Below are 71,785 nucleotides of genomic sequence, written 5' to 3'. Positions count from 1 at the left end.
CCCAGCCCGAAGTGGGCGATGTTTTAGAACTGTACCTTTCGGCAAGCGACAAAGTGGTCAGTTCGGTACTGATAAAGGAAGCAGATCGGGTCCAATGACCCATCTACTATGTTAGTAAAATATTGCAGGGAGCAGAAACAAGATATCCAGAAATAGAAAAGATAGCCTATGCGCTGGTCATTGCGGCCCGCAAACTCCGCCCGTATTTCCAAGCTCATACCATCATCGTCCTCACCGACAAACCCCTGAGGCAAGTATTACTCAGGCCCGAGGTCTCTGGACGATTAGCAAAGTGGGCCATCGAACTCAGTAAGTACGACCACTAGTACAAGCCCCGAACCGCCATCAAAGCCCAAGCCTTGGCGGATTTCGTTGCAAAATGCACCTTTAACTCCGAGGACCTTAGCTCGGTTGAGCACGAGGCTCTTAGTTCGGGTGAGCTCGGTGCTCCCAGGCCAGCTGAGTCCGAGCCCTGTGAGGTCGCACCCCATTCGATATCTCTCCTGGTTAGGTCGAGCGCGAAATGGGATGAAGAGCCCTGGATCCTTCACGTAGATGGCTCCTCAAACCAGCAAGGCAGCGGTGCCAGTGTAGTTCTCCGCGGTCCGAGTGGCACGAAACTGAAGTACGCACTACGCTTCGAGTTCGCGACATCCAACAATGAGGCAAAATACGAGGTGTTGATAGCCGGGCTAGCTCTGGTGCAAGAGGTAAAAGCAAAACACATAGTTATCTACAACGATTCTCAGCTCGTGGTCAACCAAGTTACAGGGGAATACGAAACCCACGAGCCAACTATGATCGCCTACTTGGCAAAGGTAAAAAAGGCTCTGCTTAACTTCCAGTCACACTTCATCAGGCAGATCCCAAGGTCAGAGAACACTGAGGCCGATGCCCTGTCTCAGCTAGTCAGCACCAGTGACAACACCATGAGAACTGTGTACATGGAGGACTTACCTCGGCCCAGCGTTCTTCAGGGGGCAGAGGAGGTCGCTCCTGTCGCCCAAGCAGAACCGAGCTGGATTGATCCACTCGCGAGCTTCCTACTACATGGAGCCCTCCCCGCAGACTGCAACGCCGCTAGGAGGGTAGAGCGCCAGGCAACCAAGTACGTCATGATAGACGAACGGCTGTACCAAAGATCCTACACGCTCCCCTACCTACGCTGCTTGCGACCTCCCGAAGTCGAGATCGTACTCCACGGCATTCATGAAGGCCTATGTGGCGGACACCTGGGGGGCAGGGCCCTCGCTCAGAAAGCACTACGACAGGGGTACTATTGGCCAACGATGAAGGCAAACGCCGTCGGGCTAGTCAGGAAGTGCGAGAAGTGCCAAAAGCACGCCAACATTCACCACCAGCCCGCTGCCGACCTCAAGTACCTCACCAGCCCGTGGCCCTTTGCACAATGGGGTATCGACCTACTTGGGTCATTCCCACTAGCAACAGGAGGAAGGAAGTTCCTAGTAGTAGCAGTAGACTACTTCACTAAGTGGGTTGAAGCTGAAACTCTCGTAACCATCACAGCTCGAAATGTCTAGAACTTCTTCTGGAAGAACATAGTGTGCCGCTTCGGGCTACCTCGGGTGCTGATCTCCGACAATGGCAAGCAATTCGAGGACATCAAATTCCAAGAGTGGTGCCATGACATGGGGATTCGGCAAAACTTCACGTAGGTTGCGCACCCACAAGCAAACGGTCAAGCAGAAGTCACGAACAGAGCTATCCTCCGCGGACTAAATGCCAGGCTAGACCGAGCTAAAGGATTATGGGCAGACGAGCTGCCCAGCGTCCTATGGGCATACCGAACTACAGAGAAGATCGCCACCGGAGAAACTCCCTTCAACCTCACCTATGGCACGAAGGCAGTCATCCCAGCCGAAATCGAAATCCCCTCACTTCGGTTGGAAGCATACAACGACAATACTAATAACGACGAGCCATGTACCAACCTCGACCTACTTGACGAAGTAAGGGACCTCGCATACATTAGAACCGCGACGTACCAGCAAGGGTTGCTCGGTACTACAACGCCAAAGTTAAGAAACGAAACTTCCGTGTCGGTGACCTGGTTCTCCGCAAGGTCATGGTACCCGAGCCCGGCGTTGGCAAACTCAGGCCAAACTGGGAAGGACCCTACCGAGTAAAGAGAGCACTTGGAGGAGCATACGGGCTTGAGACCCTGGAAGGTAAACAAGTACCCTGAACTTGCAACATCGTCAACTTAAGGCGATATTACCTATAAGCTACCGAACTGGGCAAACTGTGAGCCGCTCCCAAAGCCTAAGGGCTAAAACACTGAGGTAACAAAGACCTCGACACTACAAGACCCAGTCGCCTCCTTGGCATGGGCAAAATACTAGGAAAATATCCTAATAACTAAAATGCCGAGTTGAGAATGACCTTGGGGCCTCGACAACAAAAACCTACTCGGGGCCTTGACAACAAAAACCTAAGTGTTAATGCCAAGAGAGCAGGCAGCACGGGTATGAAACCCGGGGTGCAGATCGGGCATATAGTCAACTCGGCAATATAGTCACTTCGGCAAAAGTAGAATATTTGCACAACACTTGAACAGAAAAAGTACTTCGTTGCTAAATGTTTGCTTTACAGTGTTAAAAAAAAACAAACAAAAACACAAACGTTCCTAAGTGATGCGCGAAATGGTTATGGCACTAATATCGAGCTCGGGGTACGTGTTCCTTATCATCCATCGGCTAAACTTGAAACCCCGTCTGTACGAGCCCACCGTCATATCGTCGAAACGCGGCGAAGCGATGTAATCCTTGACGGCCTGAGAAAAGATCTGAGTCCTCTCCCTAATATCTTTCTGAAGGTACCCGATCTAATGCTCCAGGTCCAACTTCAGGTCGGCCATATGTCTCACCACCATTCCTAAGGCCTCTTTGTCACTCTGATACCTCGATAGCTGGCCCGTGCAGCACGGGAAGCCACTTCGGCAGCTTCTGCTCGCTTCAAGCCCTTCTCCGCCTGAATTGCCAAAGCATGAATAGAGGAGTTCACCTGCCAGAATGAGGACAAATCAGCTCGGTAAAAAAGAAAAAAAGAGAGAAGAAAGAAAACAAACACTACTCCGACTTACCACCATGGCGTGAGTTGTAGCACGAGCGCCTATGAGATTTGTAGGAAGATTGGCTCATTGTGCGACCTCCTCGGGGCAAATGGCCTTCTTGCTTTTTCGAAGAGCGTAGCTCAGCGTCAGCACGCTCCCAACCTCCTTGTGACTTCCCGAGCCCGAAGGCACAACCCGGGTATAGGCAGTGTCGGCATAGGGAGCCCCTGCCGCTTCCTGAACTGAAGGGGCCACCTCGGGCTCCCTAGGAGGCTTCATTCTTGGTGCCTCGGGCTTCGCAACCCGGGAAGGATCGGCGCGGACCCGCTTAGCAGCTCGCTTCCTCCTTTTCATGCCATTGAACAGACTCGCACCTCGAGTCTTCTCTGCCTCCATAACACCTGCAAAAAGGAGCTCGACGTCAAAATACGAGAATAAAAACAAAAGCAAAAGTACCTTTATCTGAGCAAGAGACCTACCCGAACTCAGACCGGCCTGAATGAGTTTATCCTCCGATAAGTAGACTTCGCATTTTAGCCCAAGCCGGGCCCAGTCCCGGAGGCCCTTCACCGTATCTTCATCTAAAGCGACACCGGGGTTAGGAACGACCAAATCCCACTCAGTAGGAAACGGCCACCCCGTAGCACTTCGAACCACGAAATAGTCCCGCTTCCATGCTGAGACCTTATTTGGAAGATCGTGTAAGAGCTTGAAGCTCAGGCGAGGTGACAAGTAGTACGCCCTCCTATGCCCGGGCAGGGGACCCGCTTGTTTCTTAAGCATAAGGATAGCAGAAAAAACTTCCAAGTCTAAAGGAAGGCAGTGTTCACAGCACAGGGAGATGGTCCTGACAAGGTTACGGATAGAGTTCGGGTGAAGCTGACCTACAGTGACGCCGAAGTGGTTCATGACTTCGACGATAAGAGGATGGAAGGGAAGGCGCAGCCCGACAACAAGCTGTTCCCGGAATATCACGATCTCGTTCGGACCTTGCTCCCAAGGAAAGTCGCCCTAGGGCAAGCTATAGGCATACTCCCCGGGCAGGTTGAACTGGGCAATGAGGGACCAAAGCCTCTCGGGCGTCATAATGGAAGGCCCAAACTTATTTGGCACCCAAACTCGACGGGAGGTGGATGCCAAGCTACCCGAGGTAACCCGACCTACGGGCTCGAACTCGAGCTCTTCCTCAAGCTCTACCTCGGGCCCCGCCTCGGACTCACTAAGGTTGTCGGGGGCAGCAGCTCGGTTCATATAACTAGCGTTTGACCCCCCTAGAGGACTATCCGAACTACTAAAACTAGACATCGAAACAAAGAGGGTTGAGGACTCACCAGGAAAAGCTACCGGACTACGAACTAGTGACGCGAGCTGACAGGCTTGGACGCGAGCTCAAGGAACAAATGCTGAAGGATGATGGAGGAAAGTGACCAGGGGCCCCCCACTATTTATAGCCATTGTACCTGCACATCAACGACCAAGATCAAAACCATCCAACGGCTCCCCGCAAAATTAGCTGCGCACTCCCCGAGGAAAAGACACTTTGGCGCGCGCTGTTTACGTTCAAAAATTTGAAATCGTTTACGTGCGTGAGCTACACGCAGCTCGGGACTAACCCATATTCGAACCAAGCCAACCCCGGTTGAGCCAAGAACACAAGCAGGTCAGACCATAGAAGTTCCAGACCGAGGCCAAAGTGTCATGAGGCAAATCCACCTGTCATCCCGTGAATTCCCCACACCGGGTCAAGACCCCGAGCATGGGGAGTAGGGGGCAATTGATGGAGGAAGGTTTGACCCGACCCCTTGGCCATACGACACGTGGAAGCAACCGAGAGTGACCTGGCAGAAGCGCCAGCTCAACACAGCAGCGGGCCCACAACCCGAGCTCTGAGGAAAAGAATCCTGAGCTCCCCCAATGGAACCTATAGCCCGGGCCCCGAGCTAAAGAAGTTCTGAGCTCCCCAAGTCGGAACCCGAGCTCTCCCTTCGAGGTCCTGAGCCTTACAAAGAGCACAAAAGGCAAAAACCCGAACTGCCCACCCAGTGGCAGTTCGGGCCACACTTCTATCCGAGTTCAAGACTTCGCCTCACACACCACTTTGGCTCCAAGTGTCCTAATTGAGCAACCGTACCTGACGCCCAGGAGACCCGTACACAGAGGCAGCGCACCTGACTGATTAGGGGTCCGACACATGATAGCCGCCATCCAACGGCCACCTGCCACCGCCATCTCAGACGGACAGAGGCGGCCCTGGCAGCTGGCAGTGGAGGGTATGACACCCGAACTGGCAATTGGCAGAAGAAATGACACCCGATCTGGCAGAGGTAATGATACCCGAACTGGCAGAGGTATGGAAGTAAGTGTACAGGGTGATTATAAAAGACCCCCATCTCACAAGGAAGAGGGTATGTGATTCTTACACTTTCTGTCTTGAACTTTCTTCATTTCCCTTGCCTTCTCAAGAGCACTAACTTGAGCTTCGGAGTGTTCCAACCGGGTTCCTCCCCAGAAGTCTCCGTTTCTTTCCTTGTTTCAGGCACCCCCGATTCCATCAGAGGCGATGTAACCGATAGATAGGACCGACCGGATTACGCACCATAAATTCTTAAAATACCCTTTTTCAGTATCTTATCATAAGAGCTGCTGCATGGAAACGTCGGAATATTCCTGTTTTATTGGAATACGCCTCCTCTATTTGCTAGAAACGCCATTTGGCTTCTCCGGCGACCGTTGGTTTTTCCATGCACTTGAATACCATTTCTTCATCACAAGAGAAACGATTAAAATACTGAGAACATGTAAACAATTAACTAAGGAGAAAGAAAATGGAAAACAAATATAGAAGACAAGAGAAACTAGAGCGAGTTTTCAGCACTGCAAATTTTTCAGAAAATGGAGGCGTCCGCATCCCTACGTGGGTGGTTTTATTATGGTGGTCTCGCAATTTCGGTATCCATGCAACCTTCATCTTCATCGATTCATCCATTACGTTTACTATACAGGATGAGTTGGTAAAGATGAAAGACATTAAATGCATAACACATAGCCAACTTAATGGTGATTCGATTGGCAGGTAAACTAGGTGGTCCAAGAGGAGAAGCAGTTTCAACTTCAAGCCCCGCTATCGGTTATAAATATAAAAAATTGAAGAATCGAACCGGTCAAAAACCAAAATTGATGGACTGGTTAACCAGTGATACCAGTTCAGTTTCGGTTTAAGAAAATAAAAAAACTGACTGTCCATGATTCAATTAACCGAACCTGGAAGACACTAAATGGACAATGGGTTGTTTTGATTATTCTAAGTAACCCATTTTCCAAGGGAGGGGAAACAATATTGCTCAACTAAGAGAACTCCTAAATATGGGTTTTACGGAGTGGGAATGACAGGAACCTACAAAAATCATTTGATGAGCAAATAGGTGTTACTGTCCATGCTCATCTGAACAACGAGGACCGTGAAATTGAAGAGGAGGAAGAAGAGAGAATCGCGAATTTGAAGATCGTTGGATCGATCAATTGAGGAGATCAAAATAACCACCACCCCCAATCCACTACAAGTCTACAATCCTTTTTTTTTTTATTTCTTTTTCTTTTGTATTTGAATTAGGGGAAAATTGGAAATCACGGATTTTTTTTAAATGATAATAATTTTTTGTTAAAATATCAAGTGGGTTGCCAGTTGCCACAGATGGAAAGTTTTCATCAAGTGGGTTCTATTTTAAAAATTTGAGGAATAGTGAATGATAAATTTGACATTTCATTTTTTTCATTAGTATTTAAAGATCATGTTAATTTTCAAAAAAAAAAAATTAGGAGTATTTTAAGACAATATATAAATAATAAGGGTAAAGTTAAAAAATTTCATAAATTCTAATAGCAAAAATTACATATTCCATCAACATTGGAAAAGCAATTCAATGAGACAGCTATATGAATATTTAGGAAGATTGGATTTTGATCAAGGGTATGCCTCGCAGTCCATAGGTGATCTATCACTTACCAGGTACTGGAATGTGCTGGAATGTGGATCACTCTGCCTCCCCATTTTCCTCCTTGTACACTCCTTGATAAGGCTGCAACTTAGGCCAGGTTGGCCCAAACCCAATCCAAAAAAAGTTGAGTTGGGTTGATGCTTAGGTTAGGATTAGGATTGAAATTTATGAATATGACTTTACTTCGGGTTGGGTTAGGGTTGATTCATCGGGCAGCCCAACTCAATCCGTACCTGACTCTATAATACATATCATATATAAATATATTTATTCTTTATTTCCTCTGTTGCTTGCCACCCATAACTTGTTGCCTATAAAAGATCTATTATAAGTCATAACTCATAATAAACTATAGTCATTTCAAACACATTATTATTATTATTTTTTATTTTTGTACCTAGAGAACCGATAAAAACATCGACAAACAAATACTAATAAAACATATGATTAAGTTAAGATCTTAGATTAAAAAATTCTAAAGATTTTAAGGGATGGGAAGGTTGGATTGGGCCCAATCTGAGCCCAGTCAAATCCAAAGTTGACTTTGGATTAAGTTGGATTGGGTTAGGATTGGAGATATTTAGTTAGGATTGGGTAGATCAGGTTGAAAAATTAGGGTTAAGATTAAGGTTGGAGGTTTAGAACTTAGGATTGATCTCAACTCGACCTAACCCGGCCCTACTCGATGATCGAGCCTAAGTTATCAAATGTGGCGGGAAAAGCCATTATTTCCCGCCAATTGTCAGTTTAAGTATTGAGCACTCTTGTATGATTGTATCGACTATCGACGGACTGGCTAAGCCGCCATAACATAAATACAAATCGCCCGCATTTTCTCCTTTACCTCTCATTCTCTCATCCTTTTACCCCTCCCTCCCTTCATTTTCCCTTTTCTCTCGACCCCTACAATTCCCTTCTTTCCGCAGCAGACTTAAGTACAGGAGGATTAGAAGATGTTGGAGCTCAGATTGGTGCAGGGGAGTCTGCTGAAGAAGGTCCTCGAAGCGATCAAAGACCTCGTAAACGATGCCAACTTCGACTGCTCGGCCACCGGATTCTCCCTCCAGGCCATGGATTCCAGCCATGTCGCTCTGGTGGCACTCCTCCTCAGATCGGAGGGCTTCGAACACTACCGCTGCGATCGGAATCTCTCCATGGGGATGAACCTCAACAACATGTCCAAGATGCTAAAGTGCGCCGGTAACGACGATATCATCACCATCAAGGCCGACGACGGTAGCGACACCGTCACTTTCATGTTCGAAAGCCCTAGTAAGTTTCACCTTTTTTGTCTGTCTTCTAATTTGCTTTTTAGTAGCCTAGCATGGGAAGATCCTGATGGGGAAAAATAAATAAATTATTTATATTATTTGAAGGGTGATTTTGCCCTTTTTTTCAATATCTTTCATCCCTCTTAACAGCCTTCAAGCATCTGAGGGGCAACAAATGTGCAGAGATTTTATGTGTAGTCTTTTCAAGTATACAATTCTACTAATTGATATGGATTTCTCGCTTTCCGTTATAACACTCGACTAAAAAGATCAAGATAAGATTGCCGATTTCGAGATGAAGCTGATGGACATCGACAGCGAGCATCTGGGAATCCCCGAAGCGGAATATCAGGCCATCGTTCGTATGCCGTCATCCGAGTTCGCAAGGATTTGCAAGGATCTCAGTAGCATTGGGGATACTGGTAATATTGGTTTTTCTTTCACCAGTATAATCATTTGGGTTGTATAAATTTGAATTTCCCTTTTAGCCTTTATGTTCAAAACTCAATTATGGGGTTGTGGGGTGGTGGCAGTTGTAATCTCCGTGACGAAGGAAGGCGTGAAATTCTCCACAAGAGGTGATATTGGGACTGCAAATGTAGTTTGTCGCCAGAATACAACTGTAGATAAGGTACGTTCTCGAATCTCTTTTTTCAACCTAAAGAGTTCTGCTCTGCAAAAGCAGGGTTCAAGAATTTTCCATTGATGACAGTGAATCTTAGTTAATAAGATTCCAAAGTCTGGTTTTTTAGATTCAGTTCAGTTGTTCTTGAAGAATGGGATTTTGTTTGCTGATTGAGTCCAAAAGACTGGTGCTTTAATTTATCTAGTTTTACAATTAACTAATGGATGATTTATGCATGCCGATTTTTTTTTTTCTGGGGTGAATTGTTACAGCCAGAGGAAGCTACCGTTATAGAGATGCAGGAGCCAGTATCTTTAACGTTTGCACTGAGGTACATGAACTCCTTTACCAAGGCAACTCCATTATCAGGCACGGTCACCATCAGCTTGTCTTCTGATCTTCCCATTGTGGTCGAATATAAGATTGCTGAGATGGGCTACATAAGGTTCTATTTGGCTCCCAAGATTGAAGACGAGGAGGAAGAGAGCAAACCTTGAGATTGATGGATCCGATTCATAATCCCACATAATCTGTTCTTTTAATCTTTTCTTGATCCTCCATTGAGTATGTTCTTTCATTTTAATTGAAGGTTGTTCTCTGTCAACAATCTTCTAACAGTTGCTAGGATTTTAACAATTTTTACTAGTGCATGTAGTTGTTTACCAATCTTGTAAGTTAGGTGGGTTAAATGTTTGTGGATTTCCAAATATTGATTTTAACAATCAATCGTTGATAATCTGTTACCAATAGATTAGAATAATACATGGAGTGAATTCATTTAGTTTGAAGCTTTTGTTACCAATTACCCAAAAAATAAGCTTATCTGCTTATGTTACCGTTTTTTCTTCAATAAACACTTCTCTTGTCATTTGAAATGAAAGTTCAAAGCATTTCCTACGATGAGTTCTTTATTATACAAAAAGGGTTAGGTCAATTCAAGAGCTTGCTTACCAATGGATTCTCCCAGCTGGGTCCGGATCTCCTGAAAGCAAAAAGCGTGCCAACACCCGGGAGAGCACTGCTTTCAACCTGTTGGTAAAATGGTAACATCACATCTGCCTCATATGTTAAATTCATGGGGATATGTTCCTGATGTGTTGGTAGATGCTATTTGCTGTATTCTCTTATCCATGGTGAAGCCCATACTCCACTTTTTATATTTTTCATAAATCTATTTTGTAGAAATTGATAACAATTGAAGTTGGCAAAATCTATTATACATTTTATGAAAATTGTTGTAAGATTATTAAAATGTGAATGTAACTAGTGATAAAACAATACCTCACTGATGACTATCAAAAATGACATTATTAACATTGCTAAAGTCTTTACTGTGATTGGTTCAAATTTTGATGTACTTAAAATGTTGAGAAAATTCCCTGCACTTTAGGTTTAGTACACTGGACTTTAAAATGTGACAATTCATTGTCCAAATTTTCAAAATGTGTCAATTTGTTGTTAATTAACCATTAAGTGGCATTTAAAAAGACAAAATACCCCTTAAGTGTCATCTAATTCTCTTTATCAATCATCTAAACATTGATAAAAAAATGAATACTGTCAAATCCTTGCTTCTTCTATTCAAGAAAGTTAGGGTTACGTCTCAATGGGCATTCTGGTGACCCGAGCTTTCTTGAATAGAAGAGGTAAGGATTTGAGACTATTCATTTTTATCAACCCTTGGATGGTTGATAAATAATTAGATGACACTCAAAGGGCATGTGTCTTTTTAAATGTCATTTAACATTTGGTTAGTGGGCTGGTTAACGGTAGATACTAGATTGGCATGTTTTGAAAGTTTGGGTATTGAATTATGGTGTTTTAAAGTTTGGGAGACCAAATTGACACTAAGCCCAAAGTATAGGGTATTAATTGAGAGTTTTCCCTAAAAATTTCAAAATGCATATTCATTGAAGTTCTATTTCATAACAAAAGAAATCAAGAGTTCCCTATAATGGCAAGTTTGCAACTCTTGCTCATTGATTGTGAGAGTGCAGTGAATGACCTGTTGCTAATTAATGGTGAGACAATCTAGTGTTCAAGATTTTGCACTTCACCTCTAAATTCCAAGCTTGCTAGGGTTTTAGATTCTTTTTTTTTATCCCAAAAGAAATGGTGAGTATATGATCCTTGTTCACAATTGGTTGAAGGTAGAACTAATGGTGACGAACCCAACTATCTCTCCATCTCCTTTGTGTTCTACCATCAAAATAACTCTATAACATCTAGGCTCCGCTTGCTTTTTGGGAAGTTCTTTACCTAGGTGAATGCATTTAACTTGTTACCCATGTTCTTTTATTTCCTAGGTAAATAATGACTGTTTTAGTCATAAAATCTATTATTAAAAGGAACAATTTTATCTCATCCAAGTGTTGATAAATTTTCCCCCGTATGGAAAAGTTATTTACCCGCTTGGGAGATGGGTATCTTCTTCCCATTGACCAACTTCCCCCCCTCTTAAAATCCAAAAAAAAAGAATACCCCTCTAACTTCTTTGTAGAAATTCTTGATAACACCTCCATCCAAGATCCAATGCAAAGTTTATGCTTAAAGCACTCATTTCATCATTCGGAACAATTTCCCTTGCTCCTTTTAGTATGTGTTTTGTATAGCTTCCATTTATTAAATAAACATTTGTGCTTGATTTGTCACCAAAACTAAGAAAAAGTGGTTGATAAATGTTTTGCTGGGATTTGTTGACAACTAAATGCCACTATGCGCCATTAAGCACTACATCAGCGGAACAATAAATAAACACTTTTGTATCGGGGGAAGTGTTAAAATGAAGCTTCCCCCAATGATTGTTTTGCATGTAAATCAAGATAAGAATTCATCAATAAATATACGTATAAAATAGCATGATGGGACAAATGCTAATTTGGCAATGACATGTTACCGTTTATCAAATAAATGGAAGCCATACCAAACACCGCCTTAGTTTTAGGTCCTCTTGCATCCTAGATCATGTACTTGCCAAACTCAGTACAATGGGTTATTTTGTTTGGTTTGGGGAAACCCCAAATTGTATCTCAAACCTCATTACAGAGGACATTGCCTCCCTTAGGAGGGTTGTAAATCAAGACATTAATGATGATTGATTTTGGCTCTTTGCTTTTTCAAAAAAAAAAAGTCTATTGTTAGCATGATTATAGATCTGTATAGAATTTAATGACTCAGAACCTAGTGGTAGAAACAGTTGTTGGTTTCAATTTATTCTACCGTATTGATATAAAGAAAAGGAAAATTGTCTAAAACTCATCATGAGTTTTCAACATTTTTCTTAAACTAACCACAACTTTTCAAAACGTCTAAAACTCACCATGTCAGTAAGTTTTTATTTTCCAAAACTCACCTTCCATTAGTGCACCGTTAATGTTTCTTAACAGAAGTGTCCATGTCAGCATAAATAACAATTTTTATGACCAAATCACCCTTAAATGGTGAGTCAGAGGAAAAGGGTCTTTTTCATTTTTTTTTACATTTTTAATGTTTTGTTATGATTTCTAATATTTTTATAATTCTTTTTTACATTTTTTCTATTTTCTACCATCTATAAAATTTCCTGTATTTTTTGTTATTTTTTTTTGCAACTTCTGTGTTTTTCTATGATTTTTGATGTTTTTTTCTACATTTTTTATTTTCTGATTTTGTTTTTCAATTTCTATAGTTTCTATAATTTGAAAATAATTTTTTATTTTGTGTGCAATTTCTATATTTTCTTTATATTTTTTTGTAATTTCTGTGTTTTTATGTATTTTATATTTGAAAATATTTTTTGAACTTTTTCCTTTTTTTCATGTCTAAATATTAAAATACATGTATATATTTTATATTTTTCTATGAAAGTTAAAATGGTAATATATTAACAGCCGTTAGTCTCTTTAACGTCAAGTTAGTCACATGGTGAGTTTTAGACATTTTGAAAAGTTGTGGTGAGTTTAAGAGAAATGCTGAAAATTCATGGTGAGTTTTTGACAATTTCCTTAAAGAAAAAAAAAGACTCAATTTGGAAAGAGTGCAAAAACAAATATGTTACAAATACAAAGTTTAAGAGTACAAATACATATATGCAGTTCAAAACCTTGTATATCTTACTTTTATACCTTGTGCCATACATATTTGATTTGCATGCCTAAAAATGTGTAATGGAACCCGTTGTCCAAATTAGGATTTGACAAACTTTTTATAAGGCTGCATTTGGAAATGATGCAAATAAGTGTGAATGCAAATATGTAGAGTGTAAAGCAATTCATATAAATTGTAAAATTAAGTTAGTTTTGCACCGACAAATTTACCTTCTTACCAAACAGACTTTTAATTGTAATGGATGCAAATATGAATTCCAATAAAGCATATGTTTTTTTTTTTTTTATCAAAAGCTCACTTGAATGCAAATTTACTTCTTTTTTATTGATGTACTTTTACATCTTATTATCAATGTAAACATGCAGTCTATCATTTATCAATGCATAAATATAATATTGCCAAAACAACCACAATGCAAATTTACCCTGAACCGAGATTTATACTCCATTTGCATCGTTTCTAAATGCAGCCTAGGTGTCAACCTTTTGAACTGGAATAACTCAGAATGCAGACGATCCAGATTGTTCTCAGAGTGTTTGAATGCCTAATGTTTTCAACAGATCCCTTCATCTTTGGCATGACACATTAGTCCATTTGAATTCATTGCAACAGAAACAGTGCTTAGGGCAGGTCTATATGGACAATGGACGCATGTCATATGGAGAGAGCCTGACAGCATGCCGTCAAAGTTTTCTCGATCGCATGCTAGGTCTCGGCTGGATCCGGAGAATTCAGCTTGACGCCCGAACGCCATAAATGCTAAGTGAAAGATTGAATAGTCGTTGGCATAGGCCATGGGGATTTGCGTATGTAATCGCACAACGAAACACAACCATAATACTTGGCATACAAAACCCATATACTGTTCAAGTGTTCAACCATTGGTCTCCTCCCAATGGTGATTTTGGCAGCCAAAGGTAAATATGACAACAATGTATCAGTGCATATCGTACTCGGCATCCACCAAAACACTATTTACCATGAGTTTATGAGTTAGGGTATTTCCATATTATAGATAAATAAACGTTAAAACCCGTCTTCCGTGAGCTGAACAAATAAAAAATAAAAGAGAATCACCGTTTGGCACCATATTTGAGAAGTCTGAAATAATATATACTTAAATGAAAAGTAGAATTCAACACATAACACAACCCTGAAACAGAAAAAAAAAGTATTCCCTCGTATGTATAGATTAATAAACATTTTACAGCACCTGTAAGACATCACTATAACCGAATGTTCAATACCTGAGAAAAGGGAAAAAAATAATGGTAAAAATTATCAGAGCATCTTTCATTAATTAATCAGAGATGACAGACCTATTAGGTTGCAATTCAATTCCGATCCAAAGAATAGCATTCCTCAATTACCCCAAGATGGGAACTTTGGAAGAAGGAAAGACCAATCAGTCCTTTTATTGAGAGTCCCCTATTTTCGGCTAAACTGGTGAACGCTGTTGATACAGGGTAGAAACCTTTTCCTTGGCTTCCGGAAAAGAATATGGAGGGCACAATATATGGCTGCAAACACTGTATTTAAATCTTGGCTAGCATGTTGTTGCCCCCACAAATGAGATGTGCTTGCACAGTTTTTTTCTGGACAAATGTGTCATTTGCTCCTTTTTTTGGCTTCACTGTAGAGGACTACGCCAATGACTGTGAGCGTGTAACCAAGCATTCCAGTCACTGAGACAGGATTTTTGAATATCAAAATTGAGACAACCACAGCTACGGCCCCTTTCGCATTCCCTAGCACCTGCAGAGGATAAACAACTCCTTACTCTCATGGTAAACACCAAATCCAGCACAATTTCTAAAGAAATGTAGAGCAGCAGAACATAAATATTTTCTTTTTGACTGGGGCGGGGCTAGGTGGCGGCCATATATATATGTTGAAGGAGTGTAGCACGGATACTGATGCAGAACATAAAATATGACCTTTGCCTATTACCGAAAAAGGAAAAGGAAAAAAAATAATGAAATCATGGAGTCGTTACCATTTCTTAGAGTAGGTGACACAGAGCTACATGATGATACAGTTTTCACGCTCTTGATTCAGCCATTTGGGGTTTTATATAGTAAATTACACATGAAGTTTCTCCTTTTAGGTTCGCCCTCCATTGACGAATCCTATGCGGGCATCCTAGTGTAGCATTTTGTCCCCCCCTCCCTCTCTGCAGTGTAGCACTTAGTATTTTACATGTGGAAGCTGAATTCTGTTTTTAGAGGAGTGACTAGTACCATGGTAAATAAGTTGGCATCCTAGAGTAGTATGTTTTATGAAAGCCTGACGGCTTCTTAAGTTTGGGAAACTATTTAACTACTAGTATGAATGACCTTTTGTTTGGATAGCTCTTGGGAAAAGATTTTTTTGAGAAATGGGTAATGTATTAAAAGAAGCAAAAGATTTACAAACCCTACTCAAAAAGAAATTGAAGCAGGAGAGAGAAAATAAAAGCTGATTACATATCTGATCTAGATACAAAAAAGATTTCTAAAACAAAAGCTGACTACAAAAGCTCTTGGGAAAAGATGTAAAACATAGAATAAGAATCTTATCTTGAACTCACATCCTTGGCACCGTTGATGCAGAAAATTTTCTGCACCAGACCAATAACAAGCTGCCATGCCAGCCAGCCCTCCATTTCAGAATTGAAGTCATTTTTCTGAATGGTACCATCTCTTATTATGTGCAGGGGTAAGGCTGTGTACATCTGTCCCTCCCCAGACCCCCCCTGTATTGGTAGGAGCCTCATGCACTGGCCTGCCCTTTTTTACCATCTCTTATTATGCTTACTTGGTGGCAATTTGTTATCTGTAGCAATATCTTTGCCACAAATGATTTGTACGATTGTGGAGATTTGTGAACCTCTCATCGATCACATCATTAACATAACTGCTGATCAAGACATTTATTCTAGGCATGCATTTCTAAATGACAACTTTTCAGGGGCAAAAAAAAAAAGGAAAAAAGATGTAAACAGGCAGTTGCAATGTTAAAGCACTGTAGTAGATTTTGTTTTATTTAGCTAAAGAATGTACTTTTTCTTTTATTGGAAACGGTAACAGCTAAAGAATGTACTTGAAGAATAGTATCTTAATTACCAAGAAAAAAAGAATAGTATCTTAATTCAAAGTACAAAAGTGAAATGCAACATATTACCAATGCATATTGCATCATTCTCTTAAATTTTCATATCCTTGGGATTATTTCCAATGACATCTCAGTATGATATAAAATGGTCTGATTAAATGGAACAAGGCTTAAGGTTGTGTTCAAGACTACAAGTCTACAACCGAGGAACAAGGCAGTGGAAGGTGATTTCAAGTTGTGGTTGAAGAGTAATTGTCAAGGCACATGGCATCATAGGCATACTTTTGAGAGAGATAAGCAATCTGGCAAGGGCCTTGGGAGTAACAGTTAGGTGCCGAGATCAGTGAACACCTTAGGCAAAGCCAGACCTAAATCTAGTTTATTAACTTTGATTCTTGACTGAGATGTAACCGGAGGACGTCCTGATATGTAGATGACCACAACACTGAGGCGTAGCCAGACCAAGTGGCTTTACTGCATCGAGGTGCCACAAAAGGTCTGAGGTACAGGAGATACAACTAAAAAACCCTATTTGTCTGAAAGGGGGGCTAAAAGTGTCAAGGGGTCAGAGTGACAGTTTAGCTGCCTTGATCAACAAGTCATCTAGACACTTAAGACAACCCAGCCAAACAAAAATGGAGCAAAAATGGCAAACACTGAGACCTGTCTGTTGTACCACAGCATTTATTGAAAAATCTACGTAGTTCTCATTCTTGAAGTACCACAGCATTCCAATGCAGAAAGGCATCTCACTGCCTATCCTAAAGCTTCCTCTTCGGTAAAATTTCCCTTGCAGCACTTTTGCAAAACTAGCATTTCAAAACCTCACCATGAATACTTTATTAAACCTATAGGCACACTTTTGATTCCTAAACAATGTATCATGCAAAAGTTTTCCTTGTATGTGTTATTGTTTTGGACAGCTCAAGGTTGGATTTGTATTGTCCCTGCTGTTAATTTGAACAGTCAGGGCTTTTGTTCTCATGGTTATCAGTACAATTCATTTTGATTAATTATAAAAAACAGTGTATTATACAAAGGTTTAGTAAGAACAAATTGAGAACCTCAAACCATTTTCTAATGCATATGATTATTCAAATTGGATATGGGGGCAATACTTCTGGTGTTCATCTTAAAAGTAATGGTTGCTCTATTTTCATTTGTCAGTAGCATGGATGTGTGGGTATGAGCAAACCAGCTATAGCTAAATGTTTAAAAAAAACATCAAGTATTTTGATCAAGTTAAAGTTGAAGAAGACAACTAAGAAAAACATACAAGATCACAACACAAGCCTCCAGGGATGATCACCTAGAATACACAAACTGATCTTTCATATGCACAGGAAAAATGCAAAACAAAAATAACCATAGAATGCTGCGATTGCATTAGCTAGATAATGGATATAATTTGGCTGTATCCAACCCTGAGTGATAAACACATTAAATACTCTATTTAGAAAGATGGGGCATACCTGAAGGGTCAAAGCACTGGTGTGTTTAGTGACCAAGAAATTGGTCAAATTTACAAAATATGCCAGTGTAGAATTGAAGAGAAGATACCAGATAATCCTGATATCATCCCTTGCAAGTGCCAGTGTGATTCCAACCACATTTTCCTCCATCAGAAGAGTTGCAGGAAGAAGGAACAGAACAGCTATTGGAGCCATGTAAAGAAGGAGGTTCATAGAATTCAGTTTTTCCCTATACAATGATAATAACACTTCAGTAAAGTTCTCCAACTTCAGAATACCTCACATGTAACTAAAAGTTTCAAGCCCTTGAATTTAAATAGAAATGTATATACAATTCATTACCCTTCGGAAGAGAGCAAAATCCCTTGAAGAACTGTTTTGAGTGCTCTCGCAGCTGTGGCACCAACACACATTATGAACCCAAATAGGTGGAAGCTTGGTTCACCCTATAATCATGTCATAAGAAAGACATAATTAAACATTTCTTTTGGTTTTAAGAAGCTGAATATTAGATTGTTCAGTAGCTACAACTTACAAGAATAGAAATAATATACTCGCTTAAGGAAAGAAAATAGCAATAGAAACAGTATTTACGACCAATGGCTGTCTGATATACGGTGGAAAGAATATGCCGCTAATAAAAGGAACATAATCAAAATAATGGTTAGAGGTTCCTCAACTGAATTAAGGGGTATACCCCAGTTCACACGGCCTACCCATGTCCCATTCAATTATAGAAATCCTAATAGATCTTAACATTATCAGAAACAGGAGATCCTTGTTCCAAAGAAAATTTGCATTTGACTTTCATATGTTGACGTCATATCTTTTTTGCATTTCTCTCTTTTCGTCTCCTGTTATTGTAGGATGGATTCAAGCACCAATTTTCTCCATCAAGCAAAAACAAATAATTTAAAAATCTAAAAATGTAAGTGTAGCAACTAAAACCTACCAAAACAAAAGCCCATTTTTTCTGTTTCAAACTACCAAGCTTTCTATAAAGGTGAACAAAATTAATTAAAACTGATCTAACAAAAAAAAAAAAAGAAAAAAAAGACAAGAAGCCCTCACCCCGCTGGCGATGATGACCCCTGTGACGACAGGAATAAGCGTGACGTAAGTAATCCAAGCCTCCCTCTTGACCGTCATGATGTAGGCGAACACGGCCGTAAAGAATGGTGTAGTGGCACCAATTGCCTGGTTGAATGACACCGGAAGGTATCTAAGTGATACATTGCCGCTGACAACGGAACCGCAGAAAACAAGACTAAGGGCAGCGATCTTCATGAACTGGACCCGGGATCGGATGGTCTGCAGGGGGACCATCTTCATCCAAGAAATCGCAACATAGCTCAGCAATGAACATGCTGTCATGTGGCACATAGTGAGGAAGATCGGATACTTGAAGCCATAGTTGCTGAGGAGGTACTTGTTAAGCAACAAAACCCCGATGTTCGACGAGTACCACGCCGTCACGAGCCCGATCGTGAAGAAACGGCTCAAGCCCTTCATCGGAGAACCTATCGAATTCTAGGGTTTCCTTACTCCTTTTCCTTGTTTTAAATCTGAAGATGAGAGCTTGTTGCAGAAAAGGGGTCGTCGCCGAGCCTACTACTAGAAGAACATGGATCTGCTGAGCCTGGAGTTAGGATTTTGAGGACAAATGGAAGGGGCACGAGGAAAGAATACGAACAGAGATTTGGAATTAGAAATGATCATTCGTGATTCTACGGAGAAGATGATATCAAGAAACGACAAGCAACAATCTTCCATGGATCTGAATAGAGTTTCATGAGAGAACTTTTGGAATTTAAGGTTTCAGAATTTGAAGACGACCAAGCTCTCCGGCGCTCTGTCTTCTCCACAGATGGAGAGAAGAAGAAGAAGAAGAAGAAGAAGAAGAAGAAGAAGCGAGCTTGAAAGAGAGGAGGTAAACGCGGATGGGAGTTTTATTTTGTTTGTTTTCTTTTTAATCGATTTGATTTCTCTCCCGTGTTTTGTGTGTGAGCGAGTGAGAGCCGAGAGAAGTTGTGTCTGACCCTCAACATTTAAAGACAGAGTTATTATTAATTTATTATTATTTTTTTGTACGAGAAATGGAAGTGTATTTATCATTTTATGAAATTGGAAAAACGAGAAGCACGGCCTGATAATAATCAGATTACTTATATGGGAATGTACCGGTAAGCAGGCACCACACCAGCTCTCTCATAGTCTCATGCCATGCCAACGACATGGCTCAACACAATGTGGGGTCCACTTACCTACTATTTCGTGGGGCCCACTAAGACGGTTTCCTGATCTCCTCCATGTGGGTCCCAATTGAGCATCAGGACGTCAGACTGGATGTTTAGTCTGTGCTCGGTCTCGGTGGGACCCGACCCGACGGATGGATTGGAAGATTCTCTTTCTCTATCTCGAAGGATGTTAAGATGTTATTAGGAGCAGGTGATCGTCTCTGTCCCGGGGATCCTCTCACCGACAGCCCGACTTCCCAATTAGGAATGAACGTTGGTTGTCATTGCCATGCCAAAGAGTCCCTGGGTTTGGGTTTGGAACAGATAACGGTTGGTTATCGACCAACCGAAATAATAATTCAAGGTTTCGCTGGATCGATGTGTCCAAATCACTTCCCAAAATTAAAAGAATTAATATTTGAAAAATTGTTTAAAATTTATCATGAGTTTTTAGCAATTCTCTTAAATTCATTACAACTTTTTAAAATGTTTAAAATTCACTATATCGGTAAGTTTTATTTTCCAAAACTCACCTTCCCTTAATGCACTCTTAATGTTTCTTAACATAGGTGTTCACGTCAGTATAAATAATAATTTTTATGATCAAATCACCCTTGAATGACGAGTTAGAAGAAAAAGGGTCTTTTTCATTTTTTTTTACATTTTAGTGTTTTGTTATAATTTCTAATGTTTTTTTTTTATATTTTTCTATTTTCTACAATCTATAAAATTCCCTGTATTTTTTTGTTATTTATTTGCAATTTCTGTGTTTTCTATAATTTTTGGTGTTTTTTCTACAATTTTTGTTTTCTGATTTTGTTTTTCAATTTCTATAATTTTTATAATTTGAAAATACTTTTTTTATTTTGTGTGCAATTTCTATAATTTTATATATTTTTTGCAATTTCTATGTTTTTATGTGTTTTATATTTGAAAATATTTTTTGAACTTTTTTCTTTTCTTCACATCTAAATATTAAAATATATGTATATATTTTATATTTTTCTATGAAGGTTAAAATGATAATATATTAACACCTATTAGTCTGTTTAACGTCAAGTTAGTGACATGGTGAGTTTTAGACATTTTGAAAAGTTGTGGTGAGTTTAAGAGAAATGCTGAAAACTCATGGTGAGTTTTTGACAATTGTCCTTAATATTTTATTTGGTAAGATTTTTTTTACTAAAACACCCCTGTAGTTTTATGAATTTATAATTTGTGTTTTATTAAAAGACCTCTATATTTTATAATTGATTTACTTAATTAATCTTTCATTAGATAGTGAAAAATAACAGTTTTGGTTTTGACCATAATGTCTATTTAAATAAATTTAATTAAGAGAAAATAAAAATGAAATCACTCTAGTAAGACATGAACAACCATAATATTGGTTATATTTGGTCAATTTTATTTTTTTGTTTGAAAAAGTGTTAAAGATTACTTTTAGAATAAAACAATCATGAGCCTATGTTCACTTTGGATGGTCATGTTATTATTTTCAAATGGCAAAATAAGTATTTCTTAATGAAATGTAGACTAAGTAAATAGGTGCAAACTATTTTTAATAAATGAAAACTATAGGTAGGTTTAAATAAATACTTGAAAGTAGAAGGGATGCTCTACTAGTAAATGACCCAAAAATTAAATAAACTTTTTAGGGTAAGAATTTTTTTTTTTTTTGGGGGGGGGGGGATTGGGGATAGAATTGGGTAAGACCTTAAAATGAAACTAAAATGGGCCTATCTTTACAATGGATAATTAACTGTTGTTGGTACAAGGACGTACCTAATATGTTGGCAGTTTTTACAAGGTGAATGATGATTCCATCTTTCTAAGTTGTGAACCTCATTAAAGGAGAGGGCTGAAAAAGGATTTAACTTGCAGAGGAATGCTGATTCGATTTGCCATTTTTAGGTTACATTAATGAGTATGAGAGACCAGTAAAGCAAAATAAAAGAAGAACCACAATGAATGTCTAATTGATTGTTAGTAATTTCTGATATATTGAGATATAAATTTAAATTATAAAAGGTAAATTCTCCATGTTATATGCATTTTTCATTAACCATATTAACCCACTAATTATATTTAGCGTATGGTGGCCACTATAATATTAAAGCTGCATCACCCGTACTAAAAAACCACTGGTCCTTTATCCCACATTTAATTGGATTCTCTTTTGTATAATAATTAGGCTGTGTTTGGTTCGAAAGAAAAAATAGGGAAAGGAAGGAAGGGAAGCTTTTATAAACCTTGTATAAATTTTCCTACCTTTTTCGTTCAAATCAAACATGTTCAAAAGGTTCGAACTTGGAATTGTATAATTGAAATTAAGAACAAAATGATATGTCATTGACATTTTTAAATTACTATTTTTAATGGTTTTGGTGGAATTCATTCTTTCCGCCTCTTTGATTGCAATGCATCAATTTATTGTTGTTGAGGTTGTTATAAAAGGAAGGTAGCTCTCTTGATGCGCATTTAATCTACTCAATTTGCATTTGCATATTTATTTATAGATTCCCAAAGTAGGGCATATGACGCTATTGCAGTATTGCTATTTATAAGAAACAGAGGATCTGAGATGAAGAAACCATGAAAATGGAAAGAGAGGCCAGTTCACCTAAAACGTTAATTTGGTTCCAAACTGAGCCTAAGTTTACTAATTCACGCTATTAATCCCCCAAGGCACTTCGCCTATGCTAGATTGTGGCATTTTTTCGCCTTTACTTTTCAGAAATGCCTTGCACGTGCTAACTTATATCAGATGGCATTTCTTCTTTTTCATTTTCAAGTAAGTCCATCTGCCAAAAGCTGCAGACTCCAATCCAAATCTACCAACTGAGCTTATTTTCCGGGTTTAAGTTGGTTTCTTTTGTGGCACTTCTATCTGTTCAATCCAGTCGTTTTGGAGTTCACGTTCGGCCCCCGCAGAATGCGTCCCAACAACGCCCCACATGCACATCTCAGTGTGCATTCAGAATATTTCTCGTATTTATCATTGAGAGATATTCCTAATACACGATTGGGATGTGCTGTAAGACATTTTTATGGCACATTCTGTGAGGGGCAGATTTGAATTTGTTGTTTTGACAACATTCAGTGTATTAGTATATTTCTTTCTAAAGAAGAAAAAAGGACCTACTTTTTAGAAATCCACAACCACAAGTCCACTTACGAGGTTGTAAATTAGAACCTTAGGCTCCATGTGTAAATACAAAAGTGTTTGGTACAAATATAAATATGTAAGATTCATAAAAATGCATATTTATTTTACCTTTGCACTCAAGGTTCAAAATATCGATACACCCAATATGCCGATAGAGGTGTATCAGGCAGTATCAGTAGTTTTTTTTTTAATCCGGTTCAGAGGGGTCAGTTTAGGGGCGTATTGGGAAGCTCCCAATACGATACGTACCGGCTGATACAAGCCGATACGTATCAATATTTTTAACCTTGTTTGCAATGAAGAATGTGTATTCTTGCCAAACTATTCTTAATTATTATTACTAGAAACGTGAATTTCAAGACTGGAATCTACCTTTTTTCACATTGACCATACTTTGAATGCAAAAGCTTACCTCCATTTTTTGTATGCAAACTTTGATATCATATTTGTATTTACTGTCATTTTATAAATTTGTACTATATATATTTGTATTTGTATTCCTTTCAAATTAATCCTAAGGCTCCATTTGGAAGGAATACAAATATAAATATATAGAATGCAAAACCTTATATTTTGTATTGTTTTCTATGTATTATACTGTACATATTTATATTTGTATTCCTTCTAATTTCAAATTTGGAAAGAATACAAATATAAATATGTAGAATACAAGTATATACAAAATATAAGATTTTACATTCTACACATGTATATTTATACTTCTTCCGTACTCTTCTCAAAGGAACCTTATAACTTTATAAGTGATAACCCCTTCGTATTAATCACAGGAGAGTAGGTGAATATAATAAAAGATTTTAACTTTCAATTTCTCGTATTTTATGTTTATTTCTTTTTAAATTCTAATCAGAATAAAAAACAATATATTCTATGTATGATATGAATTTTATTTTATATAATAGATGTTTGAATATTGGAACGTGGTATGTCATGGTTAGGCGCAGCCTGCCTACCTCCAATTCTTAAGCAAGTCGTCAACGATAAAACAAAACGAAGAAAAGAGATAGTCAAAGTCATAGTTGGCATCGGCCGAACATGCACAGAAGGGGGGGAAGAACCCAGTTTACTTAATCAGCACATGGGTCCTAACAACCCAAGTAGCCAAACCAGCTGACCCCCATCAAATGGTTTTAACTTCTAAGTTCTAACCATTTGATCTGCCCCACTCCTATGATCAGTCTTTATTATAACTTAAAACCATGTCGTAACAATTTACAAGCCACCGAGTGGCAGAAAAGTGATGATCTAGATTCCTTGGTCAGGTCAATATTTGGCGGAGTGCTTATTTTAGTATTCTGAACTTTAGGGTAGTGTCAAGTTAGTATTTAAATTTTCAAACGTGTTATTACAGTATTTAAATTTTTAAAAAGTGTCAAGTTGGTCTCTGTCGGTAATTGATCATCAATTATTTGTTAAAAATGTCAAAATTATCTTTCAAAAGAAGACACTGTTTATTGTCTTCTACTTTGAGACTGAATCGATTAAAGTGTTTGAGATTCTAGACTAATAAAGTCATTGTCTTCTACCTTTAAATCTAAAACACATTCTTATCTAGTTATTTCTTTGTTTCCTTCTATCATATTTCATATTTTTTCTCATTTTTCTTTAAAAATAACCATTCAATCTCAAGATAGAAGACAATGAACAATATCTTTTTATGAAGAGTAGTTTTGATATTTTCAATAGATGATAATTAACAGTAAGCTAATGACAGGAACCAACTTGACACTACCCCTTCAAGGTACTGAACTAAAACTTTCCCTAATTTTTTTTGACTTTTCTCCCGAGGATGCTGAAATCTGAAATGTGCATTTTATTATACGGTGTAATAAGATAATGTTTTTCGATCAAGCGCCATTTAGATTTTTTTGGCCAACTAAACACCGTTTAAAATTGGATGATTTGGATCGAAAGGAATCTGGACCCTATGTCCAGTTGGTCTGTCGATCAATCATACGTTTCATGCCCTCAATCGAAATGAACCAAAAGCCCAACAGACGTTAAGTGACTATTTGGGAGGCTTTTATAGGCCCCGGCCCCACATAGAAGACAAAGTCTGTTTGGTGAAAAATCTAGAAAGACCTCACCTGATAATTGGACTTTCCAGTGACATTAGTTTTAATAGCTTTTTCAAAGCAACTCAGTCAACGGGGCTCAATCAACGTCAAAGCTAAAGCGTTGATTGAGCCCATTTGGGAAGGAAGGCTTCTAAGCTGACCGAGCAGCATTGGAAAATCTACCTTAGATAGCTTAACCTGGAAGTCGATTTTCAGCTTATGTAAGCCTATTTTTGGCTTCCGATTTTTTTACGAAACATCACTTAACAGCTTCCAGCCTCTGCATGAAAGCACTCCCAAAAAGGCACTTATTGTCTACCATCATCCTTTCCCCACAACACCTATGGGCTATGACTACGAGCCTACGACTTACGACACCTTGATTCTACCACCGTGGAGATCGATCATCTAACTAATAGCGCTCCTTTTTTCTTTGTGAAAAAATATATATCATTAAACCAAACAGAAAGAGCAAATGTCCAGTCCAACATAACAAAGATAAACAAAAAAACAAACAGAAAACAGAAAAGCCAACTAGTAAACCACTAACTACCAGAGTTCATCTCACACCTACGACTATCACTATCTTTGTTTAAGACAATTGGCCATCCATTTAGGAGGGGTGCCAAAAGACTCCCCATTCTCAAAATGTCCCCTGCAAGCAGCCATATGAGCTGCAAACATCCCAATTGATACCATAAAATGACTTTTAACCACGAAATGGGGAAAGCAGTCCGCACATTGGATGTCTTTAAACAAGATAAAAACTTTCATCTTTCCACAAAAGGAAAAACTCACCCCAACCATCGGAATAAGTGAGAGAAAAAAAAAGAACATTTCAATCCCCCTTGCAACCACCCTCTGTTACATAGGAAACATGATTACCGTTTAACACCAGAAATACTGAAAGTTTGTGCTGAGTATGCTGTCGCACTAAGTTGCTTGAAGTCTCTCTCAGATGAACTGCAAAAAACTTTGGAAGAAAGATCATGGCAACCTCCAGTCGGGACCGGCATAAACTGCTAGCTCTCCAAGCTCTTCTTCAATTCGAAGCAACTGCACACAAAAATACAGCTTTTAGTTTGTATCCTTGTCATTTTCTGAGTTCAGTTCAAGAAATGTAACAGTGTGGCAAAAGTGCCTAAGCGATCATGACTTGTATATTGGAAATAATCACCAGCTAGTATATTGAGACAAGATAGGGAAATGTGCAACCCCACTAAGGTAGCTAATATTGCAAGCCCTTAATACTTGTCATCAATTTCTCTAAAAAATACGTCATTTATGAAGACATGATCAGGACAAATTATAATTTGTTACAGAAAAAATGTGAGAGATTTCACGTCTGCAGATGTGGCAGCCAAAGCACAGCATATCTAATGCATCCCATGGATGTAACTTGCGGTGCTTTATATTATTTATATAAAAATGATGAACCTAGTTTGTTTTTTTTTTTTTTTAATTCTTTGGCGAACAAGTATACTTAGATGCCAGAAAAATTGTGAATACGATTAAAGAAGTCAACTCTCAGTGGTTTGATGCCTTTACAAAGTAGCCTCTACTTAGGACAAAAGACCCAATAAACTAAAATGGTAGTATTGCAAACATGAGTCTATCAAGTGAAAAGTCAACCTGGTTGTACTTCACAAGTCGCTCTCCCCGGCAAGGTGCACCTGCCTTGATCTGACCAGTGGCCAGGCCAACGGCTAAATCAGCTATGAATGAATCTTCAGTTTCTCCACATCTATGGGATGTAACGACTCCCCAGTTGGCATCCTTTGCCAGCTTCACAGCTTCGATGACTTCAGTCACAGTTCCAATCTGATCCACCTGTATATTGCCCACCAAAATAATGAGAAGTACAACCAACAGGTTAAATCTGTATGACTATAAGATTTTCAGTCATACATAATAGACTTCTCTCTTTAGACAACAGCGCTAAAGATACTCCTTAACAAGATCATTATTCATGCCAGATAAATTTTTTGTTTTTTGGTAACTTACATGCCAGCTATATAGAAGCCGAGAAATGGTCCATTTATTAGGGGTGCAACTCGGGATGGGTTAGGTTGGTTTCAGTCAACCCTAACCCAACTCGAGCAGTTAAAAACTATGGCCTTCAAAATTAAAATAATTGGTTAAGTGAATAGATACATCAGGTATGGCTTGGATCAGGATGCCCAAGACGTCAACCCTATCACAACTAGATTTTAATATTCAGTTGGTATTTTTTAACCCTAATCCAAACCTGACCTTTCTTTGGGTTGATTTGAGCTAACTCTGCCCAACTGTGTGGTTTTCTATTTTACACCGTCACATTGGCAATAAGAGCCATCTTTTAAAATTCTTTTACTGTTAACCAAAAAAACCCTTTTAGTATTTTAATTTTTTGAGTATTTCTATTTGAAAATAGAAAAAAATAAATCCAAGGGTTTCTATTTAAATGAAGCAGGGTATGGGGAAGATGTGATGAAGCCATGAAGGAATTAGATGAGTAACAAATCCGGAAGTTCTCTAGTGAGATGCACTGCTAGAGCCACTGACAGAACTACACATTGGGAGAGAAACACTTTCACTTCACTTCAAACTCTACAGGCAACAAAGCCTGCATTGCAGAACAGAAAACCTCATAAAAATGGGCCTTAAATAGCCATATGTAGAATAAATGAATACCTTGAGAAGAAGGGCATTGCAGGTGGATTCGTTAATTGCTCTCTCAATACGCTTTGGATTTGACATCAGCAAGTCATCTCCCACAACCTGCAAAATCGTGCAGTCTTAAGAAAACCTTGTATTATCAGATGATCAACCCCCCCCCCCCCCCCAAACACACACACACACAAAACCAAAGAGAATGAAACAAAGCAAAGTTCTTGGGGCCACTATATCTGGCTTATTTATTGTAAGCATCATGTAGCTGTTGAGTAGTAAGTTCAACTCCTATATACCCATCTCCATATGGCACCCCATGCCCTAAGAAGAGAGAATCTGGGTAGAGATCAGTGATGTGGATGGTCTAGTAAAAATATTCCTCAAAAAGAAATACATAACAGACCTGGCAAATCCCAAGTCTGGAAAATTTCTTGGTGTGCTCCCAATCCTCCTTGTCAAATGGCTGCTCAATTGATACAATTGGATAATCTAATAGAAATGCCAAGACATAAAAAGCTGTTTTAGCCTATTGAACATATTGATGAGATAAAAGATGGCAAAAACAACTATCAGGAGATACTTGGCATTTTGCACCTTTACAGAGTTGTGTGTACATCTCAATCATATCCTCCCCTGTCTTAAAATTCTGCCCTGACTTGTCTGGGGATTTGAAGTCCAAATCATATTTTGTCCCTAAATCAAGAAATAGGCCAAGTTATTTAAAAAGTTGGAATATATAACAGGTCATTTGATATTTCGATATTTCTGAAGTTATAATAGCTACAAATATCAATCATATAATGATATTACAATGAGCCTAGTTTGCGGGCCATGTTTTCCACAATTATATAGTTGCAAGACTGTTGGAAGGGTAGGTATTATCATCACCTAAGCAGAAATTAGTTGCAGCAACATCCATTGCTATCTTGATCTTATCATTGTATCCTGTTCGGTCAATTGCTTCCTTAACAAGATCCAAACCTTCTCTGAAACTGCAAACTGGAACAAAGTCAGCTGAATTCAATTCGACTCAGCCTTAATCCCAACTATTTGGGCTCAGCTAGAAAGCTAGAGAGAGAGAGAGAGACTCTTCAAAAAGCTGAGATTTCTTCATAAGTATTGGGGTAAATCCACCATAGAGCTTGAATATATTTAACCAACAGACACCAATTTACACCTTTTCAAGTGTCCAATTATTGAGCAACACAAGACAAAGTGATAGGTCATTGAGTCTTCATTCACTGCTCCAATCCAAAATCTTTTTGGTCTAGGCCCTCTCCGTTAATTTAACATAAAAGGAACATTACATAAAGGGGAGAAAAACTTGCCTGGAGATATTGGGAGCAAATCCACCATCTTCACCAACATTGCATCCAGATATGCCATATTTTTCAGTAATAATGGCCTGTCCATTTTAACCAGAGATTAAATCATTGAATGAGCAAAGGAGCATGCAACATAATCATGAGGTACCACAATAAGGTTGCATTATTAATTACCAGGTAAAAAGTCACTAACACAAAAATACATGGCAACTGGAAACATATCATAAACTTAGGCTATAACTCAACCCAGATCAAAGATCATAACCATCCAATATTGACCATTATTGTAGTCATCAGGCAAGAATCTAAACAAGATAAAATCGTTGAGAAATGCTTATGAAAAATTTATAGTTGTCAGCTAATCACTTGTACAATCAACTGACAAAAGATCTATTAGCACATAAACTCTAATATGAACATTTCATCATGGAATGACTTTCAGAAGTGACAGATGAATCACGAAGAGGATTTCAATATAAATACTTCATAGAGGCTTTTTATGCAATCAGAATTTAAAACAGAAATTTTCTACATGTGCTACACTTGTATACTTTCTATTGATTTATCTGGAGTCAAAAAGCTAGATTCAGTTGCATTACAGCCTAGAAGATTATCATTTTTACCATTTGAACTAGTTGCTACCATGACAAAATAAGAGAAGTTAATAAAAGCAAAAGGAGGGTGTTTAGCATGTGCAGATACCTTTAGGTGGTGATATGTCTCAGAGCCCATTTGCATTGCCTCCTTAAATGTGTTTGCCCCAACAGGAAGAATCATTATTTCCTGATTCATTTTGATTGTCAATTGTATTCTAGTTGAAATGTCATAATGTGTAACAAAATCTCCAAAAACCAAAAGCAAGTATCATAAGAAAAGCCCAAAGAAATTCAATTTCTCTGCTACAATTTGCCTTTACTTAGCATGCTATCTTAATCTGTGAATATTTTTGCCATAAATATATGACAATTTGAAACATGGAGATTAACTAGATAAGATGGGAAAACACCAATCTTTTTTTTTTTTTTTTGATCAGCAACAAAGAAAAATTTTCATTAATTATGAGAGACATGATTACAACATGAAGTTGTGAAAGGAACCAGCTATAGAAGCTGTCCCAAATCAGTACTACATTTGAGCCCTAAACATATGTGCTCTATTCAAGGTTTAAAGTATCGACACAAATCATTCCGGGACCCCTCCTATACGCCCCTACAGTGGGTGTATTGGGGGTCTGACCGGTTCAGGGTGTGGAGGAGGCCTAAACCGGCTCCCCTAAACCAGTTGCGAAAAAAAATAAAAATAAAAAGCACCAAAAGCTGTATCAATTCGCCTGATACGCCCATACCGGCGTATCAGGCGTATCGATATTTTGAACCTTGGTTCTATTATCCCTTGCTTGGCTAAGCTATCTGTCAAGCTATTAGCAGCCCTCCTCACCCATTTCACTTGGATTAACATGTCCAGTGACAGCCATTTGAATTTTCTGAATTCATTCCTCAAGTGCCATGCCACCCCCTCCCCTTTAACCAGCCACTTAACCACAGTTTTAGAATCTCCCTCAATAATCAACCTACTAATACCCAGTTCTTTTGCCTTCTCAACACCAATCATATACACAAAGAAATACAATCATCCAGATATCATCCTCATTCAGAAAAGAACAAAAGGGATCAAACACAGTGTTTTAAAAGCACACAGCGCAAAAAAGTGCAAAGGGTTTTTTGCACCCAAGGCGCAAGGCGAGGCGCATGCCATTTTCAAGCAATGCAAAAAATTTTTAAGTTTTCAAAAAATGCAAAAACATGCAAAAAATATTAAAAATAGCATTAAGTAAAAATTCAAACTTTAATTTTAAATTAAATGTTTTAAGAAAGCCAATTAGCTCAAATTAAAATACATAAAACATATTCAAAGTGAAGATGCAAAAATAAAATCAAACATAACATATAAAACATATTCAAGCACTCAACAATTCAAGCATGTAAAATTTTCAATCTTTTTATTTCTTTCCCAATTGCATAACCTCAAATACCTAATGTGATGTTAAACATCTTGCATCCTACCAAGCCCAAACAAGCCTATGCTAGGGTCTTAAATTCTTAATCTATATTTAAAAAAATAATCTTATGATTTTAATTAATGTTCATTATCTTTTAAAAAATGTCTTGTATTAAGAAGAATGGATGAACACCATTAGCAAATGGGGGTTATTAGAGCATCAGCGAGTGAGAGTACAAGGATCCTTTGATAGTAGGGCTAACCTTTTATGTAGTTTACAAGACCTATTAATTAAGGCAGGGCCACAGGGGACATATAAATGTCCAACTCTAGGAAGGAACCCTTTACTTCACTGAAGTTCTTTTTATCTTCTAAGTGAATACCATCAAAGAAGTTAAAAAGCCTGGGGAATTCTGTGAAAATATGTATGAGATGGGCATAAAAACTAAAAAGCATGAATCCATCAAAGGATGTATAAAGCACACATTTTTAGAACCTCCGATGCCAATGAAGACTCACTATAATGGTTTCCCAGTTGAGACCACCACCTAGCCAGATCAATGGCAACAACATTCAGCTCTACAGCTCTCTTCCAAAACATCTGGCCCATCTGATTATTGCATTTGAATATCAAAAGGGAAGAGGGATGTTTTGCAGTGTCAATCCTAAGAACAAAGAGAAAAACTATGATTTAAACCATAAACTCTGCTTTGCTGATGAACCACCAAAGCTCAAAGTTATTTTAATTGCTCAGTGAAATTCAGTTTACACTTTTACTGAGTATTGAATTTTTTTTTTCATTTCCTGATGAAATAAACATCGGCAATTTTGTTCAAAATGCTAGGATCCCAGATATAAATTCTATACCAAATATTAACCAACCATTTAGATTTATAACCTGGATCTAGATAGGGCATACTTGGGCAGCCAGATTATTCCCAGCATGCTTTCCACCACTAATAACAGTGAAGGCAGGGACAGGAAGAACCAGGCCTGTTTTACCAGAAAGATCAGCAATATGTTTGTAAAGGGGGGTCTGAAAAAAGAAAGAAAGAAAGAAAGAAACATTAAAAACACATAAGCACTGAAATAAGAGCCAACAGAATCACATGCATGTGTGTGTGTGTGTGAGAAAGAGAGAGAGAGAGCTAATATGGCATTACCTCCTTTTCAGCAGCACCAGCTTTGCAAGCAGCAATTGAAACAGCTAATATGGCATTACTTCCAAGTTCAGCCTGGAAAATGAGAAAAACGGCATATCAAAGATTATATTCCAATTTCCAAGTAAGATGTTCATAAGTTCACAGTTCCATACATTAAGAGCTATCCCTGAAATGGTGAGTTATTCTTACCAACATTTTTTTTTGATAATTGAAGAGTAACTTTATTAAGAAAATATGAGAACTGTTACAAGCATCCCGCTGAGAGGCACGAGGTGCGACCTCCCTTAAAAAGTGAAAACTACATAGCACTATAGATCAAGATTACAAGGTAGCCTAGTACAAATGTTCCCTCAAAACCCCTTGTTTAGCAAGATAATCTACCATAGCATTTGCAGACCTGCCAACCCACTGTATTCTAACATTCATGTTTCTTAATAACCAGCTAGCCTTCTTTGAGAGGTTCTTGTAGCACCAAATGACTGAGCTCGGATCTGCTAACCAACCTACAACAATCTTGAAGTCTCCTTCAATTTGAAGGTTCTCAACACCAAGTTGATTAGCAATCTGAATACCTTGTAAAGCTGCCAACGTCTCAACCCTATTTGAGTCTCCTATTCTCACTGGGCCCGAGTACAAGGCTAAGATATTGCCATCCTTATCTCTCGAAACCCCTCCTATACCTGATGGGCAAGGATTGCCTTGACTGCTTCCATCAAAATTCAGTTTTACACAATCTTCCGATGGCGGAGTCCATACTATAGAAGTCCTTTCCCTCTTGAGGGAACTATTAGCCACTTCTATCCAATTCCTTCTAAAGTCATCAAAGGAGAACAAATGGAAAGATTCTGAAGTTCTCAACCAATGAATTGTCCTTGTTAAGATGCACTCTTTGATATCCAAGAGACTTTGTTCCTTTTCTTGAAAAATTCTTGCATTTCTTTCCTTCCCAAATTGTCCAAAGTGCAGCTGCTCTAATACATTTCCACATAATCCTCCCTCTTTTTGTGGGCCATACAAAGACCAACAGGTTGAAAAGCAAACTTATATCAGTGGGTAAATTAGTAAGTGGAAACAATCCTCACCATTAGCTTTGCAAAGAACACACCAGCTAGGGGACAAGCACATAAAAGGCTTCTTCTTTTGTAGGCAGTCTAGAGTATTGATTTTCCCATAAAACACTTCCCAACAAAACAAGATAATTTTGGGGGGAACAAGCTTAGCCCAAAGCTCCTTTACTGGAAAAAAAAAAAAACGATTGAGGGGAGGAAGAACAGAGAGCTTTCACAAAGGAGGAACAAGAAAAGAAACCTTTTGGGTGGGGGGACCAAATCCTCTTGTCTAACTGTAAGGATCCAAACAAACATTATCAAGAATCAAAAGAAGTTGAGAAACATCACCAAGTTCAGCATCCCTCAAACCCCGATGGAAGCCAAAATCCCAACAAGTTCAATAAAAAAAATCTTGAATGATAACAGATGGACAAGGCTAATTGGCTAAAGATATTCAATCCACCTTTAATGTATAGCTAAAACTTACCTCTTCGTAGTAAAGCTTAAGAATCTCACATAGGAATGCCATGTGATTCACAATGTGCCATAATGACATATGAAAGAGAAGGAAACCTAAATGATAAATTGGTGCTAGAAGGCGTTCATGAACAAAACAAGATAGATTAGTGCTCCAAAGATTGGAGCCTTTTGTTGGGAAGCCTTCCTTGTAAGATGTAATACTTGTGACATACTTCAAAGAAAAAGGCCTTTTTGGTGCTGGTCTCCGAATTGGTGCATTCTTTGCAAGGCTAATGGTGAAAGCTCTTACCACTTATTAGTTTCTTGCCCCTTTGTTGCTGATCTTTGGGAATGGTTTTTTTCCTCTTTTGGTTGCAAGTGGACCTCACTGCCAAACATTCAAAGTTTGTTTAGCCCCTCGTTCTTTGGTTGGCCAAACAAAAGTGGAAGGATAATGTGGAGATGTTTGAGGGCTGTTGTTTGCTGGACTCTTTGGGAGGAAAGGAACACCATAATTTTTTTTTGAAGTTGAAAGAAGTAAAGAAAGCCTTCTTAAAGTAGTAACAGTGAGGGTGGTACATTTGCTGAAATCCTTGGTCCTGTTTGTTGATATTTCTATGGATATGTTGCTGAATAGCTGGTTGGAGGTGGCAAGTTCTGCTCCTGCCCGCTCTTTAGTTTGTCCTATGTGGTCACCACTAGGAAGTGGACTTATAAAGCTAAACTTTGATGGGAGTAGTGAGGGAAATCTAGGTCCATCAGGTGTAGGAGGGGTTTTTCAGAGATGAGGATGGGAAGGTGCTCGCTTTGTATTTAGGTCCCATTGGGGTTGGAGACTCTCTTAAAGCTAAGGTCTGTGCAGTACTGGAGGGTATAAGGAAGTCTAAGGAACTGAATATACAAAAGTTAGTCATTGAAGGGGACTCAAAGCTGGTCTTAAGTTGGCTACAAGAAAGGAGTGGACTTTGGAAATTTGCTAATGAGAGGAGGGAGATTAAATGACTAACTAGAGGACTAGAAAATCAAGTTTTAATGGGTCAAGAGAACAGCAAATGCATTTGTTGATGCTTTGACAAAGCAGGGGGTGGGAAGGGATCAAATGTTTTGGGTTGTTTTGTAACTTTTCTTTTTTGTTATCTTCCTGGAGAGAGTTAAGCTTGTTTATCTCTCTCTAGAGTGTTGTAACTAAATTCTTTTAATCTAATGAATTCCAATTATTGATAAAAAAAATCAAGCAAAAATACAAGAGAAGCATATCCAAAAATCCTCTAATCTGGAGGTCATGTGCCCAAAAGGCTAAAACAGGTCAAGCATTCATTGAAGAGAAAGATTCTCCTCTTCCCATATGTAAAGAAATTAATGAAAAAATTATTTAAGTTATTTTTTAAATTTACCACACCTTTCCAAACAATATTTTTATAAGGCAAACTAGAAACTGAAAAATCTCACTGGGGGCCTTATAACTTGCTTTTCACTAGACTACTAAAACCAAGGTTTAAAGCATCAGAAATGCAAGGTGTATCGGAAAGGCAATTTTAAGAGACGTATCAGGATATGCTTTGGACACACATGGATATGGATGAAAAATCAAGGTACACATGGATACATTAGGAAATCCAAATAAATCCTTAAAAACATATTAACAACAATAAATATGAGTTTTATATGACTTTAACTAAGTTATTTAAACATATAAACCATACTTTAATGGTTTATATAAAGTGTGAGCTATCGGGACATAATTGGTAATCATTGAAAAATAATGGAAGAACCAAAATGTGTGTGTGTGTGAGTGTATATATATTAGGAAATCAGCATAATTCATGTTAATATTTATTAGTATATAAATTTTAATAATCAAATTTTATCATTTATTTACAAGCATCCACTAAAATGAGAAAGATTACTTAAAAATCAACAATGGCAAGGCAAAGGATTAAGTAAAAGAGGTAAAATCTATTGGCAAACAATCCTACATGCGGTGATGTGGGTGTTTGGGAAGAAAGGAACAACTGTTTATTTAATAACAAGACAAAAACTCACAAGGAACTAGTCTCTCAAATCACTTATCATTGTAACCTTCGGGCCATCAATTCTGATTTATTTAAAGGACTCTCAGTGAATGATCCCAACAGAAGTGCTCAGTTTTTTCTCTTTTACTTGGCATCCATCCCCCTTCTGTCTCACATGGTTTAGTAATAAGAAGGGAAGGAGGGATGATTCTAAACTTTGACAGGAGAGCATCAGGCAATACAGGAGGAGCTGGCATAGGAGGCATAATAAGAGACAGAAGGGGTTTTGTTATCTGGACTTTTAGTGGTCCAATAGGTGTCACTGACTCCACCAAGGTGGAAGTGTTGGCAGCTCTTACGGGAATCAGAATAGTAAGAACCCTGGGCATTCAAAGTTTAACCATTGCAGGAGATTCAGCAAGCACAATTAAATGGCTAAGAGACAAAGAAGGTGGCCCGTGGAGGTTAAACCACTTCTTGATGGAAGCTAGAGACTCTTTGGAACCGCTAAATGTAAATTTGATTGGGATTCCAAGGGACTTAAAACTCTGTTGCAGATGGTCTAGCTAAAATAGGTGCCCATTTGGATGTCTTATATAGTGATAGTTTGATTCCTGTGTAATCTCCTGGGATCTCCTGGGGCTTCCCCCTTTGCAAGTACATCTCCTCATGTACTTTCCCCTTTATTAATAAAACTCTGTTATCTTTTTCTCAAACAAAAAAACATATTATTAAGACAAACAATTAGAGTATGGTGTGATTATGCATTTATGATCATTACAAACGAATGGCCAAAGTTCAAACTTCTTCCCTTCTACTTATGATTTTTACAAGCCAATTCAGTGGTGTATTCAAATTCAAATTTGAATATTGCCTTTAATGGTGAGTCAAATTCAAAAGCTTAATTGAAATTGATTTAAATTAGCATTTAAAGGGGTGTCAAATCCAAAGGCTTAATTAAAAGTGATATAACTGAGAGAGAGAAATTAAATTTGAATTTGAAAAGATGCCAAAATTTAGAGAAAGAGAGGGAGTACTAAAATTCGAATTGTATTGGTTGATACATACTGTGTATCAGCCTATATCAGGTTTGCATCGGACCCAAAACAACCCAATACAAGGCTGATATGGGCTTGTGTCAGTCCGATACAAATGAAAGATACAAAATAATTGAATTTCATATGTTCCGTGTATAAGCCCCATCCCAAAAGATACATTTTGACTGGTACTACTCTCCTTCAACACAAACTGATCTGGTGTATTTCAGGAAACAAGAAAAAAGATGGAAGGAAAAAAACAGAAGAAAATTGGATGGGACTTTATATATGAAAAAAAGATTAATTATATAACAATGAACTAGATTTGAGGGCTCACTCATTCAAGAGGTTGAGAAATCACTCACCCAAGAGAGGATTCTCTCTCACAATGGCTTTATATAGAGTAAAATATTGCTGTTGAAGCATTTAAAGTAACACTAGTTGTTCGAACCCTACACTAAACTGGCTGTTAGAAACTCACCAACAGTATAGCTATTAGAAACCTACCAACAAAATAGCTGTTAGAAATCCTCCAGCAAAATAGCTATTGGAAACCCACTAGTGAGCGTTAAATGTAATTCCCATTTGCCGTCTCCTATGAAATGTGGTTTGGCACTTCTCAAAGGTCAAAGCACAACCATAAGATGCATCATGATTTATTTAAATTATCAACAATCAGCTTTGTGCTTTACTGGCCTTTCCAGGACCATATTGAGTTTGGGATATAACAAAGATCATTAATCTTATTTTGCTTCTTTTTCTAAGAAAGCTTCGAAGATCAAACTCCACTTTTAACCCTCATCCTGAACTTCTTCTAATTTCCAACACATTTCTCCAGACTCTAACTAGATCAACTTTAAAAATAGATAATCCGCATAATTCATGAATTAGACTTTGGATGATTGGGGAGAGATTATTGTCGAACCATTATATGTCTGAAACTCGAGTATACATGCATATTTAAGCACACACACCTAACTTGGAAAAAGAACTCTTACCTTATTTTCAGTTTTGTCCAAGTCTATCATAGCCTGATCAATTTGGGTCTGAAGTGTTGGATCCATTCCAATCAAGGCTTCAGATATCTTCTCATTGATGTTCTTAACTGCTCTAGAAACACTTTTTCCATGATATTTTCCCTTGTCTCCATCACGTAATTCAACAGCTTCATATCTGAATTAATGAATGAAACATTAGAGCTAGTGTTTTTTGATTGAACAATAACAACACCCACCATGACAGCAGATTATTCAAAACCCTTTAATTTACACTTGACAGAAAATACAGAATCTCATTTCTCTTTAAACATGTTCAAGTTGATGAATGGATCATCCACAAGTGCAACACCGTTGCTATTAGCTAGAAATAGGTTGATTTATTCCAAAGGGATTTCTTATTCCCTATTTTCAAAAGATAAAAGAAGCGTATTTACTTTCATTTTCCTTTTCTCGAACTCATGCACTCCTGGTCAGAAATTTCTAAATTTCTAAGAAGAATCATGTCATCTGAATCGTTAGAAGAAAAATGGAATGCGTAAATTTTCAGGTGCTTAGCAATAATAAATTCTAGAAGCAGTTGAATTTTGAATAAATAAATTTAATAAAACAAATTCCGCAAGAAACGAAAGTTAACACTTAACGTACGTTCCAGTAGAACTCCCGCTAGGAGCTGCAGCTCGAAACATCCCTTTGTTTGTGTATAAATCGACTTCAACAGTAGGAATCCCTCTACTATCGAGAATCTGTCTAGCTTTAATCTTCGTAACCACAGAAGAAACGGATTTCTTCATATGATTCGACTGCATTTTTTAATTTACCACGAGAGAGAGAGAGAGAGAGGAGGGGTCAGTAGACCATATAAACATGAAAACAAAACCGATGAACCGTGAAAAACTTACGATAAACAATACTGGATCGGGAGCCTTGGCCCTGACAGCAGCATTGACGGCGTCCTCGATTTTCCTAGACAGCATGTGCTTGTCCAAGTATTCTTGCACAGACATTTTCTACTTCCGTTCAGATAGGCTTCTCCCGTTCAGAAATAAAGCCAAATTTGCCTCTAGAACTATAGAAGTCGACCGAAATCGGCGATCTATGCCCTAGTTTCAATACACCAATCTGAAAAACGCCCGTATCACCTCTGTAAAACTAAAATTTGAACTTCTGAAGAGCCGTGTGCCCTAAATCTCCCTCGCAATGACAACTAGAGTAGATTCCTACAAGCTTTAGCAGATCATCCGTCTAAATTATCGTTGGATCGATGCTGTTCGTGCCCGAGGTTTGTTACTGTTAGTAGTTTCGCGAAGCTGGTCACTGGTCACCGGTGTATTGGAAGGAGTGTGTTTTACGCCACGGACGCCTCTGCCCTCTGGCTGCGGGGTTAAAGCTTAAAATGCGGGAAAATTTATACTAATTACAGACTTCGATTCTACGAAAAGACATTACTGTTGTCTTTCAATTCTTTCTCATTGTCTCACAATTTCACAAACGGCGACCACATGAAACGATGAAAGTCATGAAACATTATTGTCTAACGAATCGGCCTCTAATCGGAACCCGCTAACGGTGGCAATATTACGAGAATTTTAGGGTATCCGAATATCTAAAAGGCTAAAAGCAATATTAGAAGCGTAATGGCCCAAAGGCTGCGTTTGGAAAAGATGCAAATGGAGTATACATTCCGGTTCAGGTGTTTGGCAATATTATATAATATTATATTTATGCATTGACAAATAGGGGTGTTTATGGTAATTGAACCGTGGGCCTTATTTTGTAATTGAACCGGTACTATTAGTTTTTGAAAAACCGGTAATCGAAACTAAACTGAAACTAATCGGTTAATCGGTTGATCGATTCGATTAACCATCGTATTTTGGTTTTTTAATTTTTATAATATATTTAAATATATTATAAAAATTTATAAATATATAATATAATATTTTAAATAATAAATAATATATCATATATTATAAATATATATACATTTATATATAATGCATATTTATTAATTTATAATATATAAAAATATAAAAAATATATAATGTACATAAATATATATAAAATATATAGAAATATATGTATATTGGTCGGTTTGGTTAACCATCGGTTTTCTATATTGGTTAACTAAAACCGAACCAGAACCTTTGGTTTTTCAAAAACACCGAGCTGACTAATTCGGTTAACTGATTTTTCATTTATGTTTTTTGGTTTTTTTTGCTCACCCCTATTGACAAATGATAGAAAACACATTTTCCAATGCATATTTACATTGATAATTAGATGTAAAAGTACATCAATAAAAAAGAAGTACATTTGCATTCAAGTGGGATTTTGATAAAAAAAAGGCATATGCTTTATTGGAATTCATGTTTGCATCCATTACACTCTACATATTTGTACATCAATAAAAAAGAAGTAAATTTATATGGACCGTTTTATACTCTACGTATTTGTATTCACACTTACTGTTTAGCTATTGTCTTGCGGTACCCTTAAGTTTTCAGACAATTGTCATTGTTGTTAAGTGCTAATGGAATGAAACAAAATATCAAATTTGCCCTCCACTATTCCTCAAATTTCATCCCCTCTTCTTATTCTCTTTCTCCTTCTTCCTCTGCTTATCCTTCATCCATCTTCATCTCTGTTTATCATCTTCTCAATGGTGAATAGAGAACTACCATTAGCATTGGTTGCTTGTTTGCAAATATCAATTCCTTTCAACGAGTTGCAACTAGAGTTCATCCTCTCAGAACTAGTTCTGAGGCCTCCATTGAACCAGTTCTCCTGAAACACCGCAGTCTCTGAGTAAGAATCTTCTTATTGTACCTCTGCCAATTCCATAAATGGATATTCTCTTCTCCCAAATCCAAGCTGATCTCTGCTCGAATGACGCTCTCCGCCATTGCGGTGCTCTTCTTCAAGCTCTCCAACAGTCCGCAGCTGGTAGAGATATTTTCGTCATTGCTAAATCTGCCTGTAAAGAGATCGTTGCATCTCCAGCCTCTACAGTCTGCAATAATCTGCCTATAAAGGAATCAACAACTTCAATTGTTATTATGATCTGTACTCTTTGGGAGGAGGAATAGGAGGTTGGAGCTACAATTTTGTTGTAGAAGATGACAACAACTGTGGTATTGAGATGTGATGTAATCGGTTCCAGTCATGTATCATTTTTTCGTGATGTGTCAATTTTTTGGCTAAGTACCTCGTTATCTCGTCTGCTCCCAAGTGGCCTGGGACTCAGAGGCTGAAGTGGGGCTCCCTAGTGGCGAACTACCTGGTGGTGAACCACCTTAATGAGCTGCTTGGAGGTGAGCTACCTTGATGAGCTGCCTGGAGGTGAGCTACCTTGATGAGCTGCTTGGAGGTGAGCTACCTTGATGAGCTGCCAGGTGGTGAGCTTTGTTGCTCTTTTAGAGGCCTGCAAGGAACCAAATGTCAGAGAACCCGGGGGTGTTTACCCGGCGAGGTCACTCCGATGGCTAAGTCAGCACTTAGTAGCGAGCTGAAAATGATATAAGAGAATGAGAGAGCTAGAGAGCAGAGGTTACCCATCCTCTTTTTTGCCTCATCTTGCCCCTGGGGGGTGAGGTCTTTATATACTGGAGTCCTCGTTGGTTAGGTGGAGCAGTTCCTGGATTCCCGCTGTGACGGGACCTGTTTTCGTGTTAGGTGGGCATAAAGCCACCAACTGGTAAGGTTGCCCATTTCTGCCTAACTCGGGGAGTGGGTGAGCTAATATAACCGTTACAAGTCACAATCCCGTAAAATGCAGGGTACGGTGGTGTGTTCCTCGAGGTTGTCAGGTTGGCGCGTGGCCCAGGCTGCCAGCTCATGCCAGTGCCAGGTTGTGCCAGGGCCAAGCTGTCAGCTCGTGCCAGGGCCAGGCTGCCAGTTCGTGCCAGGGTCAGGTCGCGCCTGTGCCAAGCTGTGCTTGGTGGGACACCACCAACTTAGCAAAGGCAAGTTGTTGCCAAAGTGGTCACGGGTGTCACCTAGTTGTTCTGAGGTGCCAGGCTACATGAGGGCGAGCTGTCTAGTGGCGAGCTGCCTGTGAATTGCTGCATGGTGGTGAGTTTCCTGTGAAGTGCTGCATGATGGCGAGCTGCCTATGAAGTGCTGCATGGTGGCGAGCTGTCTAGCTGTCTAGCTGTCAAGGGGCTGCCAGGTGTCATAATGTCATTGGAGGGCCAAATCTGCCCTCATCAAGATGCTTGAGAAGAAAATGGAGCAAGGTCCCGACAAAAATTGAGACTCTTCTTCCTCTTCAATGGTGCAAAATATCAAGGAATGGGAAGCCAATTCTTCCCCAGAGGATTACCGGTGATGCCTTCTTTCCTGGAGGCTTCCCTCCAATGGATGCTCAGGCCGCGATAGCCAGTCGTCGTAAGAGACGACACACCAAGAGCTACAAGAACAAGGAAGAGGTGGAGAATTAGAGGAAGACCCACATTGCGGTTGAATGTAATTGCCGGAAGCAGATGAATGAATATCTCGTCGTGCTAAGGTCTTTGATGTTGCCATCTTACATTCAAAGCGTTTGTTCCCCTCTCTCTCTCTCTCTATGATTTACCTTGGAAAACCATAAGCCCAGTTCTTTCTTTATTTGCTTGCTTCATAGTTAAATATCACATTCTTTAATTTTCTGTTCTTGATAGATGTCACAGATTTTCTTTAGAAAAAGATCTTCGACTCTTCAATTTATAAAAGATTACATTGTAGCTTTGTAAGCTGATCATCAAACCCTAATATCCTTGTTTCACTTTCTGAGATCTCTTTTTGGTATGTATAAACAGGGTGATCAAGCAAGGGAAATATGGTTATTGTCTTTTCTCTGTAACCATTGTAACCATCCCACTTCCCCCCTTTGGAGATTTCTCCCTTTCCCTGCCTTCTTCACCAAAAAGGACGCACCTATGAAGAATGATTTGGCGACAAATTATCTGCAAAGACTTCTGCAATGGGTTTTTGCTCCACACCATCCTTTATTCTTTTTTTTCATTCACCATAGAGTGGAGCTTTTGGGTTTGAAAGGTTAGGGTTTTGATGAACCAACATCTCTTTCCCTTTTCTCTGTTTTATTTTGAAAATTTGAAGAAGAAGTCACTAGCGAAAGTGGTCGGATACAGATGACGACGATGGTGGAGAAACAGGGAGTGGAATGGTTGCAGAGTGGTTCACTGTAGCTGCTGCCGGGGAGAGGGACAAAGGGCAAATTGGGTTTTGAAAAAAATTTATACATCACGTGGTGTCACGTGTGTATGAATTTCGACGGAACATTAACGGATATCAACGACAGGGGTAGAGCTAGTCAAGTATCAGAAAACTTAAAGGTACCGCAAGACAAATAATTATAAACATTTTAAGAGATTTACCTAATAAAATAATAATTGATCAACTAATAACTATAAACATTTAAAATAAAATAAAATAATAGCTGATCAACTAATAATTATAAACATTTTAAATTCGTGTAAAAAACCAATTTAAAAGAAAGGAAATGACTTAGTTTATTTGATCCATATTACTAATACTAATTATTATTATTATTATTATTATTATTATTATTATTATTGTTATTATTATTATTATTATTATTATTATTATTATTATTATTATTATTATTATTATTATTATTATTATTATTATTATTATTATTATTATTATTATTATTATTATTATTATTACTACTACTACTACTACTACTACTACTACTACTACTACTACTACTACTACTATTAAAAAGAAAAAGGATCCATTACTAGAAGAATTGAGAAAAATAACAAACATGGGACATTACGAATAATAAGAAAAATCTCACTTAATTTATCCAAAAGAAACTAAGAACTTACAACAATGACTAGTCCTTTTTGCATTGAACTCTCTTAGAACACTAAGAAAAATTAATAGAATTTGATTTGTCTTATTGATTTTTCTTTTTAATTTTTTATTTGGGCTATAATTATTGAAGTGTTTTTTTTTCTATTTTTCTATATGTTTTAAATTATAAAAATGTATATTTTTTACATTAACTTAGTAATCATTGGTACTTGAGGCTTTCACCTTTTTATGCCTAAGGATATGCCTCATGCCTTGAGCCCTGAGGCTTACGTCTCATTCTGACAAAGGTTTAAGCCTCGAGGCAAAATCTATGCGCCTCGCCTCAAGGCATACGCCTCACGCTTCAAGGCTTAAGCCTTTTTAATACAATGAATCCATTTATACTTAACATGAGTATCCACTAGTAATAGCAACGGGGGGGGGGGGGGGGGGGGGGGCACGCCCTCCCCATCCCAGGTGATGGGCGAGACATCTACTCCCCATCGGGAATGGAGAATCCTTGAATTTTCCCCATCCCGAGGTAATCACCTAAAAATTATCTAAATTTGTGGATAATTTACAAATAGGATAATGAGAATTTGGGGGTATTTTAATTATGATACTTTGGGGGTACTTTAGAAATGGAATTATAGGATTCTAGGATTTTAAGAACTTGGGGAAAATGTATAGATATTTTAAAATAAGAGACCAAAAGAAAAGTACTTAGTGACATGGTAAATAAACCAAAAGAAAAGATCCAAGGATGGAAGCAAAAGTTGCTTTTCCAGGCGGGAAAAGAAGTGTTGATTAAATCAGTAGCCACAACATCTCCCATTTACTACATGAGCCATTTCAAAATTCCTTCAAGCCTCTGTGATGAACTAAACAAAATGTTTGCAAACTTCTTCTGGAGCCAGAAAAATGAAGAGAAAAAGCTGCACTAGCTCAACTGGACCAAGTTGTGTTTAGTAAAGACAAGAGGTGGTTTGGATTTCAGAAATGTTAAGCAGTTTAACTAAGCTCTTCCTGGCAAGCTGGCATGGAGATTCATTAATAGTGGGAACTCACTATGGGGGAGGCTTCTTCGTCCTCTCTGATAGCAGTGACTAGCTTGAGAAAGGTGTCCTGGATCTGGTAGAGTATTGTGCATGGCCTAAATCTGATTATAAAGGGGAGTTATTGGCGAGTTGGGTCAAGCTCTGACATTCTCATTTGGGGAAGATCCTTGGCTCCCTCACTCTTTTGACTTCAAAATTCACTCCCCTAGACCCCTGGACAGTGAAGTCACCGAAGTAAGAGGCTCGATTCTTAGTAACCTCTGACACTGGAACCTAAATCTTTTAGCCCAGCTCTTCGCCCTAAAGGAAATTAGAAGTATTTCGACTATCACTCTGAGTTTTAAAGAAGAAGAAGTTAAAATAATCATATGGGCCTTCACTAAGGATGGTAACTACTCGGTTAAATCTGGGTACCAAGTAACGTAGCGTGCTTGTTAAGTGATGATACGAAGAAACCAAGAAGACAAATAGAGAAAATAATATTTCTTAATGTGTAATTCAATAGGTTACAACCCTATTTATAATGGAGCTAGGGATACAAGGTCGGCTACCTAAATTAGAATACAAAGAGGATATGTACAGCTAATTTCGATAGGAATATCTCTCCCAGAATTAAGGAATAATGATAGGATACTAAATTAGATAACTATCTTTCCTTAATTCTAGGATACTAATGTGGATAGAATACGTTAACATCCCCCCTCAAACTCAAGATGGTAATGTATCAATCATCTGGAGTTTGCCAACTAGAGCACAGAAGCGAAGAGGAGAGTGAGCTTTGGTAAATATATCTGCAGACTGATCCTGGGAAGAGACAGGAATAAGGTGAACAGTACCCTCGAGCACATGATGACGAATAAAGTGACAATCAGTCTCAATATGCTTAGTGCGCTCATGAAATACATCATTGTGGGCAATCTGTATGGCGCTGCGCTACGATTGTCACAGTAGAGTGAGGTTGCAGATGAATGAGTAAGTCCCATGTCATGGAGTAACCATCGCAACCATAACAACTCGGAGGTAGTGTCAGTAAGAGCTCGATATTCAGCTTTAGTACTGGAACAAGAGACAACCGTTTGCTTCTTACTACGCCAAGATATAAGAGAATCTCCAAGAAAGAAGCAATAACCAGTAGTGGAGCGTCTATCTGTAGGATACTAAATTAGATACAACTATCTCTCCTTAATTCTAGGATACTAATGTGGATAGAATACACTAACATGCATTCTTAACATCCATCTGAAATAGCTACCAGCGCTTAGCTACAACAATTGCAATAAGACTGTGAACAGAAGTGAGACGGGAAACTGGGGCAAAAGTCTCCTCATAATCAATGCCATACTCCTGTGTGAACCCTTTAGCTACCAATCTAGCTTTATACCTTTCAACTGAACCATCTGCCTAGGACTTGATTTTGTAGACCCATTTACAACCAATCATGGATTTATCTGGAGGTAGGTCAACTAAATCCCAAGTGTGAGTGCTTGTAAGGGCTTGAATTTCTTCTGCCATTGCTTTTTTCCATAGAGGGTCAGTACTAGCCTCGCGATAGGTGCAAGGATCGTATAAAGATACAATGGTAGAATAACAATGAAAATCACGGAGAAGAACGGAATGTTTAGTGACCCTACCAGAACGACAGAGTGGAGCATCAAAATGGTTAGGGTCGAATTCATCAGGAGCAATCAAGGGCTCAGAAGAAGGCAGAGCTGGAGGATCCATAGCCAAGATAGATGCATTCAGAGAGGTTGCAGGTGGTGCAGTACTGTTAGAGCTATCAGAGGAAGAAGTAGTTGGACCTGCAGGTAAATCATCAGGAAAAAGCGAAATAGTAGGATCAGTAAAAAAATGTGAAGATGTCGTGGTAACTCAAAATGGGGAGAGACTTGAGAACATTTTGTGTTCCCAAAAGGTAACATGACGAGATATGCGAAGTCGTTGGGAAAGAGGATCCCAACACCGATATCCTTTATGTTCAATACCATGCCTGAAAAAACAACATAGACGTGCTTTTGGTTCCAATTTGATATGTTCATGAGGTTGTAACAGAACAAAACAAGCACAACCAAATACACGAAGAGACTGGTAATCATGGCAATGGCCATACAATCGTTCATAAGGAGAAATGTTACCAATAATAGGAGAATGAATGCGATTGATGGTATAAACAGCAGTGATGGCTGCTTCCCCCCAAAAACGTTCAGGACAAGAGGAAGAGATTAAAAGAGTTCGAACAGTATCAAGAATATGCCTATGTTTTCATTCTGCACGCCCATTTTGTTGAGGGGTACCGGGATAAGATCTATGAATGATAGTTCCATTTTGTGAAAGAAATTGGGTAAGGATAAAATCTCTATATTCCATGGCATTATCAGTGCGAAAAATTTTGATGATAGAGGAAAACTGAGTTTTGATCATGGAGGCAAATTGAATATAAATTGCAGGCAATTCAGATTTATTACGCATGAGATAAATCCATGTATATCGAGTGAAATCATCAATGAAGATCACAAAGTAACGCGAACCACCCATGGTATTATAAGGCAAAGGTCCCAAAATATCAAAGTGAATAAGATCAAAAGGTGCAGAAGAAACAGAATCATTTATATTAAAAGGCAAAGCATGATGTTTTGAAAGAGGACAGGAAACACAATCAAAGTGTGTTGTTTTAACAGGACCCAAACATCCATTAGAAATTAAAGATCCTAATCTAGATGTAGAAATGTGACCAAGGCGAGAATGCCAGATACTAGAGGTGACAGCAGCAGCAAGAGATGGTAATTGAAGAGATGATAGCTCAAACAGTCTCCCAACCTTACGGCTTATCCCAATGATCTTCCCTGTCCGTGGATCCTGCACAGTACAACCACGACTTAAGAAATGTATTTCAAAACCAAGTTCACATAATTGTCCAACAGATATAAGATTTAGAGATAATTGAGGTACCAAAAAAGTGTTAGGAAGTGACAAACGAGGTGTTGAAATAGTTCCTATACTTTTGACAATTAAGGTGGAACTATCGGCAGTATGAACAACTGGTGCAATAGAAGGATGGGACTTGGAAGTAAATAGGGATGAATTGGATGTCATATGATTGCAACAGGTAGAATCAAAATACCATGGTGAGGTAGTACCTGGAGTGACGGACAAGACTGAATTAGAAGGCATACCAGGATCAGGTTGGAGTTGGTGAAGAAAGGCTTGGAGTTCTCTAAGAGAAAATTTTGGAGAGGTGTTATCAAAAGAATCCTCTGTGGCAGCAACTGCAGTAGAACTCAAAGCCTGAGAACCCATGGATGAGGACTTCTGTCCAGACGCCTTTTTGGCTTGCAATCGGCGGCACTCAGAAATAGTATGACCAGTCTTCTTGCAATAATTGCAGAAAGTCCGTTTTGAAGATTTAGAGGAAGTTGAAGAAGTAGCAGACGTACCCGGAGTAGCAAGAACAACATCAGTAGATAGTAAGGATCGCTTATCTCGAAGTGTTTTTAGTCGAGTTTCTTCAGAGAGCAAATCTTTGATTACAACTTCAAGGGAAGGCAATGGGCTACGATGAAGTAGAGTACCACTAATAGGTTCATACTCATCCATGAGAGTCATCAGAAGATGCCAAACATGTTGGCGATCACGAAGCTTAAATAAGTAGTAGCTACAGAGGTACTATCCCATTCAGGTTCACACTGCTAACTGATCCCAAAGAACTTGTAATTCAGAGACATAACTGTGAATTGTCTATTCAGGTTACTGCTTCATACGATGAAAACGCCTATAGAGCTGAAACTGATGTACATCATCAGGAATAGAATAACGAGCATGTAGGAAATTCCATACCTCTTTAGGAGAGTCATATCTGCGAAATTCCAACTTGATGCTTGCAATACAAGTATTGCGAAAGTAGGTCAATATTTGATGATTCTTTTCGTCCCATTTTTCTATTCGTTCAGCAAATTTATCTTCTGTTTCATCAGCAATTTAGTAGGTTTGGGAATCTCACCAGTCACATATCACCATAGAAGGCGTCCCTTGAGGAAACTGCACATCTCTTGGGACCATAAATCATAATTTGAGTCATCGAAGGTAACAGTGATGGGATGAGAGATATGTTGAGCAGCTTCAGATGAATCCATGAGGAGAAACACAGATCTTTGGAGCAACACAAATCACGGGAAAATCTTAATACTGACCTTAAAAAAAACTTTGCAGAGTCCCTAATGTCTTCTTCATCAAGGCAGCCTCAGTTCTGGTACATGCAGACGCCGTCGAAGGTTCTGCACCTACGTAACCTTCTTTGGTAATTCACAAACTACAAGATGTAAACCAGATTGATCGGGGTCTCTGAAGGGACAACCACCGGTGTCAAGAAGCTTCACCAGATGCAAGCCGCTGGAACTTTGCTCGTTCCTATGAAGCAAACACCAGTCTGGTACTTGCCCTTTACTAGAAAACATCCCAAAGGAAGACTGATCGAAACAGTCCTTAGAGAATCACCAAATCAATCTTTCGAAGTAGACAGTAATTCAGGTTCACACTAGTAGAGCTTCAGCAGATCTAGGATCGATCCCGCTCTGACTATGCAATTCCAGATGCTTTGAACTATACTTCTATCGCTACTCATAGAATTAAGGAGATAATGATAGGATACTAAATTAGATACAACTATCTCTCCTTAATTCTAGGATACTAATGTGGATAGAATACGCTAACAAGTGAAATAAATGGTTCAGATACTATTGCTCCTTAAGTGCCTGAAGCTTCTTGGAGGAAAATCTGGAACCTAAATATTCCTCCCAAAATCAGAAGTTTCATTTGGCGGATTTACTAGCAAGCTACAGGGGTTGGAAATTGGAATGGCTTTAAAAAGCATCGTCACTTACAGGTGGACGGAGTCTGCCCTAGGTGTGGTCATGATGAAGATCTGCGTCACCTTCTTCTTTTATGCCCTTTTGCAAAGGCAGTTGGATTCTATCACCTCTAGGTTCCAGGACTGAAGTGGTGGAAGCTTTGAACATGAATACCTGGGTCTCCTCCTGGTTTACAAATATTGCTAATTAATTATCATATCGACACCCCAAAACAATGGGCAGCTAGATCTCCAAGCAATCATCTGCTTGCAGCTTTGGTTGGCAAGAAATGAACTCATTTTTAAAGGAATCAACAGGGATCCGCAGGCAGTGGTCTCCCGCTATGTGCACCTCTGGGACTGGGAGGAATTAGAACAAATGCCAAAACCTGCTATCATCACACCAAATGCTAATTCTCTCTAATAAATTTATTTTCAATTCCCTCTCCGTCCTCTTTTGTATTCTAATTCTCTCCATCCAATAATCAATGTTTGTAGCCTATCTATCCCCTCTCCTGTTAAAGTTCTCTTTCTCTCCTCTTAAAACCCTCTTAACTCTTAATGAAGTGTAAATTGGATGGATTTAATTGGCTTAAGGCCAATCCAAATCAACCTTGTGACATGAACCTTGGCCAGGATCCTAAACCAAGCTTAAAGACTTGGGTAGTGTTCATTTCATGGTTCATTCTAAAAAATGGGGAGTATTGTCTAGAACCATACCAATCCTCTTTTGAAAATGACATTTTGTTGAACCACACGGTCCACACAGTACAAAAGAGGTTGTTTCATCGTTCATTTTTTGAGCCATGATGATGTGTGAGCATTGATAGCATGATCCATGTGTACATCGGTACATGGAATTTATTTACTTTTAATAGTACAATCATTCATCAAATAGTGATATTATGACTGGAGTCATATCAGTGTTCAATACACACCATATAATGGCCATGTCAAGCTTACATTGGTGAACCATGTTTTCGGGTTGAAAAAAACCATATAAAGCTGTGTTCCAAACAGGTCATTTTCGTATATTCAATTGTCATTATTTAAAATGTTTATTAAGTATCTATTTATTTAATTTAGTATTATTTAATACTATATTTATTATATTAGAAAATCTTTAACATAAAACACTAAATAAAATTTAATATAAGACTAGATGTCTAATAATATCAAAATAAATAAACCAATTAATTTGTTTGGTCCATTCCTAACCAAAATATTTTATATATTAAATTAGAAAAGGTCAATTCTCTTCAATTGAATTTTGTATTGATCCAATATTCTAAGCATTTGATTCCGTTTGGTTCGCAGTTAGAATCGGAATCAGAATGACCCATTCCCATAGTCTGTTTGGTTCAAACAGGGATGGGAATGGGAATTGAAATCAGCAGGATCGGGATTTCATTCCATAGGGAGGGGCAGGAAGTGGCCATTCCGTCCAATCAAACAGTTGGAACCAGAATAGGCTATTCCGGTTCCAATTCCAAACCCTTATTCCCCTCAACCAAACAGGGCCTAAGTATAATGACTAAGAATCTATGGAAAATAGTTTATGGGGGAAGCTTCAAATTTTAGTCTTGCCAACTTCCCAACATTTATTGAAATGAAATACTTAAGCTGAGGTGGAAAATAGTTTATGGGGTGTTATTCGAAATGCACAACCAAACAACAAGAACAATAAACATTTAAACTAATGCTTTTAAATTAAATGCTTATATGAGAACTTGCCATAAAAGGGCAACAGAGAGTCCTTCGCACGGTTAGCAATAAGGGTGGCTGATGAGGGCGGATTTGGCCCTCCAATGACATTGTGATACGTGGCATCTTGGAACAATTGGGTGACACCCAGAACCACTTAGGCAACAACTTAGCCAAGATGATGGTGTCCCGAACTGGCGACCTGGCACAGGTGCCGACTTGGCGACTTGGCACAGGCGCCGAATTGGCGACTTGGCACAAGCACCGACCTGGCACTGATGCCGACTTGGCAACCTGGCTTTTATGCTGAACTAGCGACCTCAACCACAACTCAGGTCGGATAGAAGCACCTCGTCCAGGGCTGACCTGCAGCACCTCGTCACTGGCCGAAGTGACCTCGACGCAAGGAGCGACCTCCCTCGAGGGCGTGCCGGTCTGATTGAGGTCCAGGTGGCGACCTGCGAGATGTGCTTGCCGACAAATTTGGCACGCATATCCCAACACTCCTACGATCCTTGGAAGTTGGCCCATGTATCAAACGTTCCAGAGGATGGTCAACGTGCATGGCGGTTGCCTCCGAGAATCTCGGACCACTTAGGCGACCTCTCGGAAATCTCGGATACGGTGCGTGAAGCCCACACCAAACAACGCCTATATAAAGGCACCAACCCTAATGACATGGGGGGGGCAAGTAAGCATATTCTAGCTCTCATACTTTATGATTTTTAGCTCGTAGTATACTATGAGAGTATTGACTTAAGCATGAGAGCGACCTCGCTGGGTTAGCCACCTTGGGTCCTTTGACATTGATTCCTTGCAGGTCTCTAAAGAATTACGAAGCTCAACAATCAACCCAGCTCGGCACCTAACGTGCAACTCGGCTTGGTCAGCTCGGCACCTAGTCCACTCCCAGTTTGACCTAGTCAGCTCGACACCTAACATGAAGCTCGGCCCTCTGGTAAGCTCGACACTTAGCCAGTCCCCAACTCGGCCTGGTCAGCTCGGCACCTGGTCCACTCCCAGCTCGACCTAGTCAGCTCGACATCCAGGTCCTCACCCAGCAAAATTCTCCACTTCGGTCTCTGAGTCATCGACCACTTGGAAGCAGACCGAATAACGAGGTACTTAGCCCAAAAATTGATTCATCAATTGGCGACGTCTGTGGGAAACGCTATAAAAAGCTAAGTTCTCATCTTCTGAAAGGCTAAGTCCTCTTCTTCCAAAAAGTTAAGTTCTCACCTTTTAGAAACTAAAGCTTTCACTTTCTAATTTCCATTTTTTATGAATTCAAAGACTAAGCAGGAAGTTGATGGCCAACAGACTAAGCAGCTCTGCCAACTTTATTTCAACTTGGATAAAGCCTCATTAGTCCTATTCGCGAGGTTCCCTCTACAAGATGAGCTCTTCGTGTCTTCTGCGGGAGTTGGCAGCCAATGGACTGCATGGACGCCCTTGCCGGTCGAGCCTTCAAGGGCTCCCATGCGATCTGGTGACCTAAAGTCAGTAGTGTTGCCCCCGTAAGTCGAGCTCCCAGTAGCTTTTTGTAGGAGTGGGTGACCGGCGTCACTAACAAGGCTGATGCAACGCAGCCGTAACTCTAAAGTGTCAAACTGATAAAAGACCTCGGCACCACATAAGACCCAGTCGCCTCTTCGGCATGGGCAAAATCAAGGGTAAGGAGAGTGGACTGCAAGTTGCTCCCAGAGTCCAAGGGCTAAAGTATCGAGCTGATAAAAGACCTCGGCGCTACATAAGACCCAATCGCCTCTTCGACATGGGAAAAATTAAGGGTAAGGAGAGTGGACTACGAGTCGCTCCCAGAGCCCAAGAATACAAACACTTGGACTCTTCCGATTTGAGAAGCAAATTGGATCGATGCTTACGAGCTCATCGAATTAGTCATTCCAGGCCAAAAGGAGCAATCTACTTCCTTCGCCGAGTTATTTTCAGCTCGGGAGTGGGGGGCAATTAATGAGGGCGGATTTGGCCCTCCAATGACATTGTGACATGTGGCATCTCGGAACAACTAGGTGACACCCATAACCACTTAGGAAACAACTTAGCCAAGATGATGGTGTCCCGAATTTGCGACCTGGCACAGGCGTCGACTTGGCGACCTGGCACATGCGCCGACCTGGCGACCTGGCTTTTATGCTGAACTAGTGACCTTAACCACAGGTCAGGTTGGATAGAAGCACCTCGTCTAGGGCTGACTTGCAGCACCTCGTCATTGGCCTAAGTGACCTCGACGCAAGGAGCGACCTCCCTCGAGGGCGTGCCGGCCTGATTGAGGTCCAGGTGGCGACCTGCGAGATGTGCTCGCCGACAAATTCGGCACGCATATCCCAACACTCCCACGATCCTTGGAAGTTGGCCCACGTATCGAACATTCCGGAGGATGGTCAACGTGCATGGTGGTTGCCTCCGGGAATCTCGGACCACTTAGGCGACCTCTCAGAAATCTCGAATATGGTGCGTGAAGCCCATGCCAAACAATGCCTATATGAAGGCACCAACCCCAATGACATGGAGGGGGGTAAGTAAGCATATTCTAGCTCTCATACTTTATGATTTTTAGCTTACAGTCTACTATGAGAGTACTGACTTAAGCATTGGAGCGACCTCACCGGGTTAGCCACCCCAGGTCCTCAGACATTGATTCCTTGCAGGTCTCTAAAGAATTATGAAGCTCAACAATCAACCCAGCTTGGCACCTAACATGCAGCTCGACCCTCTGGTTAGCTCGACACCTAGCCAGCTCCCAGCTCGGCCTGGTCAGCTCGACACCTGGTCCACTCCCAGCTCGGTCTAGTAAGCTCGGCATTCAGGTCCTCACCCAGCAACATTCTCCACTTTGGCCTCTGAGTCATCAACCACTTGGAAGCAAACTGAATGACGAGGTACTTAGCCCAAAAATTGATTCATGAGTGGCCATAAGTCGAACTTTTCATGAGCTATTCGAGTTTGGCTCAATTTAAATCAAGTTTTGAGCCGAGCTCGAGCCTAATATATAGGTTTGTTTGTTAATCTAGCCGAGCTCACGCCTAGTGAATCTCGGCTTGTATCGAGCACAATATATTTTTTTATTATATGCATACATACATACATACATACATACATACATACATACATACATACATACATACATACATACATACATACATACATACATACATACATACATACATACATACATACATACATACATATATATACACACACACACACACACACACACACACACACACACACACATATACATACATATACATATATAAATATATATAATAAATATATAATAAATAATTTATATATATATATATATATACATATACACACACTCACATATACATACATATACATATATAAATATATATAATAAATAATTTTTATTTTATATATAAAATGATATTTTATATATAATATTTTTATTTTTATGTATAATAGTAAATAATTTTTATAATTCTTATTTTTTATATAAAATAAAAAATATTTTATATGTATAATTCTTTTTTTAGAAAAAAAACTTGGCTTGTAGTCGAGCTTGAATTGCGAGCTTTGAACTGAGCCGAGCTCGAACTCAAATCTATAGTTCAAATCAAGCTTGGGCTTAACACAATTTCGGCGTGCTCAACTCGGATAGACAAGTATTTGGCTTGAATAAACCCTACTCAAGATTGAAGAGGAAAGAGTAGGGGTGAGCAAGAAAAACCAAAAAACCGAACCGACCAAAACCAAATAAAAAATTTGGTTGATCGAATTGGTCGGTTCGATATTTTAAAAAAAACAAAGGTAGCGGTTTGGTTTTAGTTAACCAAAATAGAAAATTGACGATTAATTGAACTGACCGATATACATATATTTTATGTATTTTTATGTATATTATATATATTTTATATTTTCTATGCATTATAAATTAATAAATATGCATTATATATAAATATATATTTATAATATATAATATAATATTTTATATATACTTCTAGTGTTTTATTATATATTTATATATTTTTATAATATATTGCAAATAATAAAAACCCGGTGAACTGAACCGATGGTTAAGCAAATCAGTCAACCGGTTATTTGATTGGCTTCAGTTTGATTTCAACTACTGGTAACCCCAGTTTGGTTTAAAAAATAAGCTCACGATTCGGTTAAGCACCCCTAGGAAAAAGCCTTTTTCCCTTCTCTTATTTGTTTAAAAAGAAAGGGTAAAATGGTTTGAAAACTATCAAAAGATAATTGTGACATTTTCTAATTACTAGTAAACATGTACGTGCATTTGCACGTGGCAATATCTCTAACATAAAACTTGATGTTGCTTGATCCGAGGTGGTGCACGAATTGAGGTTGTAGTCAGATAGTCCTTGCCAACAGGGCGGAGCCGAGGTGGAAGGACAAAGCCGTGCTCTAAGATCTGTGATCAAGAAAGATGTTAGATGCCTGAGTAGTTATCCCTGGGTAGGCACTCCAATGCTCAAGTCAGTAGAAAGTGGTGGGTGGTCGGGCTGAGCAATGAGAGTGCTGGTCTAAGCAAAGTAACAATATGGCTGCTAGAAGTTCGAATCCCTTACCTTGAGCGGGAGACACCTTTTTTATAGGCGAAGGTCTGTGTCCTGATTGGATTAGGCTTCCGGGGTTGCCAGGATGAGGTTAACTGCCAAGGTCTTTGGGATAGAATCCTAATCCCCAATGGAGTTGTCCCATCCTCTCCTGTTCTTGGTCGTACTTATCCGCATGATGTGGAATCAACGTGGCTGAAAGGATAAGGTGGGGATTACAGAAGTAGCGTAGCGCGATCGTGGCCGTGAAGTCGGTGTATGCTGTGGAGATAGTATAATGGCGCTGATGTGGCCGAGGTGACTGGGCAATGACTAGGCGGCCACGTGGCATCCAAGGCCAGCTCAACCACGACCCAAACAAAACTATTTATAATTTATGAACAATTTCTGAATAATTATAAGTGAACAGTTTCTAAAATGAAAGTAGATTAAAATTACAATAAAAAAAGGGCATTCGCTCGTAGTATAGATATAGATTCAATCCGTACATAGTATCACGGCGCTGGTTGACGATCCGTTAACGGCAGGTACCGGATTGTTAGCTATTTACTTCAATACCATTTAACTCAGATTTTAAGTTGAGTAATTCAATAATCTACTACAAAGCAAAATATTGGGGTCGGGAAAGGGGCGCGGGGTCGACATTACAATTCAAGGTTTTCAATGAAAGACGGAATGAAGGATTGCTAATATCATTGCTTCCATCTTTGGTTCTTCTGGTTGTCTTCAAAGCTTATTGCTCATGGCTCCGTTTGCTTGCTCGCATCAAGTTTTCTGCGGAATTTCTCGCTTTAGTGTTCTCCCATCCAATTTGCTCTAACCCAATTGGCAAAGGCAAATTTCATCCGTCGGGTATTAGCTGGCACTGACAGGGTGCGTTAGGAAGACTTGTCTAAATTATGATAATTAATAATAATAAAAACCGCAACTGCAAGCAATGAAAGCGAGTAGACAAATCCTTCATCTAACCCAGTAGAAAACTCCAATTGATGACTGATATCGTGTGGACCCCCGTCTTTGATTTCCAGGCAACCGTGTTTATCCTACTGTTTTTAGCTTCCTTACAGGCGAAGAGAAGCTCCTCTTATAACTCTCTCTCTTTCCTCTCTCAGTCTTGATTTGAAGAAAATGGAAGAGCCTCTGCTCTCAGGTGAATTCTTGATTGATCATTTCGTTTTTTATTCGTTTACTCTGTAGGAGTTTATAGTGATTACTAATCCCACTCCTTTTTACTTTTTGTTAAGGCGAAGTTGAAGAGAAAAAGAGGGAAAAATGGAGTTCGTACGAGTACGTGGGCAGAACTGGTTCCGTGTTCCCAACCGCTTCGTTGGCCGGAACGGAAATTAACATCGATGAAATTCGATCGGCGGCAGCATCTTCCGATTATTATCCACCTATCCATGCTGCCTTGATCAGTTCACCCGAACCCGTGCCTAGTGGTACGTTGACCATGGTTGCCGCATATGCGGACTCCTAATTATCTTCTCAACTCAACTCTCCCTTAATCCCTAACTATTTGATGTCGGCTTCACGAATCCTGCTCCGCATTGCGCTCTATCAACATCCACGTTTTCTGCCAAATTACTCCTAGTTATGTCCTCATCTTCCCAATTCACTCCGTTGAATTTAGGTATTCAAATATGGGGGAGCATTTTTACTAGTTTTCCGATTGATTCCGGTGAACTTGAATTTTTTTCCCTCCTCCCTTTAGGATTGCATTTAAATTCTTCTTCATTTCCAGTTTCTTAATTATTGTGCGATGCTTTCAGTAGACTGAATCAAGCCCCATGTCAATCCGCTCTCTTTTGAGCATTAATTCCTTGTTAGTTTCACCTAACAGTTTCATTTGCATCTAGACAGGTGTAGGCTTCTGCATTTTTTTTTTCTATTTTCGCTAAGTATCAATTGAAAAAGTAGAGGCAACTCCAAATACTGCTTCTTTCTTTGAAAGAGAAAAAGTGAGGAATTCTATAAATTGCAATTTGCTTTTGGACATATTACCATATATTTCACGGGAATTTGCAATAGCACCCAATATAGTGACAACATTGCCAATTCGGAAATTGAAATTCTCCCATAATTTTGCTCCTTTTAACTTAAAAAGTTTCTGCTTCTCAATGGACTGGCTTATAGGCGCAGAAAAATGCAAGGGAAGAAAGCTATATTTGAAAAAAAAATGGCCACTATTCAATGCTGGTCGTGGCTTTTGGGGTTCTTGGGAGGGATGGGCTGGACATAGACCTAATCAGCATTTTTTGAACAAAGTGGCTGCTCTCAAACTAGAACCACTTTCTAATGCTTGTCAGCTCAAGATTTTTACCTTCACGGTTCACACCAAGCAATGGTCCCATGGGAAAAAGTTTTGAGATTGATCGAAAATTTATAAATGTTTAATGTTTGATACCATATGCAAGTGAAGTGGTTGTTGCAATAGATTAGTAGCAGTGTTGCTTGGAAACAGACACAGGAATTGAGACTAACATTTGATGGGAAAATTGGCATTCATCTTGCACATTAGTTGTTAATTTATGTCACATAAACTAGGAAATAAAAAGGAAATGTTATGTAGAGCTGTCCTTCAAGAATGTGAGGAATGCCGGATTCTGATGTGCATGTGTTCTCCATTTAAGTTCAGTCATAAATTGCTAGATTGGAGATACTCTGGATGCCTACTGAAGATAACATTGTTCTAAATTGTAGATTTGTTGCTTTTTTCTTTGGTTGCTTTTGCTATTATCTTTTCTTTGCTTTCCTTTTTTTTTTCTTGGAGGAGGGGGGAGAGGGGCATGGGGCAGGATGATGAGATGTTAAGCCACTTCTTTAGTGAACGTGAACCCAAGAACTTGCTCTCCATAGCATGTTCATCAAATAAGTTGAATTGTAAATGTAGATGGCCTGTGTAATCTACAGCATTAGGACACAAAGTTATTTGAACTTGCTATTGCAAAAACTTGATTGTGATGCATCTGAATCTTTCTATTTATGTGCCCAACTTGATTGTGGACTTTTGAAACTTTATATAAAAGAGAATTTTATGACAGCTGATTTTCTTGAGCCTGTCATGAACTAGTGAGTTTCAAGACTAGGATCTTACATGTTTCAAAGTGGAAATTTGCTTTGACTAGAGAAAGATAAATAATACAATCTCTATTATTGATATAATACTTAGGTAACATAAATTTATCATGTGTTCTTTGTCTAATAGTATGCTTCACCTAGTAACCTTTTGTTGCAGAGCAAGTTGTTGTTTATCAGGGTAGATTTGGACAAGGTCCAGGTGGAAACACCATTGGGAGGTAAGGCTGGAAAACTATGTCTGTGAAATTGGTTTCAAATCCATAACTTAAATGAACTTGCAGTATTAGTCCCAATCTTCCTGTAGGCAGAGAAATTTTAAAATGAAAAAAGTGATTGGTTCATCATCCTAGCAATGTTCACAATTCAATTCATGTTTGGGTATTTTTGGATAACATGTAATATGTCAATTATATCTGGAATGTCAGGCAAATCCTGGATGAAGTAGAGATACGGGAGTTGCTCATCGATCATGTTGGTCATCGTTGCTGTTGGGGAAGTCGTCCAGCTCGGACCTGGAAGTTACATGCAGTGGAAGACTGTAATGTTTATGTGGGAACTCTGGAAACATTTATTGAAGAAAGGGAAACTATGACAGAAAAGGAACCATATTTTGGTGGTAAAATTGATGGGAAAGACAAAGAACCTGAACTTGGAATATGGGAATTGGACCTCAGGTCTGAATTCCCTCTTCTCTTTGTACCACAGAAAGAAACACGGACCAGAATTCCTCATTCAGAAGCTATTAAGAACTGCCCAGGTAAGATTCTGTAATAGTTGATGCGATGGTCAGAAGCTAGAATGTCCACATGCTGAATATAAGAGTTACCTTTGCGGCTGTGCCTACTCCTTTTGTTTCCTTTATCGTTTCATATTCTCTGAAATGATCATTCAAGATTAGCTTGTAAAAGCTAACATACTCTAGCTGCATGTTCAGGTTAGTCAAGGCTCACTATTTGGTAGGACATCCAGAAAAATCTATTAGGCTAAAAGTTAATGCAATATGTCTCTTAAAAACATATTATGTGTGGATCGGAAACAAGTTAATAGATCAGATCACTGGTATATCTAATCAGTTTAGTCTCTGGTAGGATCTCCCAGATGTTTTAATGGTCTGTGCATTTATTGCAAGGTTCGAAAAATGAAATCTTCCTTCATGTTATTATCTTTTCTTCTTTTAGAAGAACAATCACCATCCTTGTTATTGCTACTTTCTGTTGTCTTATGCAATTAGTACATTGTTGTTCTTTGTTGGCATGATAAATCATGCTATTCTCATTTGTGTCTTAATGGCAGTAGCAGATATTGTTCAAACTCTAAACTTATGCCAAAAAATGCACTTTCAGGTTGTGGGGGACGAGGACAGTATCCATGTCCTACATGTAATGCTGACCAAGAACCTGGATTTTACAAGGAAAACCAAATGACTCAGTGCCCTGCTTGTTATAGTAGAGGTTTGATAGCACACAGAGATGGATCTGATACTATGTACGTTTTTCCCACTTCTTTTTTCTTTTTTTTTTTATTCACTTTTTAATGGATCTATGATCCAGGAGAAAAGTTATAGCTCCTAAGCTACCATTTTGAGGTACCACTAGACAAAAAGTGCATAGCAGGCATTCTGAAGCTCATGTAGTTATTTGGCATTCACTTTGCACCTTTGTATTTCTGCAGATGTATGAAGTGCAATGGCAAGGGAAAGCTTCCTTGTGTAACTTGTGGATCTCGTGGGCTAATGAAATGTGAAGCGTGTCATGGTGGAGGCTCCCTTCTCACACGCAATGTTGCCATTGCTCGATGGTATATATTCTTGCATATTGCTGGGTTGCATGCACATAAATTGAAATCTGCATACATGTTCAATTTCATATATAAATTACAATAATTCTTATGATATCAATCTTGAGAACCACACAGGCCAAAGGTTGATAGTTCCTGAGGGATATTAGATAAATTGGGGATGACAATGTGCAGAACAGCTGGGCCAGGCCAGTTCTGGGTATTGAAGTGAGCCAAGTCTAGGCCCATTCAAAAGCCAGGCCTGGCTGTGGCAGAGGAAGGCCAAGCTTCACAAGGCCTAGTAAAATCCTATGCATTACATGTTATTATTGATTTATCTATAAATAACATGACATAGTAATTTCCTGCACAGCATCCACTTCATCCATCATGTGAGAAGCTGGGATTCAACCCTTGCTAGTTTATCCACCCAAATTGAGCCTTATGGCCAGTCTGCACTTGCATTTTAGGTCTGGTAGCATGGAACTTCAGAATATCTCCATGAAACCATCCAAAATGAGGTGACATCTAGGAGAATTTTAATGCTAAAGACTTTATCAGTGGGACCAATTGGCTTCTGGAACTTTTCTGATATTTGCCGATGCTTGATTTTGCTAACTTCAAAGTTATTGGGTATCAGAATGTAGAGAAAATGTCTCCTTCAAATGAAGCCAAAAGCTTGTTCATAAGCCAAGAAAAACCATACTAGACTTACAGTGGTTTTAAGTTTAATCAGATTATCATGGATTTGCGTTCACACAGAGATGCATTTATGTGCATGTACATAACAAGAAAATGCAAGCCTTAGTCCACATGCTGGTCTACCCCAAAAAGTTCACATGCTGTAAAATATGTGTAACTCTCTATGGATGTACAGATAAATGTGTCAATGTAGTTGGAAGAGTTTATAATTGTAAATGCATGTATAATTTGCTTATGATGGTAACTCTTTGCTTGTGCAGGAGGACACTTTCGACCCGTAAAGTGAGTGCAACAAGTGGTGCAGGCTCAGTTCCAGATGAGGTCTTTCACCGGGCCAGAGGGGTCGAACTATGCAATACACAGGCATACCAATGCACACCGGCCTTTTTTGCTGATTCGTTCTTTCTCAACAAGTTCTCTTCCGATGTCATTGCAGATAGGGCTCCTGTTCCTCCCACAGCAAGGGTTATATGTGAAAGGCATTCCATATCTGTTGTGCCAGTTACTCGCGTCACCATGGCCTGTCGCAACCAGTCTTTCAGTTTCTATATCATTGGGCTTAGCCGAGAGGTGTACCTGAAGGACTACTACCCAGCTCGATTTTGTTGGGGACTCTGCCCTTGCTTGGAATGGTTGAGACTATAGTTAAGTTCGTTGCACAGTGGATTTTGGATTACTTGTATTTTCTTTTTCATGCTTTCATAATTCTGAATCTGGATGGATGCATGCTGTAGTCTTTTTCATGTCTGGTTGGACTCACAAAGTATACAAGGTTGACTGTATTGTTATTTTTCCATTACGTAAATAATGGCCTTGAAGCGAGGCTAGCTTTCTAAATTCTAGTCAGCATTAGGAATTTGTGCAGTAACTACATTCTGAATTCCATACTGGAGTGCAGAAATAGATAGAACAAGGAAGCAAGCATTGGAGGTATGCCAATGTTCATCTTGGGAGCAAGACAAGATCCTGCATTCCTGATTGCTTGATGCTGTTTAACAACCCATGTAGTTACTTAATTGAACGATTTGTTGCTTTGTCCTTTGGTGAATAGCATAATTAAATAATAAAATATTGAAAGGTGTGGTATTAGTCTACAAACTTTAGCTTTAGCTTCAACCATTAAAGAGTCAACAACCTCCCTAAAAACTTAAAGATAAAGCAATAATCTTTATTGTACCACCACTTCATTTGTTATCACACAGCACCTTAGTAGGAAAAGCTTATAGCTTATGTTGAATTATCAAAAAATAAAAACGTCATTCAACCATTGACAGATCCAAGCAATCCATTTGTGGTTAGGAGATCCGAACTCTCAACATGCTACTCTTATATCTAAATCTAACTCATAGATTCAGTGTACTCTATATAGCTAAGTTCAAAGCGAACTAGACAACAACTGTGACAAAATTATTATACTAGGAAGGCCGAAAACGTTGCTTTTGCTACACCCCTAACCTAGGTTACGTTATAGTTACAGGAAGAGCATGGTTGGTTGGCTTATGAGAGGATATCAGGATAGGATGTCCGAACCAAATTGAACCAACAACTGTAGGTGGGGTGGTCTCTTTGAACGATGAATAGGGGTTTCCAATTGATAGAATTGTGTCCTCGCTTTGGTTCATTCCTCCTTTTTATAAGTGTAGCTCCCGAAGCCTAGGGGGGAAGGATCCAAAAGGCATGTGCGTTACTTCTTTTCGTGGGTCTTCTGTGTTGACATGGCATAGATGACGTCAGAGCTAATCTGACGTGTTGGCCTAATTGCTCTGTCATGGACTGGTTGTTTCATCATGAGTAGTTTTGGCTTGTTGTAGATGCACGGTGGTTCTTAAGTGCATCGCAGGTCTGTGATGTCTTTGAGCTTATCGTGGGTATGTGACGAGTTATGGGCTCATCCCAGATCTGCAACGGTGTGGTTCCGATTTGATACTTTGATTGCAATCACAGACATAGTGAACCACATGTACTTACAACAACAATGATACAAATAAGTTCAGCCCAAGATGCTCACCTCACCCTGTCACCCACTTCAACAAAAAAGCCAAGGCCGTTCCGATCTAGGGTGTTTTCTGTTTGTGGTTTTATTTGCGTTCCATCAAATTTTAGGTGAGAAATCTTGTTTTATTCTTTCACCAAAGTTGTGGGTGGTTCTAAAACCAAACAATCCCTGCTTCTAGAACCGGTAAAACTTTCATTTTTTGAACATTCTCATGATCTTAATCAGGCAATGTGGTTTACTGATACAAGTATATATGGCATCCTGTTTTGAGCCTACAGACGTTGCTCAACAATGAAAGTAAATGGTGAGAGATGAATATACACACCATGAATTCATGATTTCACTCAATCAATATTCACATATCTGGTCCAACTGAACCATGAGTAAAAGAAAATGCATTACATTGTCTGGTTCATAACACAAATCTCAGGTGTTAACCCAACATATAAGCATGGCTAAAAACTGCATTTTTACTTATTGAAAAAGTTGGTTCAATTTTAGAACCATACCAGCTTCTTTTATAATCACAAACTAAATACCACCTTAATGTTTAGTAATGTCAACAAGTTGGATTTGGTATGGGTTGCCTCATTCAAACTTCACCTTAATGCACATAATAGCAAACCCTGCCCCACCCTTTATTTTTTCCAAAAAAAGCATCAATTTAAATTAAACATTCAGAGCAGTACTCTCCCAGTGGGCTTCCATATAGCTATTAATAGTTTCCACCATTCCTGCAGAGTTGCAAAACACTAGTATAGATCTGATGCTTAGGCTAGCTGCTCTCTTCAATCATTCGATCAGAGCCAACCATTCAGATTGGGCTGGAGATGCGGCGAGAGTTCTTCTTCCTTTTACAAAAATAGTTGTTAGATTCCTTGATAGAACAACAATATATCCAATGTAAACTGTCCCCGAGGAGGGCATAAAAGCTCCATCAGTGAACAGAACAAGATATGGGTAGCTTGAATGGAGGAGATCCTTGTTTGGGCTTTAGTTACTGGGGGTGGTTCTGAAACAGGAATAATAAAATCCTCTGCCCTCTCAATTAATTGGGCTGGATGAAGTAATCGATTCTCATGTATTTTCTCGTTCCCCACATCCCAAATCAACTGAAAGTCTGAAACAAAATGAAGAATTTAGCAATGTACAGGTTCCTTATTTCATTTGGAAGGTTTACTTAATTAGTATACATCCAATCAGCAACAAACTGAGATAGATGGAGATTTTTAATAGCCTCTGGATTGATGCCAATTTGGGCAAATAACCAAACCAGAAAAAGAAAAGGTTTTGCCACAATTCCATTTCAGGTTGGCATATCCCACACAATTGATCTTGTTGGTTCAAAAATATCATCTTGTCTTTTGTTTCGATATCATTCCACCAAGTTTGCCACATGAAAATCTGAAATGATAATGTTGCAACTTCGGCCATTATTATGAGAGGATGCTGAAGAAAGATGGGAAATGAAGAAATCAAATCCCGACCTTACAGTGTACCTTTGCATTTTTTGAATTTTTCTAGAGTAAAATCTCCTCTGAATGCACTGCTTCCCTGGGAATTTGTACTATGTGACTCACCGAATCCTGGTACCGATCTTTCCATTCACAGACTAAAATAAATGACATTCCTTGTGAATGATCTTGTTCTTAGTGAATGCTTTACAGATTTTATTTTATTTTTATTGGGCAATATTTACAGATTCCTCAATGTCAATATGCCACTCTGTAGAAGTCTCATGAATATCTCATTGTAAATATTTTTCACCTATTAAAATTAATAAAAGTTTCATGATAAACATAGTTTCAAGTTTCATTTAAAATAAGAGAAACATATTTTCAAGACTTCAAAGGAGGATGAGGAGGCGGCCAACAAACCTAAAACAAAGGGTCACGTGACATAACTGGTCACAACTAAGGTAATAAAGGTTAGTTAGTAGTTATAAATTACTAGTATAAGGATTTACAATAATGTCTCTTTATTAGGGTTCTACTATGATACCAAAAAGACATAATATCGGAAAGGCTTACAGCCAATCAATTGTTATCATAAATGAGGTGACCAATCGGGTGGCTTTCATCAATATTCACCGTGTTTTGATTGGTCAAAACTCTTCTGATACCATGTCTCTCTGGTAGCATAGATTTTTCCCTTTATATAAGGGTATTATTGTACTAGGAATCTGCTGATCTCCTTGCTGGAGGATAATTCGGACGGACGGGATGGTGAGGTCAGTCCACTGAATTGCAGAAAACAAAGAATTAAAGTACCCGAGGGTGCTGAACCCAGGTTGGGCACTCCAATGTTTAAGTCAATGATGAGAATAGTAGGAACTGAGAGCAAAAGGTGAGTGGGTGAATTGTACAGATTGTGCATACCTTTTGGCAGAATAGTGAGGCCCTTTTATAGGCGTTAGGGTCCATGTTTTGTGTTTGAGATACCTGGGAATGACTGGCTTTATCGGTCCATTATCTTCGAGTGTGTTTCTTCCACGTTGGCGGTGATCCATATATGAACTCCTTGAATCATGTGGGAACCGGAGATATGTGTACTGTGCAGGCGACATATCGCCTGCCTGGGTTGGGGAGATCATGCTGGTCTCTGAGATCCTTGGCTCGTCTTCCTAAGGTGATGTGTTCAGCCCAGTCGAGGAGCGGCCTATTGGCCTCTTGTAGATTGGAATGCAAGCCAAACTGGATGATTGAGGTCATCTCGACTTCATCCGTCCTATGTCACGTGGAGTTGAGGTGTACGATTTGGACTCACAACGCATCTCCTTGTGCTTGTCGGCCAAATTACCCCTCATCAGTACAATACCTATTAATATTATTTAAAAATTCATAGAAAATACTATTAACTTTAGACCCTACATTAATGCTATTTAGAAATTCATAGAAAATATTTTAAAAAATATGATTTTCATGAAAAATGAATAAATGGATAATGAAGCATTTAATTCCACCTACGGAAATTTAAAGCAACCAAGAGCATAAGGCACGGTAACCCATTATCCCCTACCTTTTCATCATGTGTGTCAAAGCAATCACCAAGAGACTTAGCAAAGTAGTTAACTATAACAACAACAACAGAATTTAAATTAAAACTTCAACAACAAACCTAAAATTCCTGTACTCAAATTTGTTAGATTGCATGATTTATGGGTAAGCATCTCATAATACTTGCAACAATAATCCAGAATCTTCAAAGCCATTGGGGCAAAGAATTAATTTTAATAAATTCACCATTTTATTTTCTAAGAATTTACCTAACAAGCATAAAGAAAATTATATCTAAAACCATAACCATACCCATATTCTTAAGAAAGATGATGGCCAACCCCAACTCAACCAGAACTTGATTCTACTATTGCTATTGTACATATATATTGTAGTCCTGCTACATAACTTAATCCCTAATTCTAATGACAAGTTGTCATTAGTGATTTTCATTCTATAATTTTATGTTCTATTATGACTGCATATCATAATTTTGGATTTTTAATAGGGGATGTATTATAATTCATAGCAGAATCTAATCATTTGAAGCATTCCTTTTTATCACTTTTACATTAAAAAAACCAATAAAATCGATGAAAAATATGAAATTTCAATTGAAGTTTCTTAGTCAAAGACTAAAGGAATTTGAGAGGTTTTAAAAGGATGGAAGAAAGGACATCTGGGGCTCAACTCAATCAGAAATCAACTTCAAATTGGATTGGGTTATGGCTAGCCGGCTAGGTTGGCCTCAACCCCACCTAACCCAGACCGACTGCAACCCTAGAAGAACTCGCAGATTAAAAATTTAAAATGATTAAAGCAAAATTAAGAAGCACAAAATCTTCCTAAAATCTTACCAAGTTACCTCGAAAGCAAGCATTTGACCAAATTTGAGGAATCATTGGAAAACTTGAAATCTAATAATTATTAAAGGGTTGAGATGGAATGTGAAAGATGGAAATTATTCTAAATTGACAATTGGGTCATAAATAAACCCTTTTATAAGGAAATAAACCCAATACCGTAAAAACTACACCTGGATTTCAAAGTTCAATGTTTCAACTTTCAAAGATGCCAAGTGACGGGGCATTGAAAAACTTACTAATATGATATAAAGTGATGACAGAGAATAAATTGGAGCTCTATACCTTCTTGTAGAAAAGTGGTGGGGGGGAGAAACCAAAAGGAAATTTCTCTATCAGACCAGCAATTTGGCTGAATTCCAATTTGCAAACTAATAGTCAACCTCTAATTGTCAACTTTAGACGGAGGCAGGATCTGCTACAAATAACAAACAACCCTAGGTGCATCATAAGTTTGTGCCATCTCTATGCCCTCAACACCTGAATGACATGCATTTTTACATTGTTTCTCAGACTAATTTCAAGTGTTGAAGACGGTACAAAACTGTGATAATTAGGGTTACAAGACATCAAGCCCTGGTTCGGAACCATTGAAAATTTAACAATTTCCCAAGTCCCAACTCAACCCGGCCCAAGTTGCACCCCTATGTGTGTATGTTGATCAATTTGTGTAAGAACAGTGGGCCAGCACTAGAGGATGCATGAGAACGACATCTTTAGCTTAAGACAGGCCCAGACAAGAGACAACGCTTGGTTAATAAAAAAATTGGAGAGAATAAAACATGGAAAAATAACTGATCTCTAGCATCTGTTTGGCATTGATGCCATTGCCCTAGAAAACGGTGACACATCAGTGCCACGTTGGAAAAAATGGTGTTTCAGGAAACGTCTGTTTGATTGGAACCATTTTTCCATAAAAATTGGTGCTCCAAGCCATGCCTTGGAAATCGAAAAGGCGTGGTTTGGAGTGACGCCAAATTTAGCGTTTTCTCAATTTGTAGCTCCTTGCTGCCAACGAGGATGTAATGTGACAGTGACTGGACTTCCTATAATGGGTACCAATACTAAAAACAGACATAAAACACTAATACCAAACAAAAAGTGTTGCTCTTGCTCTAGGAAACATTCTACCTGGCAATAATGTTTCCAAACAGAAAAAAAATATATATATATATAATACTTTCAACCCACACATCATCGATGCCAAACATATACTATGAAAGCAAAGAAACAATCTTTTCTTCAACAACACCTAACCATCTCGGGCGCAGATAAATATTAGAAAATGCATCAACAGAGCTGAGCGTAAGAGTCTTTGCTTCAAACCAGAAGACTGTTTTTGCTTTCAGCTTTAAAAACATAAAACACACCCAAGGCCAAGAAGTTGTCTTCTGAATCTTTGTTTTTTGAGAATGAATTATTTTCAATTAATCAAATAATTTTGATTTGATTCTGGTTGAACTCATGCAAGAAAAAAGTTACATCGAAGAACACCTCCTAACAATGTTTTCGAACTGTCATTGACCGGACCGTTCGGACCAGAAACCATCCAGTCAATTGGTTTTATTTTACCCCAAATCCAGTTTCCGACAAAAAACCGTTGAATTGATCAATGACCTGTTAACCCAGGTGGTCAAACCGTCGACCCGTTCAACTGCTTTGGCCATTTTTTATTTTAATTTTTAAAATTTTTAATCAAAACGAACTATCCGTTGGAACTAGACGCTCGACCTATTAACCCAAAAAATCGGTGGCCAAAATGGTTTTGATTCCAGGTCAGTTTTTAAAACATTGCCCCCTAAGACTTGAATTCACATCAGCACCCCCACAAGAGGGCACCCTACGATGTCCATAAAACATCCCAACCGTGTATTAGGATGCCCTGTGTTGCACTGATGTGAACTCCTAAGAATTACTTCTTGAATGGGGCTGCTGAAAACGGACCAACAATTTAAGTTGACAAAGATGACTTCAAGTCGAGTCTACTCTCTAGGTGGGATCTGCTCCTCACAAATGGGTGCCTCATAGGCACATCCACCGTGCATTGAGAACATCTCCCGTGAATAATAATTAATAAGTACAAGAGATGTTCCCAATGCATGGTAGGATGTACATGTGAGGCACCAGGTGTGAGGAGCAGATCCGGCCTCCTCTCTAATACTCTAAGAGTGGAGCTCGGATCTCTGCTACCCACTACTTGTTCCCACATCTCAACCCACAGGACATAATAGTTAGGCATTGGGAATATCTCCCTTTGGTGTTTGGTGGATATAGATGTGGGAGCAAGTAGTGGATATAGCAGATCCGGAGTGCCAAGATTGAAGATCTGGCCGGGCTGAAGCTGTTCATGACCTGCATTAGATAGATGAATTTAAAAGTGGATTTGATTATGCAAAACTGAAGTAAAAAAAGCTTTATGACATTTCTAATTATTATTCTGACCACAACTCAAGAGTGAAGAACTAACTGAGGCTGGTTGGATCAACAATTCAGCATAAGGTAAATGATGTTTAAAGTTTAAATGCAGCTTAAAACCGGCCCGTGAAGTAAATTGCGGGTTAAGGAGCAAGGAAGAGACCTCAGCGTCAGACAATTTAACTCATAAGTCCAAGTAGACTCAGTTCGACCCACACTCATCTCGCATCATGTGAATAAAGGGTTCAATTATGATATGATATCTGAAAAAATTTTGATCAATTAATTGGAATCATAAATGTGGTAGCCAATCATGTGTAATTTATCAAAATTTATGAGTGGGTTTTGATTGGTCAAAACTCTTTCCATACCATATCTTTCTTGCATCAACATCAACCTGCAAGTGAAAAACAAACACATTACCTTAGGTGGTGTTTGATTGCACTTTTCAGACGTTTGAATATGAAAATGTTGCTTTTCAGATGCTACCTTTGTTTGGTGTTACATCTGAAATAGGGTCTGAAAACTTTTTTCAGATCTGAAATTTTTAGATTGAGGCCAGTTACTTAGCACATTCAGATGCGTTTTAGACGAGGCCAAAAGTCAAAACTACCCCTCCTCATTTTACCTCTCTTTCTCGTCTTCATACATTTTTCTCTCTGCCTTGTCTTCCACCACTGCTCTCTCTCTCTCTCTCTCCTGTCTTCCCACCACCGCCACCGTCGCTGCAACATGCAGCAGCAGTGGTTCAATGAGTAATAACAACATTTTTATTAATTATTAATTATGTTAATATTTTTTTATTAAACATTAATTATTTTTTATTAATTTTATTTGCATTATTTAATATTTATTTTTATTAACTAGTAATTTTTAATTATTTCATTAATTTTTAAAAATTATTTTAATTTTATTTGTGTAAATTATTAATTAGTAACTATTAATTATTGTAATATTTTTATAGTCATTAATTATTTTTTTAATTTTAATCATTTCATTTATTAATTAGTAATTATTAATTTATTATTTTTCATTTTTATTGTTTCAATATAATTTTAAGGTTGAAAAGTATTTTTATGAGATAATGCAAATTGAACTCAACATTTCCAAATAGTATGTTCTGGGGGTAAAATAATAAAATCAATAAATTTAAGATGGTAAAGGGTTGATCTAAGACGAATAAACTTATGGATTCAGATCTCTAAAAAATAGAAGAGCATCTATGCCTCTTTTAAGATTTCAACACTTGTAATATCTTTTTAACCTTTTAGATCTGAATTTTTAGATTTATTAAACGCCACCTTAGTGAATTAACAGAGATTTAACGGGATTGCTCTATTAACGATTGTTGAACTAGCCACTAAATCCAAATTTTTGGACTTCATCTTTCTTGTTCGATCTCTCCTCCATCTTCTCTTAGCATGGTGACCAGAACACCGACGATGTTTGGCGTTAAAAATCAATCGACAATCGGCAACCAACAACCAGTCGTACGTTTATCTCTTACTCTCTTCATCCTCCTCTCTTTATTCTTCTCCTTTTTTCTTAGTTTGTAGTATAGATTTCAGTTGGCATCCGTTGATTTTTAATGCCCCTCCCATGCTCTCTCATCAGAGCCCTAACCTTACCCAATGGTCAGACCACTGGCGAAACCCTTGTTTGTAGTACAGATTTCAGTTGACATCCATTGATTTTTAACACTCCTCCCATGAATTGGGATCTGCTCCTCACACAGGGTGTCTCACAACGATCTAATAGTCACAACTCACTATGCATTGAGAACATCTCCCATAAATAATAACACATAAGTGAGGAGTAGATCGGGTCTCTCCTACTACGCTCTCTCATTAGAGCCCTAGCCTGACTTAGTGACTAGACCACCGGCAAAACCCCTGTGCATCAGACGTCCGTTGATTTTTAACACCCCTCCATACTCTCTCATCAAAGAATGGTTTTTAAAAACGAATCAGTGACCAAAACGGTCAGGGATCTGGTTACCGGTTTAAACAGTCCGACCGTTTGATCCAAGTGGCCCGCCCATTCTGACAAAAAAATATAAAAAAAATTAAAAATTTGAAAAACGGTCAAAACCGTTTGAACGGTTCAGATGATTCGGACAGTTCAAACAATTAACCGGCCGATTCAACGCTTTGCTGACCAAAATCAACGGTTTTGAGGAAAAAAAA

The 71,785-nt window shown here is 38.8% G+C and overlaps 4 protein-coding genes across 7 annotated transcripts; 2 read left to right on the top strand and 2 right to left on the bottom strand.

Annotated features, from left to right (window-relative positions):
• Positions 1–7,857: 7,857 nt before the first annotated feature.
• On the top strand, positions 7,858–9,671 carry LOC104601182 (DNA sliding clamp PCNA). Its single transcript, XM_010264426.2, has 4 exons — positions 7,858–8,340; positions 8,609–8,761; positions 8,873–8,970; positions 9,237–9,671. Exons 1-4 carry the CDS (start codon positions 8,022–8,024, stop codon positions 9,459–9,461), a joined length of 795 nt encoding a protein of 264 aa, XP_010262728.1. The 5' UTR covers positions 7,858–8,021; the 3' UTR covers positions 9,462–9,671.
• Positions 9,672–14,141: 4,470 nt separating this feature from the next.
• LOC104601181 (putative sugar phosphate/phosphate translocator At3g11320) lies at positions 14,142–19,661 on the bottom strand. The gene is made up of 4 exons (XM_010264425.3): positions 18,687–19,661; positions 17,958–18,061; positions 17,616–17,844; positions 14,142–14,805 (listed from the first exon to the last, which is right to left on the bottom strand). Exons 1-4 carry the CDS (start codon positions 19,125–19,127, stop codon positions 14,659–14,661), a joined length of 921 nt encoding a protein of 306 aa, XP_010262727.1. The 5' UTR covers positions 19,128–19,661; the 3' UTR covers positions 14,142–14,658.
• A 6,124-nt stretch (positions 19,662–25,785) lies between these two features.
• Positions 25,786–39,465, bottom strand: ENOC (cytosolic enolase). 2 transcript variants are annotated; one of them, XM_010264422.3, is made up of 13 exons: positions 38,689–39,465; positions 38,435–38,589; positions 37,790–37,964; positions 32,235–32,306; positions 31,991–32,107; positions 29,776–29,856; positions 29,077–29,153; positions 28,637–28,740; positions 28,343–28,441; positions 28,152–28,237; positions 27,770–27,856; positions 26,729–26,926; positions 25,786–26,152 (listed from the first exon to the last, which is right to left on the bottom strand). In XM_010264422.3, exons 1-13 carry the CDS (start codon positions 38,791–38,793, stop codon positions 26,084–26,086), a joined length of 1,425 nt encoding a protein of 474 aa, XP_010262724.1. In that variant the 5' UTR covers positions 38,794–39,465; the 3' UTR covers positions 25,786–26,083. The 2 variants fall into 2 exon arrangements, with proteins under 2 accessions (XP_010262724.1, XP_010262726.1); XM_010264424.3 differs by lacking the exon at positions 31,991–32,107 and having other exon boundaries at positions 38,689–39,337.
• Positions 39,466–56,403: 16,938 nt separating this feature from the next.
• LOC104601179 (chaperone protein dnaJ-like protein) lies at positions 56,404–62,166 on the top strand. 3 transcript variants are annotated; one of them, XM_088898505.1, is made up of 7 exons: positions 56,404–56,923; positions 57,024–57,212; positions 59,009–59,069; positions 59,277–59,608; positions 60,195–60,336; positions 60,523–60,648; positions 61,590–62,166. In XM_088898505.1, exons 1-7 carry the CDS (start codon positions 56,902–56,904, stop codon positions 61,972–61,974), a joined length of 1,257 nt encoding a protein of 418 aa, XP_088754631.1. In that variant the 5' UTR covers positions 56,404–56,901; the 3' UTR covers positions 61,975–62,166. The 3 variants fall into 3 exon arrangements, with proteins under 3 accessions (XP_088754631.1, XP_010262722.1, XP_088754632.1); XM_010264420.3 differs by having other exon boundaries at positions 56,405–56,923; positions 57,018–57,212; XM_088898506.1 differs by lacking the exons at positions 56,404–56,923; positions 57,024–57,212 and adding an exon at positions 57,220–57,403.
• The last annotated feature ends 9,619 nt before the right edge of the window (positions 62,167–71,785 follow it).

The sequence above is a fragment of the Nelumbo nucifera genome, chromosome 2, assembly GCF_055504915.1.
Source record: "Nelumbo nucifera cultivar China Antique chromosome 2, China Antique-T2T, whole genome shotgun sequence".
NCBI lineage: Eukaryota > Viridiplantae > Streptophyta > Magnoliopsida > Proteales > Nelumbonaceae > Nelumbo > Nelumbo nucifera.
The sequence above is the reverse complement of the archived record's forward strand: the minus strand, read 5'-3'. Positions and strand labels throughout refer to the sequence as shown.

Coding starts and splice junctions, on each gene's coding strand:
- LOC104601182 (XM_010264426.2), top strand. CDS start 8,022: ATGTTGGAGCTCAGATTGGTGCAGGGGAGTCTGCTGAAGAAGGTCCTC. Junction 8,341..8,608: donor TTTCATGTTCGAAAGCCCTA/GTAAGTTTCACC, acceptor TCGACTAAAAAG/ATCAAGATAAGATTGCCGAT. Junction 8,762..8,872: donor CAGTAGCATTGGGGATACTG/GTAATATTGGTT, acceptor GGGTGGTGGCAG/TTGTAATCTCCGTGACGAAG.
- LOC104601181 (XM_010264425.3), bottom strand. CDS start 19,127: ATGAAGGGCTTGAGCCGTTTCTTCACGATCGGGCTCGTGACGGCGTGG. Junction 18,062..18,686: donor GGGTCATCATCGCCAGCGGG/GTGAGGGCTTCT, acceptor ACATGATTATAG/GGTGAACCAAGCTTCCACCT. Junction 17,845..17,957: donor ATTTTGCTCTCTTCCGAAGG/GTAATGAATTGT, acceptor ATCATTGTATAG/GGAAAAACTGAATTCTATGA.
- ENOC (XM_010264422.3), bottom strand. CDS start 38,793: ATGTCTGTGCAAGAATACTTGGACAAGCACATGCTGTCTAGGAAAATC. Junction 38,590..38,688: donor CCGATCCAGTATTGTTTATC/GTAAGTTTTTCA, acceptor TAAAAAATGCAG/TCGAATCATATGAAGAAATC. Junction 32,307..37,789: donor TGGACAAAACTGAAAATAAG/GTAAGAGTTCTT, acceptor CTCATTTTCCAG/GCTGAACTTGGAAGTAATGC.
- LOC104601179 (XM_010264420.3), top strand. CDS start 56,902: ATGGAAGAGCCTCTGCTCTCAG. Junction 59,609..60,194: donor AGCTATTAAGAACTGCCCAG/GTAAGATTCTGT, acceptor ATGCACTTTCAG/GTTGTGGGGGACGAGGACAG. Junction 60,649..61,589: donor AATGTTGCCATTGCTCGATG/GTATATATTCTT, acceptor TTGCTTGTGCAG/GAGGACACTTTCGACCCGTA.